Genomic DNA, 60,948 nt, shown 5'->3' with positions numbered 1-60,948 from the left:
GAACATCAACTTAGTTCACATCGAATGCTTGTTTAAAACTTAAAGTTTCAAGTTTAATATCTTGATATACGAGTTTCCAAGGAGTCTTATATCTGAAGTTACCGTTTGTAAACCTACGCTTCTTGCTTAACGTAAATATTTTGCTGTTTGTAGACTACATTAGCTTTGCTTTACATTGGATGTAGTCAGTAAGGGCCAAAGTGGTATTTTATTGAAACGATTTCCGACCCGTGCATGCAATATAATAATGTTTGTCTACAGAAACCGCAATGCCAAACATGTGCGTGTTTTCGTTCAATTAACCCCGAGTAATCATGAGAATCAGAATCAAACTTTGCATAAACTGTTACTGTCGAGGCTTAGTCTACATTTATTTTTGATTTATATTCCTTTATTAATAACGTTCGTTTCTTAATCTCAATCTAGTTTCACTGCGTACAAAACTACATCATTTTCATCTTCTCTATTTATGGTTTTTTTTTACTTTTGGGTTTTTGCGTATGTAATTTGGTCTTTTTTTACAATTAAAATGTCCAGCCTGTGTGTTGATTTTTAAGATATCTAGGAATTACATGCCTTACTTGACAAAATGGCGTCTGTTATCCAAGGTGAACGGTGTCCTGTTAGTCAAGTAATTTCTCGGATTTTATGATGGTTTAAACATCTTGACCATTAAAAGGCCAATGTTAAATTAAATACGTCCATGAAAACAACCTCGATGATGACAGAAGGACCTTGCAAAAATTAAACTATTTCACAATAATGTTTTAGTCCAATGAATAGATTAAATCAGCGTGAGTAGATTTTAATCAGCAGGAGTGGGTTTTAAGCTTAGGAAATATATATTTTACATGTAGAGACATGAATGAATGAACTAATAACTAAATAAGATGTACTTTATATGTTATTAAGATGCATACATATGTCATGTAAGATTGAATTAAGATTTAACGATTAAGTATCAATATTCAGATTTCCAAAATTATATGAATTATATTGTCTATACAGTTTTAGCTATACTAAACTTGGGTTGAAATTTGACAATATAATAGGTGGTGTGTAAATGATTGTCCTTTTTTATACCAAGGGAGCAAGTATATTTAATTAGTAATCATACAAATAATGTTTTTTAATTTAATTTAATGTCTAAATTTGTCACCAACTTCATAAATGCTATTAATCAGTGAGGATTTTATCGAAATAACCGTTTTAATATTCAGTAAAATAAATTAAAAATATTAATATTTTTGTTAGTGGTTAAATAAATCTTAAAACTGACATATCGTATTTGAATCGATAATAAACTTTAATTCAGTCGAGTTAATAAAACGTAAATTAGTCTTTAATATAAGATATTTTAATATTTTATGAAATAGGTATATATTTTTAAGGTTAAAAGGTGGAAAGTTCATTCGACAGTCCACGTTTTTACAAATTTAATATAGGCCTATAAATCATAATATTGAGTATATTGTACAAATTCAATCGACGTTATTTCAATTTGTTCAAATAAATATAAATCGCCTAACTAAACTACAATACATCGCTTTATCTTTATGGCAAAACCTTAAAAGTAGTTACCAACCTAACCTAGCCTTACCTAACCTAACCTAACCTAACGTAATAAACCACGCATAGGAAGTTAAGAGTTATTATTATAAACGTAATATTATAAATAAATACAGTTAAAGGCCTAAAATTCATAAACAAAAATGGAAAAACTATTTCCTCTGAAAATAGAAGATAGTTGATTATTCACACACTTTTCACAGCCAATTAAAGTAGCAATTCACGCGTTGGATATCGGTCCCACTTGTTCAATGGACATGCAAAGCTCTGAATTCGATGTTTTAGGACTATTTCCGGTTGTATGCAAATGAGTGGTCGTTGTTCAATGGCCAAAAGGATGTTTTGGGTTTTGACACCACGGACATAATAAACACGACATGCTCTCACGGTGGTCCGACTCGAAACGAAAACAAAACGATCAATTGAAAACAAACTTTTCAAACAAGTTCGTTGTTTTGTCAGCTGAATTGATTTAAGTGTGAGAATTACGCTACGTGCTTCATAGCTTATAAATGTTTTGTTAAAGACTTTTCCGTGTACGCGTTTTAATTCATTAAGCGTATAAGTTGACCATAGCAGATGTTTTGAGAGGTGTTATGTAGGTAGATCCTACATTTTTTGTCACATCTTTAAGGGTCTTATGAATGAATGATTAAATGATTTTATTTCCATCAAAAATTTACAAAGTATTAACAAATATAATATTGGAAATATAACTGACCACTTTATCAAGTCGTGTGATCAGTAGAGAAAATTTTAATAATCTAAAAATAAACATTAAATCAGCCTAGCTCAACATAAAAAAGACACCTGCTCTCTGTGATGTTTGACAATCATTTTCTTAATAAAGCTAAATTTTTAAACTACAAAATCAAAGAAAAAATACTTAATTTAAATGAGCATAAAAATTCCATTTATATGAGGCATTTTCATGGACATTAGCATGCATTATACTATTTCAAAAATTTTTTTTCTTTTATTGATGATTCATGTAAGAAGTAGTGAGCACGATCTTGTATTTACACGTTGAATATGTTAAAACTTGATCAACGGGTTTTAAATCAACATTTATGCATATACACTCATGATAAAAATTATTATTGTTGTAAGGAATTTTAATTAAAATCCCGACCGTTATATATGAATCTTTCCGAAATGTTTCTACGTGTATTAATTGTTTAAAATATATTGAACTTCTACAATTTCTACAGCTAATATCTCTATATTTTTAAATTACATGTGCAATTTGAATTAGTCATTAAATTGGGGAATTTATATGTGGACGGGGGGGTCTAAATTAGGGGGTTTCAAATAAAATTTGAAAAAAATACAGTCAATCGAATTTATATGTTTAACATTCAAAGAAAATAAGTGAAGTCTTTCATTTCAAATTTTCTTTAAAAGGCATAGTTTTTTGTATGTCAATGTTAACACAGCTATCGCAAGCATGAAAATAAATTAAAGTAATGTTTAAGGATCAAATGACATGTAAGGCCTCAGTAGGAATATTATGTATGAACAAAGAACAAATTTAATTATTGGATTGATATGTGTTAGAACGACTTCTATAATCATAACTAGCTGATTCGGTCCCGTTTCATTGTGGCTTTATCTTGATAAGACCAAACAATATGTATACCGTCAAAAAGGAACTATTGTTCGGTGCAATAATTTTTAAAACTGTAAAGCACCTTTGTTTTGAGATTCATAGTTTTATATGAAAACTAGTATATATTGTATTTATACAATTATTTGAACCGTGTTTGTAGTAGTTCCAAACTGAAAAGCTAATTTAATTTGTTTCATAACTAAACAGTCAGAAAGGAACAAAAAAGCAATTCCATTTGATAGAATCCTTAATTGAAGGAGATAACCCCAGCTATGCTTTAGCTTGTTTTTTTTATATCTAAAACTAAAATATTTTAATTTTGTTATATTCATAGAATATTTATACGTGGAAAGCTTCTGAGTGGAAAGGTTTAGTCATGTTTGGCGTAGTTCGAGGCTTTGGTCCCCGCGGTACCGAGTTCATACCCCTCCAACCACCGCCTGTTAGCTATCTCATATTTATATTGTTGACGCTCTATGCCTATCCTGAATTAATGTGTACCGGATACAAATTTGCGAAGTATGTCGGTGTACAGCAACGGGGTTTGTTTCATTAAATTAGTTAAGTTAATTACATTTCTTTTGTTAGTTCAATGTAAACTATTTAGGCTTCTTGTTTTACTTACATTTTGACAACGCTAGACGTTAAACGGTTTTTACATTATCCCTCTAGTACATCTTCAATAACATAATCAAGTTTTGCAGTGTTAATTGAAATTATTTACAATTATTGCCGGTTAATTTGCCTCAGATAATTTTATTCGATACAATAAGCCCCTCACAGCAAAACATCGCCAGTACATCGTAGACAGTAAATATATATTTTATTTAGAAATAAAAAGGTTAAGTTCATTATACGCGGATCTAAATCAACATGAGGTCTCAGAGGGGTAGTTTTAGTTTCATTAAAACTCATCCGTTAATGATTGTTTACGCTCGCATTGTGCGTGGATGTAATTACTTTTAACCCTCTCCCCCCCCCTTAATGTGCCATCCAACCCCCCTCCCCTTCAACCGTCTCATCAGACACCACTGTTTTGAGTTATGATGTCGAGAACAAAGTAAGTAACCGTAACACATTTGAAAGATTAAATTTATTCAAACAATAATATTACATACTTGAGATTATTAATTACCACTTTTAGCCCACAAAGATGTCCCTCGTACTTTAATAACTGCTTTTATGTGATTAGATTTATTTAATTATAAAATCTAACTCATATAAAATTTATTCATGGTTGATATTTACCCATGAGACATTAATCCCATGAAACAAAAAATGCATTACTCATAACACATTTTTCTGTTTAGTTTCGTTCCTCTAACTTTAAAGTTAATATTTGACTAAGTACACTTCAAATGATTTTCGTTTGAACTCAAACTTAAACGTAAATATATGTTTTAGCTGTTTTGATTTTTTTGTATTATATGGCTTTTTATTTACTAGTATGTATTAAAATAATTCTTTTATTTTCTTACCTATTGATTTTTTGTTTAATCAGTAGGGAATATTACCACAGACACGAATAAAATATAAAAGTTCAAATTAATAAACAACAACAAGCATTTAAGCATATTTTTAGTTTTTACTACCATGAGTACGTTATAAATTTCTTATAAATCTTAAGTTTGACATTATTTCCACCTCAATACAGAAAAAATGTTTTAAAAGATTGCCATTTCTTCGTATTTCAATTATATTTTTAACTCTTTAAATTAGTACGAAATACTTTTACGACTGTATTAAATACACTTAAATATTTGCTTCGATCATTAATTATTCTTTGGCATTAGTCTTGTGTCTAAAACTCTTTGTAAAACGAATACTGAAATTCCCACTCGAAATAGGAACTTAAAATTCATCTATGTGGGTTACAAAAGGCGCTAAACTAGAATCGGACTCTAAGGCGGTTCCATGATTCAATTTGTCAACCACGAAAGCAACAATGGTGACATCTTGGAGCCAATTTGTCAACCAACTTGAGGTCGGGGCGACAATAGCAACAGACGCGTCCCGAGCGACTAAACCCCCTGAAATCCCTGCAACTTTGGCAAACCATTCTGGATTTGAATATTAAATATATTTATAAAATGTGGTCTATAAAAATGGTAGGGATGAAGTCCATAAACAAATCCACAGACCACTATGATTCTATTGAAAGTGAAACTACTCCAAGTACTTAATAAGTATTTTGATGACATGGCCTTTGTATTACCAAGACGCCTAAAAATTGCTAATAATACCCGTTTATAGTGATGATTTCAATTGTGTTCAGCAATTATTTAACCATTAATTGGCGCGATCTTCACACTGTTCTTGAATATCCTAATTCTCCTAAAGATCGTCATATTTCTAAATGAAAAAGTACACTTATTAACAAACACATACACAAACACGTGCACAAACTAAATAACAGAAACACATCATCTTCATGTCATGCTTGGCCACGTGATGGTGGTCTTCAGCGAAAGATCATCAAAATACAAGAGCCCTAAGCCTCGGTCTCGGGACAAAAAGAGCCAATATTTACACATTTTTATTAAAAATAAGAAAACAATTAAATTATAATGAAGGAAAACATGATAATTATGTTTTCCTTTATAATTAGTACCTATTTCCATTTTGAAATTATTACAAAAGTGGTTTTACCACAAACCAAGATGCTAAAATGAAAAAGCAACACTTGAAAGGGCACTGTTGAAAGGGAAACTCGTAATCAACTACAAATTAAACTATTTATTAAGACATTTCTGAAATAATTCAATGTAAAGTGGTTAATACCCGTAAACAGTTTGGGATAAACCGGACAAACACGAAGAGCAGAGGCTCAAGAGAGCTCTGAACCAATTTGTCAGCGTGGCTTAACCACAACCCTCTAGACATCTGTTGGGTCCCAAGAGAATTGAGATCACTTGCACCACTAACTCATCGAACCACAAGTATACAACTTGCTTGACATCTCTCCTTTGTGTGTAATTACTTGTTGAACACTACTCACTATGTTATAGCTTGTTGTATACTCCTTAGTAACTCATTAAATCACAAGTATAGAACTTGCATGACATCTCTCCTTTGTGTGTTATTAATGTTAAAGCTTGTTGTTTATTCCTTAGTAACTCATTAAATCACAAGTATACAACTTGCTTGACATATCTCCTTTGTGTGTAATTACTTGTTGAACACTACTCACTATGTTATAGCTTGTTGTATACTCCTTAGTAACTCATTAAATCACAAGTATACAACTTGCTTGACATCTCTCCTTTGTGTGTAATTACTTGTCGAACACTACTCACTATGTTATAGCTTGTTGTATACCCCTTAGTAGCTCATTAAATCACAAGTATACAACTTGCTTGACATATCTCTCCTTTGTGTGTAATTACTTGTCGAACACTACTCACTATGTTATAGCTTGTTGTATACCCCTTAGTAACTCATTAAATCACAAGTATACAACTTGCTTGACATCTCTCCTTTGTGTGTAATTACTTCTTGAGCACAACTCACTGTAAAGCTTGGTTTATACACCTTAATAACTCATCAAATCGAACAATGACGATACAATTTGCTCCGTAACCCTCTTCTGGATATTTTAACTTATCACAACTTATACATTAATATTAGCCACAAGTATCCATCTTGTTTTACCACCCTCAAAAATTTAATAAGCATTTTTCCTGCTGTGAATTGTTTGTATATAAACTTATGATTTATAACGATCTTCAGGACAAAATCTAATTATTTTCCCCCGATCTTTCCATTTCGAAGCGAATTTGGGTATATTTGTTTCAATTTTTATACTATACGATAGTCTTGTTTCCTCACACGAAACGAAGTAGATGGTTAAATTTTTATTTTGTTGTGTTGTCAATTTGCCAATTTTTTTATTCCTAAATCCTTAACGATTTCAAGTTTTTATTTGATGGATTTATAATCTTGCACTTCTAAAAGTATATGAATTAAGTTTTGATTAGCTGAGCTTACTGCGCAATTCAAGTTATATATTTTATATGCTGTTTTTATTTCTTATGTTTTTTCTTTGGTGGTTTTGTGACTTCACAATAAATAGACATTATAGATATGACTAAAGATATATCCATTCATTTATCCATGTCAGTGCCAATCAAATCTTGCAGATGTTGCGATTGTTGTTCGTTTTCGTATAAATTAATATTTAATCAAATCAAAAACGTACAGATTTCAACAGCCTAAGATCTGTAGTTTCTACAGCCTTTATGACTCTTTCAGTGTGATTGTGATTGTGTACAAACAATGATCTACTACTGGGTTAAGCGCAATTTAAAGTGTAAGTGCAAGTCCAAGTGTTGATGTAGTTTGGAGCTATGGTTGGTTCTTCTGCTCCCCAGCAGATCGCCTTGATTTGCCTTCTCATGTCCTCGACCTTCTGCATATCTTCCACTGTAGACCAAGGTAAGAATTAATATTGTTGTACCTTTTATAAGATTATTTCTGTTTTTCAATCGAAATTTATATAATTCATTTTTAGTAAATATTGTTTTGTATCTTTAAAGAAATTACTTAAAAAGGGATGATGAATGGGAAATTAAAATTTGTCCCAACGTAAATATAAAATCATTCCCGTCATAACGTTTTGATATACAGGGTGGTTGGTCATCAGTGTTACAAACATTTTTTTGTGTAAATACAATGTAAATTGAGTGTTATGATGCATATTACGGGTTCCGAGTCAAAAAATTTGCTTACCATAGAATGTTTTTTTTTTATATAACACAATACAATGTTTTTAAACACAATACAGCAATTTCTCAATTAACTTCAAACGGATTTGCGTAGATGATGTCATGTTCTTGTCTTACGTTAAATTTTTAATAAGAATCATTGTAAACGTAAGAGGATCAATTAAAAAAGCTCCATTGTAAATCGTTCAAAAGGAAAAATTAGGGTCTTTATAAAAATCATTGGTCTATTGCATTTTTCTACACCCTGTATACAAGAAGGTAGCAACAAATTTGGAAAACTGCGCCATTCATAAGGCTTCCCAACCATGCTACACTGTTGAGGTTTGGATCTGCTTATTTTTGCTTTAATGGTTTGAAGACTCCAAAACACAGGGTTTTTACATTTTAAACAAAGTAGGGATGTATTCAGCATAGTCCAGGCATTTTAGGTAGAATACCCCTCTGCCTGGAATTTCCTAAGTGGTGAAACTTTGCACATGTGTTGTACTAGTACCCCGTAACAACATATCAAAAATCAACATTCGTGTATACAGTGCTACGGCCACCATCATGGAAAATGGCGTCCAATTTTCATACTTTTGCTGCCTTTTTGTCAATATTTTACCAACTAATGGAAATACAGAAATCTTCAAAAAACAAAAGTTGAAGAACGCACTAAAATGCATCTATTCTATATTTGCCCTATCTATAACGGTTATTTAGAAAATTTAATTTAATATTAATAAAACATCAATTTAGTTTGATTTCTTTCAGTTTATTATTTTTTTTTATATCCATAACATTTGGTTTAACGAGTTCCTAGGTTTGCTGCTACAGGTAGAACAATAAAGTGTGTTTTTCCACCATTTTAAGGAATTATTTCCACCGAAAACCCTAATATGACTGGACTAGCAAAACTTGTATTTTTGTTTCAGTTTGAACTGTACAAACGTAAAAACAGTAAAATAATCCTTGTGTTTTCTAGTATTCAATCCACTGGAACAAGCAAACGGAGGTGACCTATAGTCCGATTTTGACGAAATGTTGTATGCAGGTACTAATCCATGGTATCTCCACGCGTTTTTTCATTTTTTTGAAATTTAACCATAAAAACCCGTAAAATAACGGAAAAATCTGATTGTCCCAAAAATGGCCCAAACGATTTTGATGAAAATTTAGTATGTTGTAGCCCTTTAAATTCTGAATAAAATGGTAGGACTCCCATTTTTATAAAAATTACGGTTAAATTTTTATTGCACATTATGTTATTTACCCATAAAACCCCCATAAAATAAGAGAAAATCGTATGTTCGAAAGACATCCGGCTTAGATTAAAATTAGTATGTGGTAATACTTATAATTCCAAACAACATAGTGCAACCCCCCTCCCCCTGCGGTTTCGGGGTTAGAATAGAACCGCAGCCTTCCCGGGCTTGTCGTAAGAGGCGACTAAAAGGGTGACCGACGCTCTCACTGGGAGTCCCTGGGAGTGCCCCTGTTGTGTTTGCAGGGGTTGATGTGTGCTCTGCACTGCCGATGGGTATTCTCAGTGAGTCGTGAGAAGCCAGCCACTTCGGTCCTTGGTCAGGGAGTGCGGCATGGATGTAGAGGTCGGGCTCTACATTGTGACGGGTGACCCCCGGCACGTCAGGTATCCGGTGCTGGGAAAACGGAGGTTGGGCCTCGGGGAACTGGGGTAGGGGCGCTGTCCCCGAGGGTATACCCGTTCCTGACTATTCCGGGCCGCCCCTTGCCGCACGATGCGCTGGTAAACACAAGATGGCTTTTAAAACAAATACCCTGAACACATCTTTGATAAGTAGCTCGGATGAGCAAGAAAAGAAGTCGGAAGTAGAGCGAGACCCTTTTGGGCGAAGCTCCAAGGTCCAGAGATCGCCAACATTGAAAGGCGTGAAGACGTCCCCACCACCTGCAACTTTCAGGTGTACAAAAGACTTGACTTTGGGATCTCCCTTGACAAGTGGAGAAGGAAACGGTGGACCACCCTCTAAGTCTGGTGAAGGGATGCCGGAGGAATCCCTAACAGCAGCGTTAGATTTGGAAGTGTCGGGAATGGTAATATCTAGCAATATCTTGACGCAGAAAATGACATTGAAAACCGGCTCCGAAACATGGAGCAGACCATAAAGGCAATGCTTGAAACCTTTAAGACGCAGAGAGGAGTTAACCAAGTGGTTAAAAATGGTATGGCTAAGCTCGAGGACGACCTTGGTTTTGTCTTCGCCTGCCGGCTGGTGAGCAAGGCGGCCATGGAAAGGATCGCCGAGAAGGTGGTGTCCCTACCTGACGACAATGCGCGACCTTCCAAGAAACGCAGGAGGCCTACATCAGAAAGCCCTCCAAAAAGAGGTTGTTCAGACAGCAAAGCCTAAAGTTAAGGTCAAGGCGACCCAGACTTCTAGGTCCTTCTCTGACGTAGTTGCCGCTCCAGCGAAACCTCAACAGCCACAGCAACCTGCGACACTCATTGAGGGTAGCTCCCGAAAGGGGTCAGTCGTAGAAACACCATCTGGGACTGTGTGGGAAAAGCGCCTTACGAAAAAGGAGAAGAGGAAATTGAGGCACGCGGAAGTCGGCTCCAAGACATATGTGGCAGTGAGGGCGCAGTCGACCGGCGTGGCCCAAGCTGTGCCTGGCTCGGCACTCGCTTCTAAAAAGTCGCGGCCCAAAAAGCCTAGGACTGAGGCAATTTTGGTCAAGCCTTTGGAGGGAAGATCATTCGCCGAAGTCTTGGGTGTTATCAAGGCCAAGGCTAAGCCAGAGCAAACCGACACGGTTGTACGGTCGATTAGACAAACCCGGGACGGGGACGTCCTCCTCGAACTGGGTAAGTCTAAAGATAAAGCCGCCTTTGCTGCCAAACTAAAGGCAGCTGTGGAAGGTCAGGGCACCGTTCGTGCTCTCGAACCCAAGACGTCCGTCGAGGTTCGGGATATGGATTGTGTGTCAACGGAGGATGACGTCATTGATGCCCTAAAAAAGCTGTCCCCGAGCTTGCCGGACAAACGGCAAGTCTGAGGGTGTGGCTCACGAAACCAAACCGGAGTCAACAGCGGATGGCGGTTGCCGAGATGGCAGACGCAAATGCCAGTAAGGTTTTGGCACTCCAGCATTTGAGGGTTGGATGGGTTAATTGCAGGTTGAGACGGAGGGTGGAAGTAACGAGATGTTTTAAATGATTTGATTTCGGCCATTCCTCCCGAAACTGCGAAGGGCCCGACCGAGGCAAGAACTGCCTTCGATGCGGGGAGGTGGGTCACACTCGTAGGGACTGTAAAGTCGAGACCTGTTTCCTCTGTAAGGAGAAAGGCCTCAATGATAAAAACGCTAAACATATAGCTGGGTCTGGGCAGTGCAGTGCATTTAAAGGCGCACTACAACAAGCGAAAGCCCAACCACGAAAATAAGGATCCTCCAGTGCAATGTAGATCGATCCAGGACGGCTGATGCGCTTCTCAGTCAGCTTGCCCTCGAACACGGTGTTGACGCGCTCTTGGTCAGCGAACAGTACCAGTACCGGGACAGGGACCCATCTCTTTGGTTTCCCGATACACTTGGTACTGCTGCGTTCTGGGTTCGTAATACAGCTAAAGTGCAGGTAAGAAGTCACGCGAAGGGCCGAGGATTCGTTTGGGTCCGGTGCGGGAATGTCACTTTCTTTAGTGTATACCACACCCCCAACGAGGCTATCCGTGACTTTCGTGGAAAGATAGACCGCCTGGAAGAGAGCGTGCGCGATACCGCCGGGCACGTTGTCGTGGCGGGGGATTTCAATGCTAGGGCTGTCGAGTGGGGAATGACTCTCACTAATTCCCGGGGGAAGTACATCCTGGACTTTGCTGCCAGGGCTGGACTTGTTGTCATAAACGAGGGCAACACGCCAACTTTCCAGCGTCCCGGAATGAGGGGAACGATCCCAGACATCACGCTTGCATCTGAGTCCCTCTTGCCGAGGATACGAGCCTGGAAAGTGCTAGAGGATTATACGGCCAGTGACCACCAGTACATCATTTTTGATGTCCTGGATAGTCATCAGAGACAAGCTACCGTGTCTCGGCAGGTGAAGGGACCTGTGTACTGGTGGACAACCGAGATCGCAGAAGTGCGACGGGCAGCATTGAGAGCCAGACGTCTTGCTACCAGGGCCAGAGAACCTGAAGATAGACGTCTTAAGTCTGACGCTTACAAGGTGGCTAGGAAGTCTCTTCGCCGGGCCATTAACCGGAGCAAACGCAGTTGCTGGGAGAAATTAAGGGACGATGTCGATTCCGATCCGTGGGGCCTGGGTTACAAGATAGTAACCAAGAAGCTTGGCACCCGCTCTCCGCCTTCCGTTATGGACGGGGTCTATGGAGAGGATCGTAAAGTCCCTTTTCCCGACTCACACACTGCGCCCATTGCGGGAGTTCGGAAGGGTGGAAGACGTACCGCTGTTCAGTCTCGAGGAGTTGGAGGCGGCCGTTCTATCCCTGAAGAACAACAAGGCTCCTGGACCGGATGGGGTACCTGGTGAGGCCCTGAAGAAAGTCTTTTCAATAAATCCACAAATCCTTTTGAGCACGTACAATGCCTGTCTGGCCGAGGGTAAGTTTCCCTTCTGCTGGAAAACAGCTAGGCTTGTGCTCGTGGGGAAGGGAAAAGGAAACCCAGACCTACCCTCCTCTTACAGTCCTCTCTGTATGTTGGACACTGCTGGGAAAGTCTTGGAAAAGTTGATCCGTTCCCGACTGAATTCAGCTGTGGTTGCTGCAGGAAATCTATCCCCTCGTCAGTACGGCTTCAGGAAGGGACGGTCAACGGTTGACGCTATTGAGGAGGTAAAGCGAGCCGTAATGAGAGCTGAGGAGTTTAACAACTATTCTCGTCGGGTTGTGCTGCTTGTAACACTTGATGTGCGAAACGCATTTAATTCCGCGAGGTGGTGCGATATGCTGGACGCACTGGAGAACACTTTCCACGTCCCGGCATACCTTATGCGCATGATAGAGGACTACCTCCGGTACCACCTCATCATTTACGACACTACAGAAGGCTCCAGGACGATGGATGTAACTTCTGGTGCTGTTCAAGGATCCATACTGGGCCCGGACCTCTGGAACGTCGCCTACGACAGCCTCTTGAGATCCGAGATGCCTGAGGAAACTGTCCTAGTTGGGTATGCAGATGACGTTGCGGCTTTAATAGCTGCACGTAGCATTGAGCTTGCCCAGCTGAAACTAAATCGAGTCATGCGAACCATTAACGCGTGGAATGCAGAACATGGTCTCTCGCTCGCTCTGAGCAAAACTGAGATTGTGATTCTGACTAAAAAGAGGATTGACACCATCGTGCCTTTGATGGTGGGGAACGTTGAAGTCCAAACCACTCGTGCCGCAAAGTACCTTGGCGTCATGGTGGACAGCAAGCTCAGCTGGCGAGACCAGATCACCCGTACGGCGGACAAGGCCGCTAAAATGGTTTCTTCCCTTAGTCGATTAATGGCTAATGTCGGAGGTCCGCGGTCCAGCCGCAGAAGGCTGTTGATGTCTGCGGTCCAGTCCGTGCTCCTGTACGGTGCGGAAGTCTGGGCAGACGCTCTCAATAAGGAGATATATAGGATGCGGCTCGCTCGAGTGCAACGTCAGGCAGCACTAAGGGTAGCATCTGCCTATCGAACAGTGTCCCAACCCGCCGTCCTGGTGGTTGCTGGAGTCATCCCCGTCAAACTTTTGGCGGCGGAGAGAAAGGCAATTTATCAGCGCCGTGGGGAGGACCAGGCAAGAATTGAGGAACGCACCCGGACCTTCCAGCTGTGGCAGGAGAGCTGGGAACAGGAGACAAGGGGGCTCTGGACCAGGCGACTGATACAACAGGTCCAACCTTGGGTTAATCGGCGGTGCGGAGAGGTGAACTTTTACCTCACCCAATTTCTGACGGGTCACGGCTTTTTCCGGTCGTTCTTGTTCAGGATGGGCAAAGCCGTGTCACCCGATTGCATATACTGCCCAGGCATTCCCGATGACGTGGAACACACCTTCTTCCACTGCCAGCATTGGGAAAGGCCCCGCCTAGAGGCTCAACAGTTCGTAGGACTGCTGTTGGTGGACACAGTCATACCGATGATGATGGAGGGTGAGGACAATTGGACCTGTGTGTCGCTTTACATCCAGGGTGTTCTCCGCGCCAAGAAGCTTGACCTCGACCGGGATGCGGTGTAGGTCAAAAAAATAAATAATGCCAGAAACGGTGCGAGCCCTGTGGGCTTAGGTCACATGTTGGCCTGACTTGAAGTAATGTGACAAACAATTCCAGGTCTGTGTCCAACAGAGTAGAGGGGGTTTTTTAGTGAGTAGTCTGTGATAAACTCAGGAGTCTCACACTACAGGCTGGCTACCTGTGTGCGTAAAAGCATTTTCCCTCCTCACCCTAAAAAAAAAGTGCAACCCCCCATTTCTGTAAAAATTATGGTTCAAAAGTTATTGTTACTTATGTTATTTTCCCATAAAAACCCATTAAAAACGGAAAAATTGATTTTTTAAAGAAAAACTGGTTCTGATTGAAATTCTTCTGTTATGGTCCTTTTAATTCTAAACAAAATAGTGCATCCCTTCATTCGTGTTAAAATTAATGTTCAAAAGTTAGTGAAAATTTTGAGGTTTTACCTATTACCTTAATGGTAAACACCATTAAGTTAACAGAAATAATGTTTAAAAACACGTGCCAACATTTTCAATTATCTAGATACTATACATATTACTAGTGTAGTTTAAAATGTGTATACAGTATATTTTTTATTATGTAACCATATTGTTTTTACAAATATCAATTACTAACCTATCTATTTGTTTGACTCCTTGTGCCTAAAAAAAGTTCAGATATTTATGAAGACTTCATTTTTATTCGTGACGAAAAGATTAGTCAAATTTACTTGGACGAAATGTTTTTCACTGTTTCGACCAATTAATTAATATAGAATAATGTATTGTTGTTATTATCGGGCCTATAGGTATTAAGTATCAGAAAAACACATGATTCGAGAGTATTAAAAAAAGTGTTAAACACTGACTAAAGACAAATAAATATATCATGAAATTGAATATTTCACAAATAAATAACGCATACCACTACGATTCTAAATTAAACTTTCCTGTCAAAGTAGAAACTAAAATTGATCATTGAACTGATGTAGCACGTCCATTTTTATCCCCAAATATTCCATTAATGCTATGGATAAATTACTTAAATATGGTGCTTTATAATCAACATAATTTGTTACTACAAACTATAAATCAATTCCATATTTGGTAGTGGACTAAATTAAACAATGTAGAGCAAAATATCAACTTTCGTCTATAAATACGATTTTTGTGCCATTAGATGGTTTCCTCCAATATATCCTCATCATGGCCATAGACAAAAAGAATTAAATATATACTGTCAGCCGTGCTGCAGTTACCATGGTTACCATAGGGTTCTGGCGCACGCCGCTGGGCGCGCCATGAAGTCACGTAGCGCAAACGCCATAACAAATGGTGCTCCCAGCGGTGTGCGCCAGAACCTATGGTAACCGCAGAACAGCTGACGGTCTATATTTAATTCTTTTAGCGAATTTCCCATATAGGGAATAAGCTATTACCGTAGGTCTCATGGTAAGACCTAGACTCGGGACCGATTTACTTTTTCGTTTTGAGGTCCCCAGAAGCCAAAAACACTATCCGTTCAAATTCATATACATATATATATATATATATATATATATATATATATATATATATATATATTTATTTATATATGTGTCCGTTAGCGTGATAACTCGAGCAAATATGATCCGATTTTGATGAAATTTGGTACAAACGTGTAAACCTACGTTATTCGAACGAGTTCGCGAACCAGCATAATCGGACCATGGGAACAGGGGTTTATTGGGGGTTTTATGGGGTAAAAATGGGGTTTTCCCATTTTTAACTCTAAAAATAAAATTTTTTGCAATTTCTTTCTCAACTATTTTGTAGAGCTTAAAAAAAGAAATAATTTAGTATATTGAAGCGCTGTTTTATGCCTAACAGTCACGGAAAAAATTCAAAAAAAGTGTAATTTAAAATTCCCATGTTATTCTTATGGAGAAAATGAAAACTGTTGTAGTTTACTTGTTTATGGGTATATGTTGATACAATTTGGCAAATTTATTTATTTCATTTTATACTATTGACATATGTTCAAAAAACACTTTTTACCTTCCCCGTAGCAGCAAACCTAAGCTCTGGTTAAATCTAATGTTATTTAAATTGGGAATAAATATGTCTCATTTATGGAAATATTTTAGTAAAAATGTAATCAGACAAGTTGAAATTCGCTTAGACTGCAGGTTTGCTGCGGCGGGGGTATTTGTATATGTCATGGCTCATATAGGTCATATAGCAGGTGCTTATGGGGATCGCCTTTAAATCTGAGAATCGTTGGTTCAATTCCCCGTGGAGTAGATGACCCAGATTTCGTTTGTCATTGGTCAAACAACTTTTTATGCTATCTTACTAAATGGCCAACATTAGACAACGAGACTAGAATTTTAACCGTTTCACTTGCAAAACACAATACGTGAATAATAACAATAGCAGAAAATACACAAATCTAAGAAGTTTCATGTGTAGGAGGGTTAGAATTCCCGCAACATGTGGGAACTACTTTGCAAACATTGACTGAATATCTGTTCGAGATCTGTTTAACAAAACGAGATTATTTTCAGCTTTTGTTAATGTTCAGAATTCAACAATTTTCGCTTGTTTCATTCGATTACGTTGTTTTGTAGGTCAACTTTTGTTAACTGTTAGGATATTACATATATTCTACTGTTAAAGCTTTTAACTATGTCACTTAAATGTTTTTAGATAAATAAATGGTTTATGCTACTCATTGGATTGTGTGTATACTAGAAGTTGACCACTTAAAATACCTGTATATCATGGATTTCATTTATAAAAATTATTAAAAACTGCTTGATTATTTTCAATAGTTTATTTTTTATTTTTGCATATATTTGGATGAAGTAGTACATTTGTTGCTTATTCAATGTCTTGTTCTAACAGATGTGCAAGTAAATCCATGTAAACATTACTTCATATGGGTTTTGGACCACAAGATAAAGAAATTATTTCATATTAGAAATTTGTATGGGGTCCATGTAGACCAGTTTTATTGGCCAATAATAATGAGTTAAGACGTCATGGTGATTAAGGTAAAAAAACTACAACTGTAATTAGTCAATTTAAATCGAGTGCGCTCTTCCTTTATGCAGAACGCCAGCCAAATCGGAGCGGCAAAATGGATGCTGCATTCAGATTGCCGTACCTGACAAGGAGGCGCCAGATACAGTTGTATTTTACTTTTAACTTATTACTTTTATTTTAATTCTTAGCATACTTGACGAAAATCTAAAACAGAATATAATATTTGCCCACTCGAATGGCTTGTTTTAGACAATAGACTGGAGGCTGGAATATATTTGAAAATATTCAGTCGCTGACCATTTATTTGATTTTCGTAAAATTGTATTTAATAAAAATATATTTAAGTTCATCATCTCTTCACATTCATGCCAAATTTCATCAAAATCGGACCAAAATTACCTGAGTTATTGTGTTCATGGACACAAATATCCAAATGTGTTTTATATAAACACAAATATAAAAATTTAAACGAGTAGTGAAAAAGTAATATGCTGTCCCATATTTTTTCCAAAGGCTTCTGGAAACACGAGAATGAACAAGTAAATCGGTCCCGGACGTAAATGTTTCGTTGCCGCCTACGGTAATAGCTTCTTCCTATAAAGGCAATTTGATAAAACGTACTTTTTCTCAGGATCTAACCTAAATCTTTTAAATACTAGATGAACACCATAACTTCAAAAAATTACATTTGATAAATGTAATCATACACATTCAATAAATATTTTTTTATGTTGATGATTTAATATGTGTATCAGAATCGAATAATTTAAACTACAATTTCGCAAACAAATTTGATTTGAATAGCGAATAGTTGAAAATCGACGGTTACTTGAGCCTCGATGTAAATAAAACAAGCAGAATATTCAGTTTTTTATAGTTGAAGGCGTAGTATTACCATTGACTATTTATAGTCAATGGTATTACATTGAAACTGTTTTTCCAATTCCCGCTTGTAATTCAATTCCATTTAATAGTGGGCATCCATACGTTGTTTTAGCGTCTTTTTATTCAACTCTAGGACTGAATTTGGCACGATTAAAGTTTGAAAAATAACACTTGCCATAAAACCCATGACAGGTACAGATGGTTTTTAAAGAATTTTGTTTACAATTTTGATTAATTTGTTTAAAGCTACTATAGAATAATAGAATGTGCTGTTAAATCGCTATATTAATGCTCAAAGGACAGAATAACTATGATAAATATTAAAATATAAATAATTATTTATATTTTTTAGATTGAGATAATTTTGTTAAGAGAATGTTAATATTATTAAGATTTTAATATAAATAAATATATAAGATAGTAAATTATATGTTTAAAATACGAAAGTCTATTTAGATAGATAATATAAAATCGAAAACGATTGATTTGAATAGGAGTTATTTTTATGTATAATGTTATAATATAAGCAAACAATCAGGGCCAAGACAAAGCAATTGTTTAAAAATGCATATTTATAGGAATGAGGATTTACCCCCAAATGTTTATGAGAACAAGTTTTGTGTAAAATTTGAACAACAATGTTTTATTTATAAATTAATCCTAAGTTAATTTATATGTAATTGGGAATATAAGGTTTCGTTAATCCAAAGACTCTTACTTCACTTATTAACACCGATGAACCAAAGATTTAAGATCACTTAGTTCTATAGACGCCCCAGGAAAATATATTAATTGTTCAAAATACCCCCACCACAGCAAACCTGCCAACTAAGCGAATTTCCATTTGTCTGATTTGATTTTCAATTAAATCTATTTAAATAACGATTACCTAGGTTTGCTGATACATGGAAACTAATGAAGTGTGTTTTATTTTAAAATAATAATAGCTTAGTATAAAATAAATAAATTTTTAAAGTTTTAACAAAATTATATTCATAAACAAGCAAACTACAACATTTTAGAATATTCTCTATAAGAATAACATCGGACTTTTACAGATTTTTAAATTTTCTCCGTTACCAATAACCGTACAAAAACACTTTGACATACTAAATTATCGTTTTTTAAGCTCTTTAAAAAGGCCTAGAGAAATTGGGAAATTTTGTGTTTTGAGGGTAAAAATTTAAAAAACCCATTTTTTACCCCGTAAAGCCCATGGTCCGATTAAAAATTCAAAAATCAAAATTCTTCTTTAAGTTCTCTTATACAGCTTAACAGCCAATTACATAAGGCACTAATACACAATAACATAAATTACATGCACGACAACTACCCTAAAGCAAACAGCATACAACTTTGATACATACAATTAAAAAATATTAGCAATTGAAATAGTTTTGAACTGATTTCAAATAACTATATTATTAATAGATAAATAAATAAATAAATTACTGATAAATAAATAAGTAATTATTTATTTATTTTTTTAGTTCGCTGGTTCGCGAACTCATTCAAGTTTATCGCGCCTTACGCCTTTAAACCAAATTTAATCAAAATCGGACAAAAATTACTAAAAAATTAGAGTTACAAACATTTGACAAAAATTAAGTTAATGCGTTCATGAACATATATATACACACAAAAATTAATCATGAAAACTCACGGGTCTTAGTTGTATAAACATGATATGTAATAAAAAACTATTTTATACGTATTTTCTGTTAGTATCCAAAGTGGCCTATTATCAGCATGACACTATCTACTTATATATGTATATGTAACTTATATATATATATATATATATATATAAATTTGAACGAATTGTGTTTTTATCCACTGGGGACATCAAAATTAAAAAGTAAATCGGTCCCGCACCTAGGTCTTACCGAGCCACCTACGGTAATAGCTACTTCCCTATAGGGAAATTCGCTAAAAAAAATTTAATGTAATTTTTTGCCACGCATGACACCCCATAGTCATAAAATTATGTTTACACACACTTTTATTTAATTAAATTTTAATAATGCCAATACTAACATTAATACAACCTTCACATAATATTCTTACACATTTTGTAATACAGTTATGTTTACTATTAATGTTTATTTCACTAAACTATGATTTCCACAGGCGATTTTATAGAAACATAAAAACAAAATTATTGAATGTAAATATCACAAATTTTCAGAACAAGGGTTGGTTTAAGCTCACCCTCGCTCCCTCAAAACTTTAGTTTGACGAGTATAAGCCAGTCGCCCAAGGCACGACCACCTCCTTTACTCACTAATTGTGCAGTGTTTTGAGTTTATCAGGTCCCAACATCTTACCTTAGTAAGGGTCGCGTCGGGACAATTTTGCTGATTGAACTATTCTTTTCACCCAAAGAATAGAAGTAGCTTAAGCCCCTTAATTAGATTTTGTTTTGAAAATTCTAAACAAAAGTTATTGACAATGGGCTGTTAACATTTATTCGTAAAATTTAGATTTATTTGTTTATCTGGTTATTAGATTATTAACTATATACAATATGGATAATATGGATCATTTTATTTAGTTGTTTGGAATTTTCTCATTGAATCATTATCACTGTATTTAAAAAATGTAAAATTTAGGAAGTAAATTTCACTGTTAAATGCTTCTAGGAAAGAAATATTGGCAGCCCGAGTTATCTTACTAATATTATAAATCTGAAAGTTTGTGAGTTTGTGTGTATGTTTGTGTGTTGCTCAATCACGCATAAACTACTGGACGGATTGGACTGAAATTTGGCATGATGATAGCTCACATTCCCGATTAACATTAAAGCATATTCTTATCTCAAAAACCCTTTCGGGCTCCGCCCCAGTGGCTCTGTAGTTCCCCATGTTAATCTTATGATTTTTCATATTTAAAAGGAATTAACGAATCTTAACAGCTGTTTCAATTAAACAAGTTGGTTCTGTTCCAAGGTTATTAAAAGAAAAAGAGGTTGCCTCAGTCGTGCGTATGACGTCACCCGCCGACCCGGACGGTGCTGCTCTTAATTCACACAGCTGCCACCTGTCAAATACTTTGTTATTGTTGTTTGTTTTTGTGTAAGTTCTATGAAATTAAATAAATAAAAAACAAACAACAATAACAAAGAATTTGACAGGTGGCAGCTGTGTGAATTAAGAGCAGCACCGTCCGGGTCGGCGGGTGACGTCATACGCACGACTGAGGCAACCTCTTTTTCTTTTAATAACCTTGGGTTCTGTTCTATGATGTTCAATAGCATAAAAGTTACAAGGATTACCAACAGGGTGCAGCACTATTTTTTTTTTTATTTATGACAACAGCTAATTTGCAACCAAAAGGTGAGTGAGCGTAGCGAACGAACTTCAACCTGGAGGCGAGTTAGCGTAGCGAACGAGCAAACCTAAAGGTGAGTGAGCGTAGCGAACGAACTTCAACCAGGACGTGAATGAGCCATGCGAATGCTTATGAAGTTAAACGGGGCGAAGCCCGCGGGTACAGCTAAGAAATAAAATAAGACATAACTATCCATATAACAAACATTGAATCATCATAAATAACTATAAGCAAATAAAGTTGTTTGTTTGAATTTAAATAACATTTTATTTCATTTACTTACATACAATAATCTCAAAAGCTACATAGTTGATTTCCTCATAATGCTGTAAAAAGAGTTCATTTGTTGAAATGTTGGATATTTAACTTATAATGAAATGTTGAATATTAAATTTATGATGAAATGTTAATGTTTAGGTATATTATTTACCTAGCTTGTTCAACCTACATGTTTTTAATTGTAAATATTAAACCCTATCTGCAATCAAATTTAGACTGTTTAGAGTTTGTGCCATTGACGTTACAGCAAGGTTCGAGCTGATTGAAATAGGGTCGAGTTTTACACAATCTAGTTCAAGAGCCAATAAACTAAAAGCGGTGAACTTTTTGCAGTTATGTAAACACGAAAGTGTAGAATTTGGATATGCTGAAATGTCTTATTTTAATTTGATATTTTAACTCAAAGCATTATAATTTAATTATGCATCTTATTTATTTAGGCCTAACTACAGTCTGCGGTCGTTTAAAATATCAAAATGCTGATTTCATCTCCATATAAAATGCACATTTCCCAAAAAGGTTCTAACGAAAATATATATTACAATTTATGTATCATAAATCAAAATTATGTCACATAATATGTTTCATTGTAAACATAAAAATATGTATGTGTGTTTTTATTTTGTTGTATATGTAGGGTTACTAAATTATTTCTTGCCAGCAACCTTACACTTGATTTAGATTGGTATAAAGTAAATAAAATATGTTCTTGGAGGTAATTAGTAAAATAATATTCATATTCTCTTCATGCTTTGAAATTTATTAAGTAAAAATAAATCTTCCTTTACATATTATAATCTTTACTTGAAAAAGGGATGTTACAATCATTTTACTTCAAAACAATTAAAATGGTAAAATTCTTCATTAATACTTCAAATACGTCAAATACGTCAACCCTAAAAAGAACCAAAAGTAATTAATACTCTACTTTAAATACACTTCTTTAAAGAGCAAATTATTTCAAGATAAAAAAGGTACCTATACTGAATAACATCAAACAAATTGGTTATAAAATGATAAATATGGCATGTTTACAAAAAATTAGGTTTAGCAAGGCCTATATCAACAATATATAGCAAGGGAATATATCTACTTGAAACTTACTTACCCAAAAGGGGGAAATTTTAAAATTACAACAAAACTTATAATAGTCACATGCATCAAACTACTACTTCACAAGACAGGCAGAGAATGAGCATGGAACCTGGAAAAAGCATGCTGACTGTGCACTGTTCTCTGATTGGCTAAAATTCACAACTTCTGGAACATTCCAGCCAATCAGATCACATCACCTTGCTTCAACCAGTACAGTGATTTTCATAGAATATTCTTGTTATAGACTTTCAAGTTAAATTTGGCTTTATTCTGAATTTAATTTAATTTCATAGTTTTACTCAAATAAATAATTTTCTAAAATGTATAACTTGCTTGAATAAAATATTTTAATTTAAGGAAATGTAGTAAAATTGTTTTTGAAGTTAACAAAAAAAATAGCTAAAATAAAATATTGAAAATAAAATGCTACATATATCAAAGCATTTTAATATTGTTTGGTCCATAGTAAGTAATATTTCATTTGTTTTTGGTATGTAAAAAGCAGTTACTGACTAAATTATGTTCCAAATAATTTTATTTTTATACTATTTATAGACTAGCACATCTTTTATACATTTTCTTAAGAGTAAGAATTATTATATATTATTTAATGTCATATAATTTCTTCATATTATTTTTTATACACAACGACCGAGTATAAACAATTTGAAATTAATAGCTGAATTATTTTGAAGATTTTCCAATGTCGAAATTCATTTTGGGAAAAAGGTAGACACGAGTGAAGGTAGATTTTATGGGGTCAAAATAATGATTAAATGTTAACAAAATATGACAGTTTGAATTGAGAAAATATTGAGTTCTGTTATTTGACTTACTGAGGTCTTGACTTAAGTATTGTTTATATTGAAAACCTTGACCTACATTTTTGTAATGCGACAATGCAACAACAAGATGGTTCGTAGCCCACCACAGGCTAGAGAATTACAAGTTCAATTTACTCTTATCACCTTATTTCAATAAAGTTTTTGGTTTGTTAAGTGTGCTGTGTTGAAAAATATATATGTATCCATAAAATGAACAAGGAATACAAAAAGCCCGTTCCGTTTTGTTTCTCGTTTTCCGCTTACAAAATGCACGATTACTCGTTTTATCTCCAAAAATGTTTTACCCTTGTACGTTTAATGAGCAACACCATGTTAAAAAGAAGAAGATACGAAACATTTTGTTTTTAAAATATAGAAACTCAAGCAAGATCCGTATATTTCTTGATCCATCAAGCTTTTCATGATAAGCAGAACTTAATGTTGAATTTCAATAAACAATTATTTAATCCATAGTTAACTGTGTAAAATATCTTCCGTAGGTCGAGACTACTGGTATGAGGAGGCTGGAAGGGCTCTGCACCAGAGGTTGCGAGGATGGGGCTCCGCCCCCTTGGCGGACCGACCTAGCGCCCGCAATATCGTCCTCCTGGTAGGCGACGGTCTAGGGATGACCACCACTACGGCTTCCAGGATATTCAAGGGCCAACGACATGGAATGAGTGGTGAGGATTCCCACCTCTCCTGGGACAAGTTTCCAGCTGTCGCTCTTACCAAAGTGAGTTTACATTTTCATTCCAAGTGCTTTGACTGTTTTTTTAAGAAGGCTATCATTATTGAACTTGCCCTGTGAAAATTAAGATAAATGAGAAATAGTCAATTTGTTCTGTAATATGCACGAATTAATCGCTTTACTCACATTCTGAATGAGAACGAACCTAAAACAGCGTCCGCTCCCATCAATCGTGAACAATATTCTGTGGTTGACGTGTCTGGATCCAAAATCCACCCCTAACCTACGAAACCGAGCCTTAATTTTACACCCCCTTTATTTGCATAGCTGAAAATACTCAGATATTCTTAATGGTATTCTTAATCTATGGTTTTAGGTCCAAGTCCATAATAACTATTTGCATGGATTACATTGCAAGGCAGGTAGCCTCCAGATTGCCGCGGTTACAAAGTGGTTTAAATACCTGCATTATCGGTAATCATTATGGTTTAGTTGGCTACTGATGTCGATTTACAATATGGGACCATCCTTCGGCATTGAAGGACGATACAGTTTACTTGTTAGGAATGTAGTTTGTCATATCGTTACACACGTATTTGCGGCAAAAACACATATCACTTTACTTTAATTCTATGTTTTTCCGTCCTCTGATGCCTGAAAATAGCCCCATGATTGTAAACATATCCATGATTGATAATATATATCACCGTGGTCGTGTTGAATCCACCGAGGTATTTAAAGCACTTTATGGTAGCTGGATTAGATTGAAGATTAACTGGTTTTTTCACTACAATTGTTAGAAAAAAATGGATTACGTTATTCAGTAGTGTAAACTTTGTCGTGAAAATGCAAAATAAAAGTGATAGAGTTTTAGCTCTGAAAACTTTGAACAAAATTTTCATTGAACGTTTGGTTGAAAATTATATTTTTATAAGTTTCAAGTGTATAGCTTTCTGTTCAAATTTACTTACGCCATGGCTTTTTCCTGGCTATAAGATCCCAGTAATTAACTATGATGGTTTGACTAATTGAAGTAAAAACTACATTATTGTCTCGATTTCGATTGGACACTCCAAACATCATCAGACCCAATAAGCGAATGTCGATCACCACTTACCATCTTTTTTGTATATTTACCGTCTTGTGAGTAACAGTATAAGTGTAAATATATGTTGTAAGTGTTATAAGACGTTTCTTTTATTTACTTTCCATAAAACAATTATCAATATAAATCAACCCTAATACAGCTGGGAATATTTTTTTAAAGGTCAAGCAAGTATATGAATTAATCACTATTTCGTGAATTAAGGAGTAATCAGACATACTAAACTATACGCATACAATAAACAAAAGTATATAAAACATTCGGGTTGAATGTCACATTTCTTCATGTGACGTTTGTATTGAACTTAGTTGAACCAGAAACAACCCCCACGTATATCTTTCGCAACATTCAATATTGTTTGAGCATCCTAAGTATTGAAATCAACATACAATTTCGTCCAAAATACTAAAATATTTAAAATTTTATAGGACCGTTATTAAAAATTAATGGCTATAAATGTTGCAGTGTTTGGAAAAAAAAACTAAATTAGCTAAGGACTTTTTATTCGTTTATTAGCACAATATTTTGTTCTGTAATAAAATTGGATGCGTAATTATTTAATTTAATAAAAAAGGAAAATTAAATTGAACGTGAAAGTAGGACTTTCATAGTATACAGTAATTCTACGCATAGTGAACTGTACATTGACCACTTTAATATATTCTGTTGCTTTATTTCGTTGAACTGTGTTTTTAGCCGTTAAGATGTATTAAAATAATGATAAAAGTAACAATTAAAAATGTTACTTCTTATTTGTGCATGCTTATATAACTTGTAGATGTATATTTATATAACCGCTGCGAAGTGGAGATGGGTAGAAAGGGTCCTTGAGAGATCCAAATCCATTTTCCGATGATAACAACTGTAAATGCTACTACAGCTGACAGACTATTTCAGTTTTTTTTCGGGTGGTTGTAATTTTATTAACTATGTAACAAAACTTCCATCAGTATTTATTTACTTTATAACGGACCGATATTTTCGGTTAAGGGGGTAAAAGATCCGGTGGTCAATAGTTGGTTCATTGAATTGGTCATTTTTTTAGATAATACTAATAGATGCTTTACTCAAGTGCAAATCCTTTTTATCCATACCAATACAGTAACAAATCACTTAGATTTTTATTCTATAGATCAGTTGAAAATCCTACACCGTTTCACTTTGAATTATCACTATAATACCTTAGTTCAAATTGCATGATCAAACTATTAGTAACTTAGGAAACTTTAATATAGATTGTTTTAAATATATGGTATTAAAGGTTAAAGATAAAAAAAAACAAATAAAATTCTATCGAAATGACACTTTAGACTTTATTAAATAAAAATGTTTTAACTTTTGACATTGCAACGAGACTAACTGCCTTAATGTGTTAATAGTGAAGATGGATAGTTTGGAGTGGTTTTTGTACTTAAATTGTTTATTTCACTTGAAGTAATCATAAGAAAAATTCTGTATTTATATTTAGCAGTTCTTAGCTTTGATTTCTTATTCATTGTTGAGTTTTTTCCACGCCAGTGCCCTTTCACAAGAGAAGTCATGAGATAATAAATGTTTTGTGGATGTGTCGGTATTGAACCCGACCCTCCCGCACCGAAGTCCGGGACGCTAACCACTAGACTAGCAGCATACCCCTTGAATTGATTTATTTTATTCGGGTAGTACATTAGTGTCACCTAATTGAGTGGAGTGAAGCGAAGCCCTTTGGGGCCGGCTTCAATGCAAACTTTCTAACACTATCACTCAATAACTGCTAACAATAAACTGCTTAACTGCTGTTTTAAGACTAAAACATTTCATTTGTTGATAATGGCTATAGCATTTAAAGCTTACTCGAAGTTTTTAAATGTTAACATTTGCTTTATGGGTTGCCATGATGGTTACAAAATAACGACGTAAATGTAAACAAAACCATGAATCGTAGCATATGTTTACAATCAAGCCAATATACGACCTAAATACAGTACAAAGGATAAACATTCTGATCTACTTTACTTTCTGTGTCCGGCCTAAATACCAGAATAAATTACCTAAATACAATACAAAGGATAAACATTCTAATAATGCCCACTGATCAAATAATAAAGAAAATATTACATGCCATTTGGAAACTACCACTGATCGATAGGTACAGTATTTTACACAGTGTATTTATGTAATTTAAATTAGGTTATAACAAATAATACCCATCTTATGTGAATGGGAATTAAGACAACTACATGAATCAGCAGTTTGAAAAAACTAGGTATTATAAAATCTATATTTTTATCTAAATAGGCTATTATGAAGATGCGGTCTTATTATTTACTTTAAGCAGTGCAAGTAAACTTCCTATCCTATTGTGAAATTAAATGTGGAAACGTTTCAGTGTGCCAATGTCGACTAAATATAACGACAATGTGTTTGATAGCAAAGATATAATATTGATCATAATATGTAAATGAGAGTTAAACAAACAATTTTAATGAGCTGTTTTGACTAATAAAGCATATCGTTGAATTAATGTTTATGTAAGTTGGCTATTAACTTACCAACAAAACACGCGGTCTACTATGGTTCTATACTTCCCAACCTATTGTAAAACTTAAAATATTTTTGATGATAGTATCGTGTTGGCAAGACACTTGATCGTCATGATGTATTGATCAGCATATTGGCAACGACTTGGGTATACAATTGCCCAAGTAAGTGAGCGTAAAGTAGTTTTTGCGTTTTTGTTTACAAGAAAATATCCAATTCCCCATAAGAGTATCATGTTAAGGGACATTTCAGAATTCATTCTCAAAAACTTCCTAGTATTTGTAGAAAATTAAGAAGTCTTATAAACGCCCGAAACGCATGAACAACTACTTCTGGCAATATTTGTGACAGTTTAATATACACTTGCTTGAAAACAACGCTTTTACAATTTAAATGTACAATATTTAAGAAAACAGATCTTATAAGGTATGGTGAAAACTATTTGTTCAATTCTCTCAAAGCAGGCAGGTCCTTAAAAAAAATCTCCGATCATATAGATCAATGCAGGATTATTTCGCTCTGCATTGCCAAAAAAATGGACAAGATTAAGAAAATGTCGATCAGTCGGGTTCAACTGGAGCTGTGGGTTCACCAGATGACATTAGCAAGCAAACATAGAAAAAATACCGATACAAAGTATATGTATGTAATGTCCACATCTTTACCTATGAAACTTGTTATAGATGTTGATATTTCTGAGACAATCTGCTAAGTTAAACTGATAAAATAGTTGTATTATACCTATAAACGTTGTTTTAATTTATTGCGTTATTAAAAACCATGTAACGTGATCGCTCCGCTCAACTAGCTTTCACTGCTCTAAAAACAATGGGCGCGTTCTGGGAACATGTACCGGTGCACCGGTGCAGATTAACCGGTGACTTATTCACCGGTACCGCCCCGGGGCAAGAGTCTTGGTATCCCAGAACGGTTATTCACCGGTTTACGGTACACATCGGATTATAATTTACACATTCACCTTTTATTTACTTTATAATATTTAAACCAAACAAATTTGTCCTCACAGAATAAATTATTTGAAAATTATTCACTTATTCGTAGTTTAACCCCCTCATAGAATAAATTATTCACTCATTACGCAACATAACCTATAAAACTGATGAACATTATTCGATGGACCCGCCATCTTGCCGTAGCTGCATGCTGTTGTCCAAGAAACTGACCAATCAGAGGCCGCCGGTGTATTATGCACCGTACAATTTCTCCGGTACATAAATCTTGCACCGGTGGAGGAAAAAGAGGAAATAGCTGTCTGCTAGGTTAACTCATTGGTCTCCCAGAACGACACATTTTTTGCACCGGGGCAACACCGGTGCACCGGTGCATGTTCCCAGAACGCGCTCAATCCTAGTACATTATACATGAAACGATACTCCCTGGTGGTGGATTAACGTCCGCACTAGTGAGTACTACTACTATCCGCAGTACAATCCTGATAATTAGACCAATTCGTTAATACCAAGGTAAAATTTGGTTCGGATTCTACTAAAAACTGTAGGTCCCTTAGTTGCCATTAGCTGTATGTGCTATTAATTAATATAAGGAATATGTCGGCCTTAGTCAGTAACAAGACTAAAAGATCTAGCCACTCATCCTACACTCATCCCCATTCATACTTGGCTTAAAGTACCTACATTGTATGGTCGCCATTTCATTGAAAAGTATTAAAAGTACACTTGCTATTTAAACTCTTGTATTTCTACAGACCTACAATTTGGACGCACAAATTGGGGAGTCGTCCGCTTGCGCTACGGCTTTGCTGTGCGGAGTCAAAACAAACTTCGAGACAGTGGGGTTGGATGCTCGGGGGAGATTTGAGGACTGCTACTCATCCCTCCACTCAAAGGTTGACAGTTTGGTCGTCTGGGCGCAACAAGAGGGTAAATCAGCTTACTGTCTTTATTAACTGTGTTTATGTCAAAGTTTGAACTGTTTAAATCCCCAAGTCACAGAAGTAATACAATCAATGTAACTTTCTTAAAAGAACGAAAGTAAATAAATGGCAGAAAACTATTAAGTGAGATTATTCCATTTGAAAATATTTGTAGGCCTATTCACTAATTCAGTACATATTCATAATTATGAGATATTTGCAGTTTTATTTACTCCTAATACCAAAGAAAAGACTTACTTAAGAAAAGACTACTTACTTATGCTTGTTAAAATGTATTTACTTATAAATGCCCGATGTTTCAGTCGTTGATAAGCTTCTTTCAAATAGTTGTTTACGTAATTCAAAAATGCTGTAAATGAAACCAAATCAATCAATCAATTTATTTACAAAAAAAATATTGCTGTGTGGTTATTGTGGTTGTACAGTGTTATATGAATACCATAATGAACATTTTATAAAATTTATTGCATTAATGAAAAATATAACATCCATGAAAGCAAAGGTAAACAAGAAAGTAAATATTTACAAAACATTTTTTTTTATATAAAACTCAAAGAAATAATTAACAGGTGGTTAGGTACAGCCACACCTGCATGTATGTGGTAAAGAAGGTGCACAAACCATACAATGTTTGCCTGCATTTTTTAGTATTAGTATAAATTCAACATCATTGATTGATTGAATTCTTTGTTGCACTTAGAATTAATTATACCACGCATAATTTAAACTATTAACAAACCATTGATGCTTAATTTTAATCTCAGAAAAGGCAAATAAATTATTTCGATACTGTAGCTAAGAATTGATTGTTGTGTCAATCATCTTTTCTGACCACTAGAATAGGCTACGAAAATAAAATGTCTCACCCGATTTGAAATCCTGCCACCGCTTACCACTGGGCTAAGTTGAGATGACAATACGAACAGAGAGTGTCCCTGTGAGAATGAGATTTCAGTTTTCCTTCTGTGGGAAAAAATTCAGAATGTTTTTACAGTTTATTATTTAACTACTTATGTAGAGGACAGCATTAAGACTGTTTATTTAGCTATGGTAACAAAAAAATCAACAAAATATAATAAGTCGATACTCTGAAAAATAAAATTGAGTCACATAGGGACTTAAATTAAAACAAACTACGGATTGAGTGGACTACAGAAAAAAGATCGGTGGCAGTGTGTGCAGATAATGCTGATGTAGACTTTGACTATATCGGTCAAAAATGTGGAATTGAAGCCATGAATGATATAGCACATATAGCAATGACACTACAATTCTTATAGTACCTTTTAATCAAATAAAATACAGCTTATGGTAGTAAATTATTTGCATATAAACTAATAGTACCGGGGGACCGAGCCATGGCTCGGTATGTTTATTTCGATTAGTTTCAGTGGAATTTCAATTTATTGTGATAAACTTGGCAATCCACCACTATAATTTATTTTAATCTTACACATTTCTTACATTGTAAATAAATCAAAAAATGTGCAAAAAATATAAATATTTTGATATTAGTTTGTAATACAGTAGCAATCAGCTACAATAGCATTAATACAGCTTAGTACAGCAAGGAGTGTGATTTATTTCTTGGTACTAAATTAAATCTGTCTTTGAGAATAAGTAAAACCACAGCATGAGTATACTCTCTAAAATACTAACATATGACGGATTAGCTGAAGACAGATAAGTCCGATTCAAGCGTTTTCTTACTATAAAGATGATTATAATACAATTAACTTTAATAGGAAATCAACTGAATACAGCTGTCCTAATTTTGTAAACAATAATAGAGTGAATAAAATGTTTAAAATCTACCCTTAAATAAGAGTTAAACATTGAGTTGACGCCAGTGCACTCAAACGTCACCAATAAGAAACACTCACTCTATTTATTTTCTCCTATGTCGAGTAATCTTCAGTGTAATCTTTGCTCAATAGTTACAACTAACGTTTTTCCCATTGTACTGTATTTTGTAATTGCCTAGTATACTGTAGATGGCTAGTTATAAACACATGTTACAAGTATTTTGTTTATTTTTTTCTTGTTATTTTGTTCAACCAACATAGTTACTTAGGAACCCATAAGGCCAATGTTAAATTTTTAAATTTTCAAATGAGTTGTATAATGAAATAAGAATTATCCTGAGGAAGTGGCTGTCACTAATCACGTTTATAGGGCTATTAGTCCCTAATTCCAAAATCTTGTAAATCTTGTCTGATATATATTTACAGACAGCTCGACTAAACACGTTTGTGGTGTGTTTCTTGTTTTAAAATAAAACTAAATCTTTAGATGAAGAATTCCATTTAATGAACTACAAGTTAGTTTGTTTACTAGTAAGTTTGCTTACAAAAACAATATAATAATAGTTAACAACCATATGACTTTATAGTCATATGTCATCTCCCTTCTTCACTTATAAGTCAAGTCTTTTGGGAGGATTTACTCTTCGTGATGACTTTCTACTATCTACATCTTTAACTCCATTTCCAGCTTTACTTCCGTTCACTTTACTTTCTTCTGCCGGTTCTTCAACGGCACAAAAACGTTTCTTCAAAAATCAAGAGTTCCTTCGATTAATATTCCCATCTGGAGTTTCTATAAGGTATGATCTTGGCTCTGGACCTTTTCTTACGACTGTAGCTGGCTGCCATTCTCTGTGTTCTTTTCTATACAGAACTTTTTCTCCTTCTTCAAATTCTAAGTTGTTCTTTTTTGTTCTGTTACTGTATTGTCTGGATTTTTCCCGAATATTTTGCAATTCATTGTGAACATTTTGAATTATTTTAGGTTGCAGAATTTGATCTGTGCTAGGGAGCAGTGTCCTTGTTCTGCGCCCCAATAATCTTTGAGCTGGAGATCCAAGATTTTTCCGGGGTATATTTCTTTGATGAAGTAGAGCTAGGTATACATCCGTCTTTTCTTCTAGACATTTCTTAAGAATGAGTTTAGCCTCTTGAAAATACCGTTCAGCTAATCCATTTGATCTTGCAAACAAAGGACTTGAAACCCTTTTATTGAATTGCCACTCTTTTTCAAAATTGTTTAACTCGAATGAATTGAACTGAGTACCTCCATCTGATAATAACGTCTCAGGAATTCCATGTACTGAAAACAACTTTTTGAGTTCAGTAATAACATTTGAAGATGTTGTAGATTTTAACTCAACAATGTCATAAAAACCAGAGTAGGAATCCGCAACAACAAAATAAATCTTTACCGGATATGTGGCAAATGTCAGTTCCTATTTCCATCCACGGTCTAGTAGGTAGTTTTTGCTGTAATAATTTTTCCTCGTTATTATCTTTTTGGAGCTTTGAGCATATTTTGCAGTTCAAAACATAATTTTTTATTTCGTTTGTCATGTTAGGCCAGAACACGTATTCTCGAGCAAAATTTAGTGAGTCTTGTATTCCTCTGTGTCCTAGGTGGATCTGTTTTAGTGTAAGTGGACGAAGATGCATGGGAAGCAATATTTTTCCCCTTTAAAAATTATATTTTCATGAACAGCTAAGCTAGTTCATCCCGATTATTCCAATACTTGTGTAGCTCTTCTGGCAATTCAGATTTTTCTTCAGGCCAACCACTTAGAATGATGTGCTTAAGTTTGGAGAGTTCAGCTTCTTTTTCCGTGAGATGTTGAGCCTCCTTAAGTTTTTCTTTTGGCATGGATATTACCAAGTCTACTGCAAAAGAAAGTTCTTCTTCAGGGGTAGCCTGATTTATGCAGTCTCTACTCAGTGTGTCCGCAATATATAATTCTGTCCCTTTCTTATAAACAATTCTTGGATTGTAGGGATTGGATTGTATTATCTACATAACGATACGCCTAACTCTTGGAGGGGTGTCATGCAAGGGTTTTTTAAAGATCGATTCAAGAGGCTTATGGTCAGTTTCAACTACTGTACTAGACCTTGTGATCCCCATACATATTCGTGAAACTTCTTACATGCAACTGAAATTGCTAGAGCCTCTTTCTCTAGGCTGTAACTTTGCTGTGTTTTAGTTAGAGATTTGGAAGAATATGCTACTGACCGATTTTCCTGTAGGAGCACTGATGCAACAGAGTGTGAGCTTGCATCAACTGATAATGTTATGGGAAGTTTTGGGTCAAAGTAACGGAGCAAATGAGGTGACGCAAGAGCTTCATTTAGCTTTTTGTATGCTGTCTTTTGATCAAAATCCCAAACCCAGGCTATTCCTTTGTTCAGTAGTTTGCGCAAAGGCTCTGTCAACTTTGAAAAGTTATTAATGAATTTACCCAAGTAAGTTACCATGCCAAGATATCGCTGTAGCTCGGCTACATTTGAGGGCTGTTTTAGATTTTGTATAGCTTCAATCTTAGTAAGATCTGGAAGGAGGCCATTTCCAGAAACTATGTGTCCCAAGAATTTGATTTCTTGTGCTTTGAAAATACATTTGTCTTTGTTGAGCTTAAGACCTGCTATATTGAGAGCAGAGAAAACTTTGGAATGTCATATTCATAATTGTTCAAACACCCTATCCCATTGAATAGGTTTTCATCAAGATTGCTAGCGTGTAATTCATGTACCCTTTTAACAAATCCCAATGTCTGACATGAATCTCGACCTAAAATCGCTGGATAATTTCCATCAACTACAATAAAGTTGACTTTTTGTCGTTGTTTGTTAATTGTTTCTACAGCTGCAGTGCATTCACCGAGCACCGGTAGCTTGTTATTTGTGTATGAAATCAAATGTTTAATCTTAGAACCATTAATTTCTAAACTACTATTTAATGCAACAGTTTTACTTATTACATTACATTGTGCTCCTGTATCTAATTTGGTCTGAGTGTTGAATCGAATACTTCACCATGTTCATCGGAGTCCTTAGTTTTTAATGATTTCACTCGATTATTTGGTTTTGAGCTGCATACCGTAGAGAAGTGGCCAGGGATACCACAGTTAGAGCATTTCTTTTGGTAAGCAGGACAAGCTCGAGGGCCATGGCGATATCCGCAGCGACTGCAAGTGAAGGTGTTATCCTCTTGTTTTTTGCTTAGTGTTTTTTCTTCTTGCTTCTCATCTAAAGTTTCTTTTCCTTTAACTGCATAAACGTTGCAGCATTTCTTTTCAGACATTGTAGATAGCTGAAATTCTACTTCTTCAGAAGTCTTACAGATGTTTATTGTCTTTTCAAGCGTCAAATTTTCTTCATGAAATAGTTTTTGGCGAGTGTTGTCATGATTGATTCCGCAAACCAGCCTGTCTCGTAATAAGCTATCCTTCATTGTTCCATACGAGCATTTATTTGCTTGGTTAGACGCTTTAGTTAAAAAATCATTAAAAGTTTCTCCTTTACCCTGATTTAGATTGTTGGAGACAAAACGTTCATATATGACATTTGATTTCCTTTCAAAATACGAATCAAATTTTGCAATAATATCATCCAAGCTAGTAGATTTTTCATCAATATCAAAATACTCAAAAAGAGTTCAATTCCATCTTCTCCAAGTACTGTCATAAAAGTAGATATCTGTTTCTCTAATGTCCTCTTCTTTAAATTGACAGCAGTAGCATACCACTGAAATTGTTTCCGCCATAAATTCCACTTATTTGTCATTTCACTACCACTGGTAACTAACAGTGGCTTTAGTGGTTTTATGTTCATTGGCAAGTCTTGATTATTCATCTCATCATTATCATAATCAATGTTGTCTGTAACCTCTCTGAATGGAGAACATTGTCTTTCTTTATTCTTATTTATGGTTCTTTGTTTCGGCACCATGTTTCTTGTTTTAAAATAAAACTAAATCTTTAGATGAAGAATTCCATTTAATGAACTACAAGTTAGTTTGTTTACTAGTAAGTTTGTTTACAAAAATAATATAATAATAGTTAACAACCATATGACTTTATAGTCATATGTCATGGTGTATAGGATTACAAAACGCAGAAAACACACTGGCTACACCTTTGCTATGCCTAGTTACTTACGTATTATACTGACCACACCGATAAATCGACTTTTAATTAATATTTTAATAAATAGTTTAGGCCTCAATTAAAAAATCTTCCTAGCCTTACCTAACCACCCTTTAGTTATGTTAGGTTATAATTATTAGGTGTGGTCGGTATAATACGTAAGTACCTATGCCCATAATCTATCAAGACTCCTCCATGCAAAGCTTCAAAAATGCACGGGTCAATTTAAGAGACCATCCTTAGAAAAGTATTTTACGGATTTCAGCCTTAGTAGTTCAATTAAAAGGACATTAGGAGTAGTAGATCTCACGTCCCAACGGTTCTTGGCAAGGTGTTTCACAAACCTGAGATAGATATTTGATGCCTTGCTCGATCTACAAAGTAGCATATTAAGATCACATGTGCGTAGAATGCTGATGCAATATTGGCCATCCCTTCTCTACTAATACACTCACGAATTTTCTATTTGGCTTATTCCAACGAACATAATTTCATTAACGATAACGGTTTTCTATCAGAACGCGATTTTTGCACAGTATTCATTTTAATCGCGTACAGCTGTTTTGATGTCCCCAATGATCCTGGTTGTTGGTACTTTCATAATTTCTTAACGTTTTGTTACACATTTGACAGAATCAATTAATAAAATATTCCTTTATATTTAAAATAGTTTTAATTAAATTCTAAATGTGTTCAAGCGCGAATTTCATGAAAAATTTGTTTACAGCACGGATATACTATGATATTGCATCACGTATACAATATAATATCACATCAGGGATGCGCTATATCACCAATCACATCCGTTAAAGCCATCCATACTTGAACATGAAAATATAAAGGTGTCGTTTCTTTGAAATAGCATGGTTCTCGTGAAGTATATAAATTGTACGAAAGTAAACATTATAATAAGTATGATAGTAGTATAGGTTGTCGCCGCCGTTTTTTGGGGCGCGAGGTTTTTGGGCCAACTCCCCCCCTCCCCCCTCACCACTCACCCCCTCACCACTCCCCTCTGCCCCATGCACAATTGCTAGTACATCTATCATTCCCCTTTCCAGTTGATATATTATATTTCTATTTCAAAATCATGTATGTGCGAACTCGGCTCATGGCGTGGGCGCGCTCCTGGTCGCGGGCATGCTCCCTTGGACATCCTTTGTGGAAATCCATGAGTTCTGGCTACTTGGGAACCCAAGCCATTTGACATACAATAAATCACCCTTTCTCCTAATTACCTTTTCTACTAAATACATGTCTTTATACTTGGTCTTTAACAACTCCTCTGTATAGAATCCTCCTCTGATTATATTACCATTTTCATCTTTCAAGATATAAGTCACAGGCTTTGTATTCTTTACTTCTGCTATTGTAAATAGTTCCCCTGTCCAATTCGGAGTATAACCTTTACTAAAAACATGTTTATACTTGGAAATCCTCACACTATCACCTACCTTATATCTTGGCTTTTTAACTTGCACTACTTTAGAAGTCCTTTTATGCAACCTCTCATGCACATATTTACTGTTCTTAATATTCACTTGGTTAGGCTTCATACCTATAGATCTATGCACTTTATTATTATATTTTCGAATTAACTTTGGAAGTAAATCCAACCATTTATAACTCCCCTGAGCACTAAATTCTCTATATAACCAATTCTTTAAAGTTCTCTGAAACCTCTCCACAATTGCAGCCTTAGTTGTAGAAAATGTGTGATAGTGATTAATATTTAATTTTTTCATTAGTTTGCTAAAATATTGATTAAAAAATTCTTTTCCATTGTCGGATTGAATGTTTTTAACCCCCTTTGGTAGAATGGTTTTAATGGCTTCTGTAACCACCAACCCCGTCTTATTCTTTAGTGGAGCAGCATAAGCTTTTTTAGAAAATGTATCTATTAAAGTTAAAATATATTTATTGCCAGAATTCTCTCTAGCATAGTTTTGCATATCAATTAAATCTATTTGTACAGTTTCGTTTATACCCAATACTTTAAAAGACCTTCTAATGAAATTCTTTCTTGCAGGCTTATGAAGTTCGTATGCAATTTCATTCATTTTTTATAACATCATCCTTTCCTGTAACTCTAAATACATCACCATTAGCCCCAATCAATAGATTATCTTCCATTCTTTTAAATACATAGTTTTCTGGTATATATGGTCTATTATCTATATACTTAAATCCACTCAAAGATGTGGGGTCAGCAACTAATAAATCAGGATTATATTCCATCAAATTAAAATTTTTTTCTCCATATACAAATTTTGATCCATCGTAATGCATAGCTTGTGACATTAGACAAATATCATCCGAATGTTCCCCCTCTGGTAGATTTCTTATAAATTGTTTTTTGGCATCCCAACATTTTTCTTTTTTATCAAAAGTTATAGTCTGTTCTTTTATAACACAGTCAGTTTCATCAATGGCAGGTTTAACACGTACTAACCTTTTATTATAAAAACTCCAATAGCCTGCTTCCATTTTTGGAACTTGTGAAACATTCACAGCATCTTTACTATCTGTACCTTCCATCAAATTGCTAAGTTTCTGTTTCTTAGCATTCCAAACACCATTCTCTGATTCTAAAAATTCATAATTATTATCATCTTGTATAAATTTACCATCTTCTTTTCGTATTAAAGTCTGTTGTAAAGTGGGCACATCATCTAAACTTTCACCCTTTTCTACATTAGTAATTTTCCGTTTCTTAGCATTCCAAACACCATTCTCTGATTCTAAAAATTCATAATTTTTATTGTCTTGTACAAATGTACCACCATCTGTTCGTATTAAAGTCTGTTGTAAAGTGGGCACATCATCTAAACTTTCACCCTTTTCCACATTAGTAATTTTCTGTTTTTTAGCATTCCACTTTTTATTCTTAGATTCTAAAAACTCATATTTAGTTTTACCTTGTAAAAAGACATCACCTTTTCTAGTTAATGTCTGTCCTAAAGTTGATACATCATCTACAAACTCCCCATCTTTAACATTACCAATTTTATGGTTTAAACAATTCCAACTATCGTCTTGTAAATTTAAAGTAGGTTCATTAATAGCCCTGGGTTCTGCAGGCTTATTATATGGATTATATAAACGATAAAATTTATCTATAAACATATTTTTATTTAATAAATAATTCCACTTTCTCTCAATTCCTCAATAATGGAATCTATTTCATTATCCACTCCTGAGTTACCGGCTTGGCGACTTAGCCAAAGAAGTCTTAACCTATCTACAAGCTCATTAGGATCATCCCAATAAATATAGTCTATTTTATTACCAGTCACTTGTCTCAAACCTTCACCAACAGATTTAAATAGAGGTTTAATTATATTAAGATATTTAGTATGTCTATTACTTGAAATTGGTGCACCATCTTTGTAACTCTTTAAATGTCCATTTGTAGCTTCCAAAATCTCTTTATAATTTTGCAAATCAGCCTGAGTATAGTTCTCAGGTTCTTTTAACGTTAACAACTGCCACAAGCCTTTTGTCCCCTTGTAAGTTTTATTTGCAACTGTAACATCATCATTGGCAATATCAACTTCCTTATTTCCAATAAAAAATGTATTTGCTTCTCGTCTAATACCATATGTAGTGTCTGTCATACTACTTTTACTGAGGTAATTTCCTAAATAGTCTGATGCTAAAAGACCAAAATCTAATTTCTGTGGAGTGGATGGTTGTAATGGTTGTAATGGTTGTAATCTTGGTATCATTGATATTCTAGATGGAGTCATTGGGAGTATCTCCATTCGAGGCCTCTCTGATGTGATTTTCTTTAATTCTTGTAATGGCTCTATTAAAGGTTGGAATGTTTGGAACCTCTCTTCAGCCTCTAGAAACTTGCCACGTTTTAAAGCTCTATATTTCTCTCTTATTTGATTTGCAGAGTCAACCAATTCTTGTTGAATATTTTTCATCTTTTATTTACATTTTATTTATCTCATTTGACAAAGGATTGTACTCAAACACTTTATCATGTATTATCAAACAATATGCAGATGTATTTGCTGGTACATTTTCTGCAGTTTCAATCTCTAATTTAATATCAACAATTCCTTCCTTCAATGTTTCGTTCTGTCTAGAACAATCTATTACAATTAGTGGATATTTCTTCATAAACTCAGCCCTACTAATCATAGGATCTGGGATAGTATTATAGTAAGTCTCTCTAAACCTCATAAACATCTCATAAGCTTTAGAGACATCTCCATTTTCAAAGTCGAGATTCAAATCACTATAAGGATAATATTCAGAGTTTAGAAATACTTTGAGATTTTTTAATTTACAGTGATCAAATTCATCAGTTCTTTTTCGTGCACTATTATCCCTAGCTGTTTGGAAACCAAATATAATATACCTAGGCTTCTCCAAACTTGAAGACGTCTTTACTGACCATGTATGTCTTGTGGTATTGGGATATGATGGAAGTTCATGCAACTCTAAACTTCTAAATGCAATTTGCAAATTTTTATTTTGCAATAACATCTTTTGTAATTGTAACTTCTCTCCATCTGATGGTATCACATGTGGCATGACCCATTGAATTGAGTTAAGTGTAATTTTGGGAATCGTATCAGCAGTGCCACTGGCTGGAGCACTAGTGGTTGTTAATATACAATTCAAATCATTTTTGGATCTTTTCAACACCAATTCTTGTTTGACATTTACTAATACCTTATTAAAATCCTCGAATACACCCATTAACAGTTCTAATGGTAAACAAGTACTAAACTTGCCACCTTTATGGAACTCTTTTAAATTCGTGTCAGAATCAAATGCTACATTTGACAATTTAGTAGTTTTATTGTAAGAGCTCAATATTTTCATAAGACTAGAAATTCCTGGGTTTCTTACAATGTCTATTTCTTTACCTGCGACTTCGTATCTAATTTCATCAAATAAGAACGCAAATGCATTATTTATAAAATGACCTTTATCATGATTTTCAATTTCTCCCTTAATATACAGATAACTTCTACATGGGAGAGTTAGCAAATCTTGATTATTAATACATATTCGAATTTCATCAGAATTATTTATTGCTAAAGTGTTGTGGGGAACATAGGAGTGATTTGTAATTTTAACCACACTATCGTCGAATTGGGATTTCCCTGTAACGTCTAAAAAATCTTCCATTTTTATTAATAGAAAATTTTAACTTTAGTCCTATTGACTTTAGGAACCTAGCATTTTGTACACTTATAGATAAATTCTTATAAATTCTCATATCTTTTTTATATGACAAGTAATTGTAGTTTCTTCTCCGTTAAAGTCAATTGCCTTGTCATGCTGATCGGCAAATGTAATACTGACAACATCTAAACTTCTCTTATTTACAGGAAAATATATAATATTTCTTGGAACTTCAATAATTTTGTAGCCAGGAGGAGCTTCTGGATAAAAGCTATGTATGGTGTGTGATTTGTTGCCATTTAAATAGGACCCGTTTGCAATATTACATTTTACTCTAATCACATTTACATTATTAATGTTTATTTTATTTGTAGATTCAAACTGAACACCAGGAGTAGAAACACCTTTAAATCCCAATAAAACAGACCCTAAACATGGTTTTGTAAAATCAAACACGTGGCTAGAAAGTAGTGTAGCTTTCATAGTTTTATTATTAGCTGTAAGGAAAAAGTCTGGGACTTGCTTTTGAATTTCCTTTGCAAGCTCAACCACCTCATATGTTCCTTCAGAAATTTCTATTGTAACTGGAGCATTGTGGTCATAATAGAAAACATCATCACCTTCACTAATGGTTAATTTTTTGCCTTTAAGTTGATTTAATTTTGGAATAAGCCCTTTGAATAAAAGTTTGGATTTAGTATTAATTAATGCTTCTCCATTTTTATCTACTATAACTTTAAGTTTGACATTTAATAACTGGTTTAAATCATCAACTGAGATATCTCCTTTTGGTAATGTTATTTTCTCTACTTTGTAATATGTTAAAGTATTTAGAGGTTTTTTCACATTAAATATAGAATTATAACTTTGAAAATCTACTAATCCAATTACATAATCATCATTTAATTCTATGGGAGGAAAGAACACTGACTTTAGCTCTGGCTCTGTACCCGAAAATGTTATAGTAAATGAATCCATTTTTATAAAGAAATATTTTTTATGAATGATAAACATAAAATTCCACAAATAGAACTATTTAAATCTTGTATTTGATCAGTTGTATAGAATATTTTATATCCCTCAAAATATTTAATTACTTCTTTTGGAGGTTGGATTCCAAATGGGTCAAAATAAATTACAATATCTTTATTTTTACGATATGCTGTCCAATGTGTGCCAGATGAACTGTCTAAATTAACTATTCCGCACTCTTTTACTCTTGGTGTTAGATTTTTTAGCTCGTTTTTTAGGTACACCCCTCTGAAGTGAGGCACGTCTTTTGCGGCCTCTAACAGCTGGTAGTTGTCCATCTTTTTTATTAAATTTTAATCCCATTCCCATTTTTGCTTTTGCCCTCATCAAATTTGTCACTGCATAAGCAGCAGCTTTTTCAGCAAGACTTGCATCATTGGCTGTAACTCTAGTCCAAGCTAAGTCTGCTAATCTCATGTCTGCTTTGTTCCGAGCAGCGGTATCGGGATTATTCATGTAGAATATGTCATGCTCTTTACAATAAGAGTCTAGTTTATTTTTTGGAGGTACATTTTTAGCTAGATTCTCACGTATATTCGTTCCAGGTCCACAGTACTGATATGATGGTATGTGAAGTGGGAATGGAAGGTTATTTATAAGAGTATTCAATAACCCTCGACCCCTGTAAGGCTTTAGGAATAAACCTTTGCCCTTTTTACATGTTTTCTTATTAACATTTTTTACCATTTTTATTATATAAAAAATGTCTTTTATTCAACAAAAACACAAATTTAAAATAGTAAATACTAAGGAAAATATACCAAAGAAGTTGGGTCTATTTCCTACCAATATTCGATGTGTTATTTGCGGTCCAAGTGGAAGTGGGAAGACGGTTGTAATTTATAACTTAATTGTAAGAAAGGAAGGATTAAAATTTACAAACTTATATTTAATATCCAAATCGTTAGAACAAGAAAAATATAAAAAAATAATTGAAATATTTAGTTTGTGTGATGAAGTGAAATTACACACGTTTACTGACTGTGAAATCACACCAAATGATGTAAAATCACAGTCAGTTGTTGTATTTGATGACATAAATAGTCCAAATATTACACAATTTTTCTCAATGGGTCGACATAAAAATATTAACTGTTTTTACTTGTGTCAATCTTACAGCAAAGTACACAAACATTTACGTGATAATGTAAATTTCCTAATATTATTCAAACAAGATGATTTAAATTTAAAACATGTATATCACAATCATGTTGGTAATGACTTTTCATTTGACCAATTTAAAAATCTCTGTCATCAATGTTGGGATAAAACTAAATATGGCTTTTTCGTAATAGACAAAGAAAGGCCAAAGAATAATGGCAAATATAGATTTATGTTTGACCAATTCTATCAAGAGGATGGTAAGGGTAAATAAATGAAAGATTTTTTTTAACATTTGCATTTATTATATATCTACACATTTTAAACATCAATTTTATAATGACCAAACGCAAGAGTATTGATGCCATCTTCAAGAATAAACCTCTTGTCATCGTCAAACGATAGTACTTTCTTATTCATGGTCAAGGTTTGAAGATGATGATTTGTAGATTTAATTCTTGTCACATTCTCATAGTAATCTTGCCCAGTTGCAAGACAGTTCAAATAATGTTGATGTCTAAGGAGATGTTTAACAGTGGCACCATCAGCTCCTTTAGCTTTCTTCACCTCTAAAGCTTGCTTGTCTTCTTCATATAACCATTTTAGAGGAATGTAAGAATATAACTTTGGTCTTAAACCACAATATTCATACATAATATGACCACCTAATTCATCTTTAAACTTTCCAGTGACTTTTTTATTTTTATCAGAGTATAAGAAATGGTCTTTACTATATCCAGAGGTATCAAAATAGTGTAAGTCACATTCTATTTCCTTGTAAAAGTCCTCTGTATTTATAGCATACATTAATGAATCTGTATCTGTCATTAGAAATCTTTTATTCTTAAATTTTGACATATAATTATAGTGGAAATCATACATTATTACTTTACTGATATCCAAAATCGTCATTCTTAAATATATTGGTTTATTAAACTTTACAACTAATTTATTTAAATGTATAGCATGTAAATTGTTATCAAACTTTTTGCTACAGTCAAACCTTGGATTAGTGACATATTTTGTTAATAGTGACTCATCCTTGAGATATATATCACGAAACTTGCGTTGATTCATGATTGTTCGACCAAAGAGACTATTATTTAACAATTTATAAAAGTCTTTTTCGAAATCAGTTTTAGCACATTTGCGTTTTTCAATATTAAAATTAATATAGGGCGCAAGCCATTTAGACTGTCTAAATTTTAAAATTCTATGGTATTTTGTTACAATCAAACCCAATTCCTCATATTTTTGTAATGCTTTATAATGTAAAATATATTTAGTTTTGTCATTTAAATTTGGCATTAATTTGCCATTCATTTTCTCTGGTGCTAATGGATAGTCATTATGTAAATCATGTAAGCTTTTATCATATTTTAAATCAACTTCTAAAATGTATCCAAACTCATCATTTTGATTATATTTGTAGTCTATCTCATTCGTCCAACAAAATCCATCCATAGGTAGCTGCTCGCACATCGCTGTTGAGTATAGCGAGTTACAATCTAAATATATTAAATAGACACTCTCTTGATTGGGATCATAATGTTCACCCATATATCTATTATTTGCTTTAGCGTAACGTGTAGAAATCATACTGACTCCTCCTCGAATCGCACTTTCTATGAACAAATGCATGTCAATATCTTTGAATAATTGTAATTTTATTCCTGTCATTCTAAGACAGGCCTCCCATGTAAGTCCAGGAAGTGAATACATATGTACAGGGTCAAGTTTGTAATCTTTTAAACACAGGTCTCTAAATGTCTCAAACACATCAGCCAGTAGCAATACATCTGTTTTAAGATATAAATCATGATATTCTTGTAAATTATTTATATTAAAATGGGTCCATACATTTTTAGCATGTTCGTATTCATTGGGAGAGATATGTTCTTTAGTTATAGAACTGTAAAATGTTTCAATTGGGGGTAGAGACTCTGCGAACTTATCTGGTCCCGTCATATATTCATAGGGATATACACCTTTACGTTGTAGTAGTGGATTTTGTATGAATCTAAATGTGTTCAAATTGGAAGCCAATTTATATAATGGAAGGGACAGAAAGTTGTATGAATCTAAAAATACTAAATCATCAACAGAGAATGATATATATTTTTCCATATCTTTAGCTATACAATTTAATTTACGTTTATTAAACTTTCCCAAATGTTGCATTATTATGTGACCATCATAATTTTTCAAGTTATGGAAGAATACTGGTATTTTCTTTGTTACTTTATAATTTAAATTACAATCATTGTGGGCAGCTCCACGGTATTGGCCAGAGGAATGGCAATGATCTCTCACCCTATCAAAATATAGGGGCTTTTCACAAATATGACAATGTGTTGAGTTTTGGAAAGATACCTCTTGCTCAGGGGTCATTTGAAGAGGAATATATATTGCCATTTGATTTTTAATATAATCATAAGTCTGAAATAATCTTTCAAAAAACACATCCATAACATTTGTGCCACTGTACAACTCTTCAGAAATAATTTTTGAATCTTTTACTACGACAAATGCAAATCCCGATGGAATATGTATATTAGAGTTTATAAAGCATTCAAAATCTGCATAAATTACATATGGGGCTTTAAGTTGATATTTATAATTTTTAAATTGTAATGTATCTTGTTTAGACATTTCCACTCGTTGAGCATCAAAGTTTTTACAATATATTGTATGACGTTCTAATATATCATTAGTGTAAAAATGTTGCAAACACAACTTGCAAAAATGCTTTTTATGGTCATCTTTTGTAGAGTGGAACATTAACCTATCAAAATCACGAATTAAACAGTAATGTGATTTACGACCTTCTTGTAATAACAATAGATCTACATGAGTATTACTAGTATTCAGTTTAGTTGTTCTTAATGGATGTATAAATTTATCATATTCAACCCCAAATACATTAACACTTATATTATTCTGTGTTTCAAATTTATCTATATCAGATATTTTTACTGGATATTTTATATTTGCCATATTTAACTGACTTTCATAGGGTACATAATTAGAAACCCTTTCAGCATGTTCATTAGAGTTCCTTGGATGTAAAGCTGCTAAAATCGACCAAAGAAAGCATTTATTATCATAATTCTTTATATTTAAAACAGCATGTTTTGATTGAATAGTTTTTGGTGTGGGGATATATGACTTTGGAGTTAGGGGTTTATACTTGTAAACGTGCAACTGCCAATATTTAGTATGGTCATATATCCATCCACTGCCTTGGGCTTGATATTTGTGTATGGAAGCATCAATCTTTAAAAGTGCATTTTCAATTTGAGGCTTTAAATCTCTCTTCTCAATAGTTAAGATAGTAAGGCTTCTAAAATCCGCAATACAATCTTTCTCATTAACTAATTTTCCATTTTGATCCATTGAATATTTTATAAATTTGATTCTCCTAACTAACGTCCATTTTATCGGCAGAGGACAAGACTTGAGATTATTTTCAAGTTCAGCTCTAATCGATTCACCAACAAATTTAATCATCGTGTATGGACATTTGTTGCAAGAATTTACATGTCTTCTAAAATGTCCAACAATATTTTTCTTACAAAAACTACAACTCTTGTGACTTTGTAATATATGTGATTTTAGAGCAATGTTACTATCACAGATTAAATTACAAACTTTACATACATTCATTTGATGAATTACCTTGTAGTGGCGAATCAGGTTACTTTTGGTGGAGAGCGACACAGAGCAGTGTTGACAGGTGGGCCTCATTTTTATATATAACAAAAAAAATTTGTGCCACTTCTATTTATAGACTTTTCGAAAATTTCAAAATTTTGGAAATTTTAAAAATTTTCAGCTAGAAATTAAAAATTTGTAAAAATTACTTCAACAGATCCAAGACTAGCAAGGAGCAAGCCCAAGGGAGTGACATTTTCACCACGTCACCACTAGAGGCAAGAAGCAGGAGCCCGGAGCGCGCCCACGCCATGAGCCGAGTTCGCACATACATGATTTTGAAATAGTAATATAATATATCAACTGGAAAGGGGAATGATAGATGTACTAGCAATTGTGCATGGGGCAGAGGGGAGTGGTGAGGGGGTGAGGGGTGAGGGGGGGGGGAGTTGGCCCAAAAACCTCGCACCTCAAAAAACGGCGGCGACAAACTATACTACTTATGATGTATAAAATAAGTATAAAAATATGCTCTTGAGATAATCTAAGAATAATAATTATATATTTAATTAATAATACTCATTCACTATACAATTAGAGACATGTCATTTTTTCAAATCATTCTGGCTGTCTAGTTAAACATTATGAGTAGAACAACAATGAAACGTATACATTTTTTGTTTCTTTTAAGCTAAATAAAATTGCAAAAAGTGCCTGTATTTAGAATGAATTTCATGTTTATCACTGAAGCTGTAATAACTTTAATCAATAAATTATGAGCGAGGTTTTAAGCGTTCTCGTTCTGTTTAGTGATTCCTTCTGTCACATTTACCAAGATCGAATTGAATAAATAACTATAATTTATGAAATAATACTTTGCAAACTATGGAAAAGGTAACGTAAGTCGCTCACTTAGCGTAATAGATTATATTAACATTTAATTTGTAGAAAACTACTTCAATTGTGGTGTTTTGAATGTCAAAGCTTCAGTGTACAATAATATTATGCTGAATATATAATTAAAATACGATGGCATGGCAGGGTAGTCCTTAGGGTATTATAACTAATAACTAATTTAACACAATTATTTTATTTTATTCTTGTAAATTGACATAATTACATACTAATTAGCTCTAATCTATTATTGATTACTAATGTTATTTTGAGTAATAATTTGCACACCCTTATTACGTCAACCTAATGTTTAATGTTATTCACTTAACATTAAATAGCTTAATGAATTTTGCGAACAATTAAATACCCAGTTTCAACGACAAAAAAGTATGTTACATCAAACTGAATCTGAACTCGTCGATATTCAGTTTCTGGTGTTGAGCTTTCCAATGCAATAAGTTTGAAGTTGAAAATCCTAATAAGATTTGGCCACCAGAGACAGTTTTATTTCTGTTGTTTTTACTATATTTCTACAGGGTGTTCAAAAAAGGTGGGGAAATATTTTAACTAGTGATTTATTGAGTCAAAATATAGAGCAAATCAAGAATAAAATTTTTTTCCAAAATCGCTTCGTTAACCAGATATACGCCATTTTATTTTTTTACATAAACATTTTTATCTTTTAATATTTTTAACCGATTTTTATGAAACTTGGTATGTATGTGAAGGTAGAAGATACCCATGTTAGAAAAAAAGTTCATCTCGATTCAACCTAAAATTTCAAAATGGCGGCCATTTAAATTTTTCAACTTAAATTACTCGAAAATGGCTGGTTTTATGAGAAAATGTCAACAACACTTTTATTTGGCTTTTTTATTCATTTATCAAACGATACCAAGTTCAAAAAGATCGAATGAGAAACAGCTGAAATATTATGACTTTTAGTTGTAAAATGGGGCAAACTTGACTAGCTTCTGCCTTATTCTACCCCATTTTACAACTTAAACTCGAAATATTTCAGCCATTAAGTTTTAGACTCTTTATCGTTGAATATCTACTTCACAACGTATGATGGTTTCATAGTTATAGAATACTCAGATAAATATAAATATAAAGTAATATAAATATTTTATTACTCACACTACTGTAGTTAGTTTAACATTTTTTACTTTTTTTAACATTTTGCTAGGAAAAGTAAATTTAGAGCGAGAATACTTTCTTTGGTATCAGATGTTATCGAAAATAGCATCTTTCAGTACGGAGTGGTAAAAATATATATCCAGCAAAGGCAGGTGGTCAAGTAAGAGGAAAATACCATAGTATAAAAGTTGTAGCTTTAATCTGAGTTTAATGTCAGGAAGGTTCCAAGTTCCCACATATGCAAGCTATTTTAAATTGATTTACACATCATTACAAACTAATGTTGCATATAATTTTGAGATAGACTGCCATAAAACTTGACTTGTAATCTAGTTTAAACACAATCTAGACTGCACTCTGATCCTTCTGTGCCCTCGCATTGTACTTCTTACTGAACATTAGTTAGATTTGAAATGATTTCTTAGTGGTAAACAGGGTGATTAAATACTTTATAAGCATTAATTAAACCATTAATATTATTTATTCTTTGATATTTTGTTCTAAATAGTTGTAAGCTGTTAATTAAAAGCTGATAAAATTATTTTCATAGACAGATGTTGTTTCTTACCATTCGTATAAAGTATTTTATAAGCTTTGTTATAATTAAATTTAATGAGTATAAATTCTTTGAAAATCACTTTTTATCAAATAATATAAAGTGCTGATCCGCGTTCTCTGAGTATAATTTTCTTAAAAAAATCGTGTGCTATGGCAACAGTAATGGTTTGTTTCTACGGTAAAAGGTTTTCATGTACGAAATGGCTTTTACGAAACCGAGTTATGATTTATTTATATTACAATTCGTTAAATTTTGTTTATTATGTAGCCGATTAAATAACGTATGCTTTTTCTTTATAAATAACGTATGGTTTTTTTATGAAAATTAAGTGTTAAATTTGTAATATCAACTAAAAATACAAGTTCTAAACAAACATTTTATATTTTATTTTTATTGCAGATGTCAGGCGCAGTGGTTTTTAAGAGTCCCGAGAGACTTGTAAACAGTTAAATGACCGTATCCTAAATCCCTTGACGGTTAAAAATTTATTATTGAAGCATGCGATTGTAGTTTTTTTAGCAAGTGATTTTCCCCATGTCTCGTTCAATTAATTTCAACCCACTGAACCCATTAGAAATATACGCGAAAATAACGTACTATAGCCTAAGTCGTATAAATTTTACAATTACTAGATAACTAAAAGTTTTTTTGGGTTATTTTTACTTTGTAATATTTTCAGTTCATTTTTATTTTAATTAATATCTTTTTCAAAATCCTGATCCATGGAAACATTTCTTGCACGATCTGCATATTCGATAGCACAAAGCTTTGGTTTTCTCAGCTCAGATGAATACAAGGGCTTTAATGTAGCTCTATCTCTCGAATTATCTTAACATTTAAGTTGTGTATTAAACAACTAAAAAGGTACATGAAAAACTAATAATGATTTTAAGGGCTGTAGTGAACTTGAAAGATCGTGTGCCGATTCTATTTGCGGGTATTTTTCAACAGATATTGTGTTCAAAGGTAAAAACAATCCTAAAATAATTTACTTTAGAGTGGTAGGCAATCAATAAACATAAAGCACGTGCATTTATAATAAAAATATTGTTAACTATTTCAACCATATACCTAAATAAATATCTAAGGATTTTATTATTTAATTGTCGTAAATGGCTCTTAATATTAATATTGATCTTATGTGACTCAAAGTACTACTGAAGGTCATAATTTAAATTCTGTTAAATAAGGTAATAACAGTCTTGACTAAACAACTAAGTTGTTTGTAAGTGAAAGACTAAAAAGATTCATGATAAGTATTTATATTAGCATTGAATTGTTTCTGTCAGCAAAGCTCTGGTACGAGGTTTAGTATGGGTATTTATATTTCTTGACGTTGTCCAGGAAAGTCCACGGGTCTAGTGACCAATACCCGGGTGTCCCATGCGACACCGGCAGCCCTGTATGCTCACTCGGCCAGCAGATACTGGGAGGACGACAGCAAGATTCCTCCTAGGACAAGGAAAACTTGCAAGGACATCACCAGACAACTGATAGAGGACAAACCCGGAGTCAATATGAATGTGAGTAAAACTCCTAATAGTGAATACTGTATGAACAGTTTTGATGACTTTCAGTGAATTCCCCTATAGGGAACTTAATCTTTGTAAAGGATTAAGTGTTCCTCGTGCCATTCGTAGGTGGCACGGTAAGACCTAGGTCCGAGACCGATTTACTTTTTTTTCATTTTGATGTCCCTAGAGGTAAACGTGATAACTCGAGTAATTTTGGTCCAATTTCGATTGAATTTGGCTTAAAGGTGTAGGGCTGGATAAACTTAAATGACTTCGAAAACCAGCAAGATCAGGTAATGGGACTTGGGGTATTCTGGAGTTAAAAATGGTCGAAAATAGGATTTTCAAATGTTACCCTTAAAACTTTAAAATGCCCAATTTCATTGCAGACATCCTTTAGAGCTTGAAAAACATTTTTGTAAATTGAAGCGTTGATGTAAAATCAAACGGTGCAGAAAAAATTTCAAAAAAACTTTAATTTTTAGGGAAAAATTACAATTTTGCAATTTACTTATTATTGGATCAAGCTTGTTGCAAAATCTTTCAAGGTTGTTGTTGATCAGATTTGGCAAATGTATTTATTTCATCCTATACTATTAACATTTTTAGGTAACACTCTTGACCTTCTCTGTGGCAGTAAACCTAGGTACTTATCAAATCTATTTAAATGGGGAATAAATGTGTCTTGTTTATGGAAATATCTTAGTAAAAATCATACCAGACCAATTTAAATTCACTTAGTCTGCAGCTTTACGGTAGCGGGAGTATTTCTTTATGATAAAGGGTTAAAACGGATGGACCAGGTGGATAAATCAGACTGTATACACCAACATACCTCTTTTATTCCCCTAACTAAAGACATCTGTTAGAGGTGTCTAATTTCCGTTACGATGTTATATAATATTCCTACTCTTTGCTTCTTGTACATGGATGAGTGTGACACCACTCTGTTGGCATAGCCAGTCAGTAAAAGGGATTATTCTCATTGTAATTAAATCCATCACAAAAACAAAACCCTTGAAAGAGGAATATGTTACTTGGTTACAATAACGTCACAAAATGTGCTTGAGGATGCCACGATTAGTGCGACTTGTTATTCTTTCTTAAGGTCTTGGATATATTAAATTAAAATGTTTCTTGATGTGTAAGACACCACAGCTCCGTCTGAGGGTTTGGGCAAAACTGAATGAGTCTTCAACTGTGAGATTCAAACCCCTTTAAGGACAAGAAATTGAGTTAGAATTGATTTCCTACTACTGGAACGTCAGATATTAATAAATATAATTTTTTACTTTATAGTTTTCCTATATGCTGCTAATTTTTGACGTACTTCGTCAAGACACTGTCTTCTTCAGGCATCCACTATAGCTTCGTCATAAATATTAACATAAAACAGTCACTACATACCATTTAGACAAAAAATTGCATTTGACAAATATGTATTGTCGTCGCGGTGACCACATCTCACGTACACACGTACGTATTTTATAACAATCAAGATTATATTGTTGGTATATACACGATTAATTCAGGGCGAATATTGCAGGATGCAAGAGCGTTGTCTGTGGTGTAGTTTACACCCGTGACGGCATTGCTCTTTTTCAGGCGTATCGCAGTGTCGAAGAATAGATTTCCTTAAGTGTTTACTTTGTCATTCATTACATTAACTGGTACACACTGTAATGCCTTATATATCTCATAAGACTTAAATGAACATTAAATAGTTTTTCTTGCACTTATGTATTACTTGCAAATTATTTAAAATTGAATTGTAATTGTCCACATTGCATGAGATGTTCCATACATTTCGACTATTGGGAGGTGGTTTTCTTGGGGAGACGCTCCTTAAAGTGGATTTTGAGTGATCTTCCTGTTTGTCCTTTTTAGGATTTTGGATGATTATTAAATTTAATTTGTAAATCCCACTGCTGTTAAACTTGTCACCATTACTTTCTTTCCTGGGGTTAATTAAAGTCATTTTAAGACAACGACTGCGGAAAAGGGAATACATAGCATAGCGTAAAGTACGATGGTTGAAAAGAGCTCAAAATGTCGACTTTTACCCTTTTTCATGATGACTTTAATATATGAACATCATATTTATGTCCATTATATATTCATGTGTATATTCAATCATCATATCCGTTGGTGCGATTCAAAAAAGGTTTGTAAACCTTTCCAACAAAAACGTCAGAATAAATTATTTAGCACAATAAGATTAATACTTTCGTTGGTACCACCTCTAACTATAGATATTGTACAGTAAAGTAAGTAGTAGCCCCTAAGCTGTTTTGCCACACCAGCTGATTTGACCGTTAAGCGGAAATGACGTGTAAAGCCGGAAATGACGGGGGATTTGACAGTTAGGTACGATAGGGGTGGAAATGGCGTGTTTTATAGCGGATTTGAGCTGACGTCATAATTAGGATGATCATATGATTTTCAAGGTCATTTGTTTGTGTTTTAAAAAAAGGAAGCTAGCCTACAGTTGTAGTGTAGGATAGCTTCCTTGTTTTGTTTATTGTTTATTTGTATAAAACATGAGGGATGACAATAACTTACATACTATTACAATAAATAAGGAAAACATGTGCGAACGTACGTATCTAGAGTGAGCGTTTGCTAAAGTGTAAAACGAATGAGTTTATTGGTGGCCTTTATAAAGGCCGTTTTGTGTAGTTCGGCGACGCTTGTGTACTTGGATGTTTACTTCTTCAACTCCTCTATTGTATTATGGAGCTCTTTCCATCTTGCCATGTCTGCATTGTGCTCGGCCCATTCGATGTTGTCTCGAGGCTGAGCGCACCAAACACGATCAAATTTGCGTCGAATCTCTTTCTCCTCCTCTAGCAGTTGAAGTAGTTTTTTTTCCTTTCGTTTTCGCTCCTGCTCTTCTGCTTCGATGCATGCTTGGTGTAGGTCAGAGTCTTCAATATCACTTGTCCACTGTTGTTGTTGTTGTTGTTGTTGTTGTAGGTTGGCCATCTTGTGCAAAGTAAACGAGAAAGGTTGAGTTGACTGGTGAAGAGCTGGATGCGAAGTGACTGTTGCGTGTAAAGAAGTGCAGGTCCCTGACGAAGTGGGCGGAGCTAAAGCAGTAGAGGTGGGGGAAAGTAGTAGAGGTGGGGGAGAGCATCATGAGGGCATCATTCCATCCGTTTTAAAAGTATTTTGATTCTACGTCCCTTGTCTTGTGAGTGATGTTTCCGTTTTTCTTGATACGTTTTACAATTACATTGACAATAGGAGAACGATTCACATTTTTTACAAGCCATTCCATCTACTTGACATTCAGGTGTTTTGAAACACTTTAGATTACAACAATAGTATTTTAAATCGTATTCCGATTTGGGATCAAAAGATGAATTGGAATTACACTGTGACATGTTGCTCGACTGAATTCTAAAACAAGAATGAAAAGCAATGTGTTGTGAGCTGCTATTTATAGTGCAAGAGTCAGCAGCTCTCATGCATCTGTCACAAGTTAGTCTACATTTTTCCATAGTAGGTTAACCATTTGTGTTAGATCGTGTATGTAATTTTGATGCTTGTCTTGATATGTTTTACACCTACATTTGCAATAGCCAACAGACTCACATTTTTTACAAGCTTTTCCATCAACTTTACTTTCAGGCTTTCTAAAACATTTTAAAGTACAACAATAGTTATCCAAATCGTATTTGGATTTGTAAACAAAAGGTAAATTGTATTTACGCTGTGACATGATGCTCGGTGAATTGTTAAAACAAGACTGAGAGCAACTGCGTGTAAGACCTGTTATTTATAGTAAAAAAGTTCAAGGTCATTTGTTTGAATTTTAAAAAAAGAAACAACATATCAGCATATAGAATTAATTATATGCTGATATGTTGTTTCCTCTTTTAATTTTTTTATTTATTTTTTTAATGACAAAAACATTTAACAAAAATATGTACATAGATGGTTATTTACAGAAAAAAACTTAAAACTAACATTGATGGGTGATGTGTAGAGATAGTTCAGTGGAATTGTTTCCGCAAACTCCGTGTGATACCAAATAGAGGGATCCTGGTTGAATACCTCGCAGGTCTTCGTTTTGTAGTTGCTGTACAAATCGTCTTGGAAGATAAACTTGAAATTTCGGTTCATCACCTGGTGAAAACGGTGCCTCGCTCAGTGATGCTAAAATTGCGTCTCCATGTGAAGTTTCTGTCTTCTTCAGCTCGTGAACGATGTAGTGTTTGTGTTCCTTCAATTCGTGACATTTCTTAGTACTTAGAATGCTGGATTTGGACTGGGTGTTGAACTGATCCACCAAAGACTGGAGAAACTGTTGTGAAGCCATTTTCTTGATTAGGACTACCCTGTGAGATGTTGCCTCTGCGATGTCTGGAGTAATACTGATGAGGATCCTGAGACTGTCCACTGTATTTATAGCACACGTTCCCCCCTCCACTGCTATTTCCTTCGTAATACTTCCACTGTTGCTGTTTGAATTTATTTCTGTCCCAATAGTGAAGAACTAGAAAATTAGCTAATCGGTATGCGTTTTGTAGTGCACATTGTGTTACTGTGCGATAAGAGTGATCTGTTAAAGTACAAATAGGTCCATAATTAATTTGATGATCCTTGTCCATTCTTATGTCGAAAACATCGTGATATGTGTATTGTTGTATCCATTGTCTTTTTTCCGATCCTCTTGTATAAATATGGGAAAACTTGTTAGAAAAATGATACATGATATTGTTTAAGTGCTTATAGCTTATCAATCCTTCGTTCCACTGAATATGGTGAAAATGTTTGGTTATCCATTTGTTTGTTCTTCTTGCTTTGTCATTCAATTGGTTTACTGAAAATGGAGCTTCAAATATAAACGGGTATACGACATGTGTAATCAAATCTAAAATCACTAATTCTTTTATCACAAATTCATCTTTGTTATCACGAAATGCTTGAAATTCTATTACACAGGGTTTTATATCCATAATGTTTAACCCTATCTACACACCACCACGTATAGTGTTCAACTGAATTCACACCGCGCCTTGGTCACTCTTTTATACTGTTTTTCTTTAATTACACTTCTTGGGTTGCTGGTTCTTCTTGGTTTATAGTTTCATATTCTTCAACAGCTTCTATCGCTTCTATCGCTTCTTCATCAATTGATTCGAAGTTCCTTAACTGTCTCCACATACCAACTTCATGAGGCAATCTATTAAAAATAGATGTATCCACGTGTCCGTATAATATGGTGCTTTCCGGTTGTTTTTCCAGTGTATCAATTAAATACTCTTTGATGATTGAACTTGAGAATACAAGTTGTTTCATATATCTAGAGATAGGAGACGTTGCATGCATTAAAATGTAGAATTCTTCACGTGAGAGTAAAATTTTACTTTCATGTTGAGTTAAATCTCTAAATCGTACTTGTAGTGTTCCACGATTCTTTACTATGTCAATTTCATTGTCAGAATCCAAAAGTCGAATATTAGTTTTCCTTCCGCAAACATTAGTATTTAAGTAACATTCAATTAGATTTAAATGTTTTAGAAAAGATTCCCATGCCGTTTCAGAAAATATAACCATTTTTGTACCATGCTGCAAGATTACTGTAGGTGTATATTCCGAAGATTTCATTAGTCCAGCTGTTACACTTTTACCCAAACATAGTGAGATAGGATAGTAAATGCGTAGGAAAACTTCTTTCAAAATATTAATTGGGATTGTATCTTCATCTTTCCGCTTCCTTTTAGTGCCATTTTTTTTAGTTTTTTCTTCTTTTTCTTCCTTGTCCTCCTTGTCTTCTTGTTTTCGAAACTTTAAAAACTCTTCTATTTCATTGACGATTTCTTGATGGTTTTCTTGATCCAATAATGCTGCTTCCTCTGCATCCTTTTGTACGACTGATGGAGAACTCATTTTACTCATGATGTAGTGTAGGATGTTACCCATTCAACGAACGAGCAAAGACTGATTGGTGGTGTGCGAAGCTCCTCCTTTTATAGCCGACTGGTGGTTGTGGTGAAACTCATTTACAACACTGTTTTGACTAATCCCGTCAATGGTGTGTACGTTACAATTTTATCATGCAAAATTAAACAATATGCAGATGTTGCATCAGGAACGTTCTCTTCAAACTCCATTTCTATTTTTATATCCACACTTGATGACTTTACAGATTCGTTTTGTTTTGAACAATCTATTACAATTATTGGAGCTTTTGATTCGTACTGCTCGGGAGACAGTATCGGGGTGTTTGTTTTCCCGTAGTATGAACTTTGGAATCTAGCGTACATATCATACAAAACAGTGTACCTCTTCTTAGTGAAAGAAATATTAAAGTTGTCGTAAGGGAAAAATTGTGAATTAAGAAACACTTTACAATTTGTTAGTTTGCAATGATCGAAATGACCGGCATTAGCTAGTATATTATTCCTTTTTTTTGTTTGTAGTGCAAATATTACATATCTTGCTTTTTCCAAATGAGTAGATGTTTTTACAGTCCATGTATGTCTTTGTGTTTTAGGTAAAACTGGATATTCATGAAATTCCCAACTTCTGAATGGTATTACAATATCTCTATCTGATTTCAGTTGTCTCAACAGTGTTATTCTATGTTCGTCATTTAATCGCACATGTGGTACTCTCCAAACGATTTTGTCCAAAGTTAAATTCCAGTCTAAATTTGCATCAGTGGTTCCAGTTGCTGCGCAAATAGTATCCTTATCATTTGATGATCTTAATAACACTAATTCCTGTTTCACATTTATTATTACTCTTCTGTAATCTTCAGCAAAGCCTAGAAATAATTTCAATGGTATGTAGAAATCAAAGTTCCCTGCAGAATCAGGGGTGATTGTGTCGTTATCGGGTGCAACCCATCCTCCAATTCTTAACAAATTCTTCTCGTTTTGTGTCAAAGATGCTAATCCTTTTAATGTGCTTGTTAAACCTACTTTCTTTGTAGAATCCACAGTTACTCCAGATATTTCATATCTAATTTCATCAAATAAAAATCCCATTGGATTATTGATAAAAGGAACGGTGGTTCCAGCTGTTCCATCTTTTTTTGTTACTCTTCCTTCAATATATAGATAACTTTCGCATGGAAGAGTGTAAATATCCTGTTGTTGTATAGGAATTCTAATTTCATCATTATTATTCAATTTTGACGAAGCGTAGGGGTTGTGCGTGTGATACTCCTTTTCCCATAAAGTCTCGTCGAATGTCGGTCCTTGTGCTATATCCAGTATTTCCATTTTCAATGAGTTTTAATCCAATATCCTGTAAAAACCGAATGTTTTCAGTAGTTAATCCTTTTGCAGATGATGAGCTAGTTAGGTGTTTACCCGACAACTCTCTCTTCTTGAATGACAATCCCATGGTTTAGGTTGATGCTTTTATGTGAATCCTGATCGTAATACGTTCTTCTCTGAAGTCTATGAGGTTTCCGTCTTGATCTAGTATGTTCAACACGATGTCTGAAACCACACTGGTGTTTAAGGGAAGGTACACCAAGTTTTGTGGCTTTTCCACAATCTTAAAACCTGGGGCGACTGTCGGATAGAATGTGTGCAATATATGACTATTCTCTCCATCTCTGTATGATCCTTGTATAATGTTACATGTAATGTCTATCGTATTAACTTTCAGTATTGTTACAGTTTTATCACCAGAATAGGTCTTTTTAGGTTCTAGTATTGGAGTTGTTTCAGAAAATCCCAATAATCCTCCAATTGAATGTTTTTGAGTAAAATCAATATAATAGGAAGAAGTTATTTCAGCTTTCATGGTATTGTTATTTCCTCTTATTGTTATATATTCTTTTTCTGATTCCTTTTGAACAAGTTCGTTAAGTTCTTCGTTTTTCATTTGTTTTTGTATAAATTCGTTAATATGGTCTATTTCGTAAGATCCTGTCGGTAAACTAATTTCTTTCATTGGTGTTAATTCTCCCAAATTATTTTTGCTTTTGAAATAGTGTAATTTGTTATTGACTCCTTCAGAAATATTTGGAATAGAATTGTATGTTGTTAAATCCAATAATGCAGCTTCCCATAATCTTCCTTTTTGCAATCGTAGAGCTGGAAATAGAATACTGCGCAGAGTTGATGAAGTGCCGGTCAATGAGACCGTATAGGAAGACATCTTAAAGTTGACTAACGCTTCTAGCTAAAAAATCTAAACATAAGTGACCGCAAATTGTTGTATTGTCAGGTTGTTCTCTGTTATAGTTGTAAAATACTTGTTTTGCTGTGCGAAAGTAACGTTGAAGCTCTTTAGGTGGTGGCATATTACCGTAACTATCGAAATAATAAATAATTCGATCAAGTTTTTTATAACATATCCAATGAGTGCCAGGACCTTCACTGTTTTCTAAATTAACTATTCCAGTCTCATTTTTCCATATTTTACCGGGCAATGCATCTTTCATAAACACTCCTCTAAAAAATGGTATTTTCATACAAGAAGCGTATATAATTAATTCTTTATTTGTCAACTCTTTGTTTGGAATTAGTATTTGTTTTTTCTTGTTTAATACACACGGTATGGTCTTAAGTATAATCCTCCTCCTTTTTTTATCATTGACCATATTGTTGGTTTCTTGTTTTTTTTATTTTGATTATTCCTTCTTTTCCTTTTAATACTACCTCCTTGCTTTTTAACCGTTCGTTTTCGGCCTTTCCTCCTCTTTCCTCCTCCAAACGTAGTTTTTGTCTTCATTGCTGCTGTTACTGCCAAAGCTGCTGCTTTTTCACCAAAACTTGCGTCACTAGATTTTACTCTTTGCCAAGCCTTTTCAGCAAGCGCTCTATCCGCTATGGATCTATTTTTTGTATCTGCAAACTTTGAATATGCTATATCGTGCTGTTTGCAAGCTTGATCTAGTTTATTTATTCCAGAATCTCCTCTTTCCAGACGTTTTTTCAATTTTGTTCCAGGTCCACAGTATTGATATCCTCCAGGCAAATGCAGTTCTACTGGTAGTAAATCTATTGTTTTGTTAACAATTGCTCCAATTGGTTTAGATAATAGAGAAACTGCTGATGATGTCAATCCTCTTCCTCTCTTCAAGCTCTCTATATCACGACTGATGTGCTTAACCTTTAACATCTCTATTTATAGGGGAATGTACCCACATCGGCTTCACTCCTCAAGTGTTTGACAATGAATGTTTCATTTACGAATTGATTTCTTATTATGTACCTTTATCAATCCATATTATACTTTTTTGTATTTTCATCTTCTTTGTTATATTTTGAATATGTTGTATCATTACGTCATGTGTGTACTTCTTCATTTTGTTCATCTTTTATTAACACTTGCTTTTTTATATTATCTTTCATCTAATCCAAAGTCACCGCTTCGTGAGGTAAAACTGCATTGTAAACATTTTTCTAATGGTGAAATCTTTCTACAGGTTTAGTTCTAAGCATCTTTGTTCTGCTAGACATAAAATATTGCTTCATAATAACCCTATCAATCCATTGATCTCTTTGATCTGGATGCACTTTGTTATGTCCTGGATATGCTGGTATCATATTGTGAAAATCAAACATTACAGTACCCAAAAGTCTAGCAAGATAGTTTACATTGACAGCATTATCCATTTGTTGTGGATCTTCAAGATTTGTAATTCTTTTATTATTACATGTGTATATTTCTTCATTTTGTTCATCTTTTATTATACACTGGCTTTTTATATGATCTTTCATCTGATCCAAAGTTACCGCTTCGTGAGGTAAAACTGCATTATGAACATTTGCTAATGGTAAGTTTTTACAATCAAAAGTGGTGGTCTTTATATTATTATGTTTATATTCATCGGTTATTACAGGAACTTGTTTAAAAACTACCACATCTTCAGGATTTACTCCACCTTTTACATTAGTTATCTTTTTGTTCTCAGCATGCCAATTTCCATTCTTTTGTAACATGATTTGACTTACAGTGGCAGCATCTGTTGGTTTTAATCCTTCTTTAACCTTATGTAATATTTTACCTTTGCAATCAATTTGTTCACTATCGTGAATAATACAATTATCTTTAACATATTTGAGGTTAACTGCATCCGAATCTTCTTTAGGGTATCCTATATCATTTATAACAAAGTTATAAAAAGAGAATCTATCTTCTTTTCTTTCAGGGATTATAGAATGTAAATATCCTTTATTGACTGAATCTTGACTATCGACAGGATCAGCTAAGTTTGTAACTCTTCTGTTTTTAA

General features: G+C 34.0%; 1 protein-coding gene across 1 annotated transcript; it reads left to right on the top strand.

The window, feature by feature from the left end:
* Positions 1-7,427: 7,427 nt before the first annotated feature.
* Positions 7,428-29,761, top strand: LOC128998978 (intestinal-type alkaline phosphatase-like). Its single transcript, XM_054425335.1, has 3 exons — positions 7,428-7,612; positions 24,019-24,254; positions 29,561-29,761. Exons 1-3 carry the CDS (start codon positions 7,525-7,527, stop codon positions 29,759-29,761), a joined length of 525 nt encoding a protein of 174 aa, XP_054281310.1. The 5' UTR covers positions 7,428-7,524.
* Positions 29,762-60,948: the final 31,187 nt, after the last annotated feature.

The sequence above is a fragment of the Macrosteles quadrilineatus genome, unplaced genomic scaffold (assembly GCF_028750875.1).
Source record: "Macrosteles quadrilineatus isolate MER2022 unplaced genomic scaffold, UCM_ALF_1.0 Scaffold_7__1_contigs__length_78375512, whole genome shotgun sequence".
In the NCBI taxonomy this organism is placed as follows: domain Eukaryota; kingdom Metazoa; phylum Arthropoda; class Insecta; order Hemiptera; family Cicadellidae; genus Macrosteles; species Macrosteles quadrilineatus.
This window is presented reverse-complemented; position numbering and strand designations above follow the sequence as displayed.

Excerpts from the sequence above, each read along its gene's own strand:
- LOC128998978 (XM_054425335.1), top strand. The coding sequence starts at position 7,525 with ATGGTTGGTTCTTCTGCTCCCCAGCAGATCGCCTTGATTTGCCTTCTC. Across the intron at positions 7,613-24,018 it reads ATCTTCCACTGTAGACCAAG|GTCGAGACTACTGGTATGAG; the intron begins GTAAGAATTAAT and ends TATCTTCCGTAG. Across the intron at positions 24,255-29,560 it reads CAGCTGTCGCTCTTACCAAA|ACCTACAATTTGGACGCACA; the intron begins GTGAGTTTACAT and ends GTATTTCTACAG.